This window comes from Erigeron canadensis, chromosome 5 (assembly GCF_010389155.1).
Source record: "Erigeron canadensis isolate Cc75 chromosome 5, C_canadensis_v1, whole genome shotgun sequence".
NCBI lineage: Eukaryota > Viridiplantae > Streptophyta > Magnoliopsida > Asterales > Asteraceae > Erigeron > Erigeron canadensis.
This window is the reverse complement of record NC_057765.1, coordinates 3,459,248-3,531,336: the sequence shown is the minus strand read 5'-3', so window position 1 is coordinate 3,531,336 and position 72,089 is coordinate 3,459,248. Positions and strand designations below refer to the sequence as shown.

At 31.8% G+C, this 72,089-nt stretch overlaps 3 protein-coding genes across 6 annotated transcripts; 2 read left to right on the top strand and 1 right to left on the bottom strand.

The window, feature by feature from the left end:
• Positions 1–11,744: 11,744 nt before the first annotated feature.
• Positions 11,745–13,435, bottom strand: LOC122600121 (protein CHLORORESPIRATORY REDUCTION 6, chloroplastic). The gene is made up of 4 exons (XM_043772785.1): positions 13,170–13,435; positions 12,717–12,848; positions 12,419–12,627; positions 11,745–12,078 (listed from the first exon to the last, which is right to left on the bottom strand). The coding sequence occupies exons 1-4, from the start codon at positions 13,369–13,371 to the stop codon at positions 11,872–11,874; spliced, it is 750 nt and encodes a 249-aa protein (XP_043628720.1). The 5' UTR covers positions 13,372–13,435; the 3' UTR covers positions 11,745–11,871.
• Positions 13,436–16,752: 3,317 nt separating this feature from the next.
• LOC122599480 (uncharacterized methyltransferase At2g41040, chloroplastic) lies at positions 16,753–22,027 on the top strand. 4 transcript variants are annotated; one of them, XR_006323922.1, is made up of 9 exons: positions 16,753–17,133; positions 18,218–18,318; positions 18,410–18,550; positions 18,641–18,722; positions 19,250–19,443; positions 19,525–19,636; positions 19,962–20,066; positions 20,802–21,048; positions 21,614–21,703. XR_006323922.1 is itself a non-coding variant. In XM_043772000.1 (9 exons), exons 1-8 carry the CDS (start codon positions 16,963–16,965, stop codon positions 20,928–20,930), a joined length of 1,035 nt encoding a protein of 344 aa, XP_043627935.1. In that variant the 5' UTR covers positions 16,753–16,962; the 3' UTR covers positions 20,931–20,936; positions 21,614–21,702. The 4 variants fall into 4 exon arrangements, 3 of the variants coding, with proteins under 3 accessions (XP_043627935.1, XP_043627934.1, XP_043627933.1); XM_043772000.1 differs by having other exon boundaries at positions 20,802–20,936; positions 21,614–21,702; XM_043771999.1 differs by having other exon boundaries at positions 20,802–20,953; positions 21,614–21,701.
• An 18,040-nt stretch (positions 22,028–40,067) lies between these two features.
• LOC122601009 (protein RGF1 INDUCIBLE TRANSCRIPTION FACTOR 1-like) lies at positions 40,068–45,526 on the top strand. Its single transcript, XM_043773786.1, has 4 exons — positions 40,068–40,130; positions 43,786–44,031; positions 44,181–44,321; positions 45,176–45,526. The coding sequence occupies exons 1-4, from the start codon at positions 40,068–40,070 to the stop codon at positions 45,524–45,526; spliced, it is 801 nt and encodes a 266-aa protein (XP_043629721.1).
• Positions 45,527–72,089: the final 26,563 nt, after the last annotated feature.

Sequence of the window (72,089 nt, the reverse complement as noted above, 5' to 3'; positions counted from 1 at the left end):
TTTTCATATTTATGTATATATGTACTATATACATAAAATAGTTGGCTTGGACGTATGATTATATATGTTGCTAGATAATATGACATGTGGGGTAACTGATAAAGAGACAATTGGTTAACAAGTCAAGATTAAAGGGTAAGTTATATCACATGTTCATGTCTCTAAATGACTAATAATCTAGATCATCCTTACTATTTATCTACTTTGTAGGTATTGAGGGGACAGCTACACGAGAAAAAATATGTGATTACTGTCTTGTTTCATGGGACATTGAAATTTGTTTAGTGTGAAATTGTGAGTTTCATGTGAACACTTTTATGTTCATTGTATTTGATGCTATCATTGGCTAACCTCATGGATCCCATGCTTAACGACCAAAATAAGGAACTCAAAGTTAAAATCCAGCATATCTAGCTTGTTTGACCATTCACATTTGTCCTTTATACCAACTTAGATTTCATTTTAATTGCACCTATTTTAACTCAATTATGCACGTGATTCTCATCCTATGAATAAAATAAAAATTTATAATACGTTCTAGGTATAATATATGGGGTTAACAATATTGATTTAGCTATCCAATCCATGTCTTAAACATTTTGAAAAACGAGTCCACTGGCTTAAACTCAGTGACCAGGGGTATTTTTTAAATCCACTATATGAGCCCCAAGGTGAGTTTACCCAAGGTCTCGAGTTCAAGTCTTGAGGTTTTCATCTCAAAGTATTTTTCATGAGAAAGGGGTTAGAAGTCCAAAAATATCTGGTTAAAATTGTCTTTAACATGTCTAAATCAAAACTCACTTTGCAAAAAAGAAAAAGAAAAACTACAATTATAAAAATTGTAAACAGTCCATATGCCCGTGAACAGAGTCAACAAATCTACTAATTAACCCTTAGATACCGATTAAACGACATTTTTTTAAATGTATGAAAACACTTATCATTACTTATTACTCTTAAAGACAATGTTATTGATTTCTAAAAGGACATTCAGTCACTTTGGAGAAGTTAAAATGAAAAGTCAACATACCTTAAATGACTAAACCATAAATTAAAATACTTTAATAATGATAAGAAAAAAGGATCACGAAGACGACAATTAGTTGATTTTATTCCATTGGACCTAGAATCATACGGAGTATGTTTAAGAACATGTTAATAATGAAATCACGATATATGTAATTAAGGAATGCATGTTAACCGCATATATATATTTTTTTACATAATGAAACCATATTTTTTTACATAATGTAAATTTTTGTAAATAATCTGATATTTTATAAATACACTAGATCAACCAAAAAATGACCTGTTTAAATATTTTGTCGTGGTAGCCTTCGATCTTGAGTCTGGATATATATCTAAATTAAGCATAAAAATAGAGAAAAATAATGAGTAACGAAGATATATCAGAAAATGAATACATAAGCCATATTCATTATTCAACCCAAGTCCATATACTCGTATCATTTTATTCCTTCTAAAATTGATAGTACGTCTTCTTTTTGTTAGGAACAATTAAAATGAAAATAAATAAACAAGGACAAAGGTAGTAAAGTTTTACTTTCAGACAGCCAAGGGATCCACATGCACGTGATATTTTATATTTAGCAAGAGCATTCAATAACGAATACAACATACAACGGTAAACGAATCATTGTTTGCTGACGTGGACAATGTTTTGTCATGTAGCTGCCTTAAAGTCATCGCAGGTGAGTCCACGTCAAAGACAGTCGACCCACTTGGCACTTGACATGTCACGCTGTGTGTTTGGACTTTGGTTGACCAAGCGACCCATCACGCCGGAGACATTAATGCTTTTAGGTTTGCCGGCGTTAAATTTTGTGGAAATAGAAGAAATAAAGAAAATTTAACTACAGCTTTTAACGTGCATTACATGTCAAAAGTTCACCAATATTTTATAATGTAAAACTATTTTTTTTCACCTTGTCTACAATCTTTTAATCAAAATAAAAAAACAAAAATGATTTATTACATTTTTCTATTTCAAATGTCAACAAAAACAACTTAATTAAGTCATCTCATTCTATTTCAATATTATATTAAAATTTAAGAAAGGTTTAAATATGTTGTATATCGTAAGGAGATGACACTAGTACCGGCCATTTAAATTAATAAAGTTATCAAATTCATGTATCATGCATTTCTGTATTCTAGTCTATTGTATCAATTATAAAGTATAGTAATAGTATTAAATGAATCAAATATAATGATATAAATATCAATTTCTGTCATATTATAAAAAAATACTTATTTTTTTTATTTTAAACATGTAACCACTATTATTAGATTTTTACGAGTCACGAGTCGAATCTTACGAGTCGAGTCAAGCACTGTAAAAACGAGGTGACTCGTACGAGTCAAGTTAAGCTACAACGTACAATGAACCAATAATTTTTACAGTTTGATACCTTTGTTATATCTTATTATATATTATATATATGCTTACATCATTTATTGTGTTATTTATATATTTTGATTTTTTTTTAATAAATTTGAAGATAAATTGTAATTTTATGACTTTAATTTTTTTCGAATATATAACACTTTGATAAACGTATTAAGAAAATTAGCTGCATATGTTTCGATTTGAGTAAAAAAGTAAAAAACCATAAGTTGACAACTAAAATTGTAACTATTAGTCAATGATTTATCTTAACCTTTACTAAAATTAATTTTCAAGCTTGATGTTATAGTTTAACCTATCAGCTTTTCCACGTACCTGAACTTTTTTCTTTTCTTTTCGATCTGGGTCCATTTCATTAATATTGATGTTTGAGTTTGTACTTATAAAATATGAAAAATAAACTGTTAACTCCATGAAGATATATACTCGTAATACATAATAGTACTAGTACCTAATCAATCTCATCTACTTTCTTCATCAACTTTCAACTCAAAAAGAAAAAAACAAAATTTGAAACGTACCATCCATTTTTATTTACTTAAAGCTCTAACAAAGGTTTGCTCTTGGACAATCAACCCATATCCTATTGGCACCCCATCATATATATATGTGTTGTTATTCACATGGGTTGGTACCCTTTAAACATTTAACGTCATGGTCCAAAGGGTGGCTACTTGCTTTTCATTTGATAGACCATAGTACATGGGGACTCATGGGTCATAGACCAATTTGCACCACAAAGTGCCAATGTCATGTTTCTTACTAGCTCCTTTTTGATAATATTTATTCCATAACCTTGACATTTGAATGAGATGGATGGTTCATTTGACAAAGAAACAAATATAAGAATTAGTTTGAATTCCATTTTTATCTTCTTTAAGTTTTCTGACCATTTCAATCATGATATCATTGAATTAAACCTGATCATATCTAGATTGTATGGTCGTTGATTCCATATATAATACTATATTATATATATATATATATATATAGTTTCCCTATTTTGAAAACTATTTTTTTTTTGTAAGAACCATGAAAACTCTTAGATAATATATTTGTTCACATGTTTTTTTTGTTCATTCACATGTGAAATGATATAAAAAAGTATGTTGTAGAAGAAATTTTTTTAAAAAGATCTTCAAAATAGCCTTTTGTGAACTTGTGAATGGATATGTTTACGTTTTCGTTCACATATTAACAAATGGGTATACAATGTTGTAAAACTCGGCCGTATCTGAAGATTTATGGATCCAGACCAAACGTAAACATAAAGGCACATATAGTAAACGCAACAAAATCTCAAAAAAAAAACTAATCTTAAATAACAACAATTAATGTTATATCTAACAAATAAAATCTAAAACCTAAAGACATTAAAAAAAAAAACAATAGATTTAAAATGACATAAAATGACCTATAGAAATGAAAACAACAAAGCTATGTCATTTTTTTAAAATAATAATATTTTATATATCATTTAATAATAATATATGATTTATATACATGCATATATATATTATTTACAATAAATAATAAATAAAAATATTATTTGCAATGCTAAATAAATTAAAAGTAATACAATGAAAAGATTGAAAAGGTGTCGCTTGATCAGTTCCGAGTTTTCGATAAGTTATGATAACTCTTTTTTAATCCATTAAAGAGTATATATGTGGGCTTTTTATTGGTTAAATTATATGTTTTAGTTTTTAGTGATTGTTAAAGCTTACAATAGACTTAAATAATTACACACATGTATATATATATATATATAGGAGAGAGATCAAATAAGAAGGTGTCTTAAGGAGAGAAGGGAGAGAAGGTCTTATAAACCAATCAAAACGTAACATGTGGATTTAAAAAAAAACGCAGTGGCGATTTTGTAAATAAATCAAACTTTTGACAGCCTGGGTCTGGGTCAGCTTGGGTTATGATCACCTTGGTTTGTCAGCTTGGTTGGGTAAGCTTGGTCAGCTTTGTTGGTCAGTTTAGGTTCTGGGTCCACTTGGGTTCTGATCAGCTTGGTTAGTCAGCTTGGTCAGCTTGGTTGTGTCAGATTGGTTCAGCCTGGGTTATGGGTCAGCTTGGTTAGCCTGGAATCTAGGTCAGCTTGGGATCTACATTTGTGTAGATTATGTGTAGTTTTGTGTCAAGCTGACCCAACCCAAGCTAACTAAGCTGACCCAACCCAACCCTGAGCTGATCCAAAACCCATTATCTACATTTATGTAGATTAATCTACATTTGTGTAGATTGTGTCAAGCTGACCCAACTCAAGCTAACCAAGCTGACCCAATCTGACCCAACCTGAACCAGACCCCAAGCTGACCTGACCCAACCCAACCCCAAGCTCACCCAACCTAACCCCAAGCTGACCCAAAACCCATAATCTACATTTGTGTAGATTATGTCAACTTGACCCAACCCAAGCTAACTAAAATGACCCAACCTGACCCAGACCCCAAACTGACCCAACCCAACCCCAACCTAACCCAACCCCAAGCTAACCCAACCTGACCCAATCAGACCCTGACCCCAATCTGACCAAACTGATCATGCTGACCAACCAAGCTAATCAGAATCCAAGCTGACCCAAACCTGACCCAAGCTGACCCAACCCAGAACCCAAGCTAACCCAAAACCCATAATCTACATTTGAGTAGATTATGTGTAAATTGTGTCAAGCTGACCCAACCTGAACAGACCCCAACCTGACATAACCTGACCCAAACCCAAGCTGACCAAACTGATTATGCTGACCAACCAAGCTGACCCAGACCCAAGCTACCCAAGCTGATCAGAACCCAAGCTGATCAGAACCTAGGCTGATCACTTCAGAAAAGTTTGATTTATTTACCAAAATGCCACCGCACATTTTTTTCATTTTGACACATGTCGCGTTCTGATTGGTTCATAGGACCTTCTCTCCTTAAGACACCTTCTTCCAGGATCTCTACCTTATAACAACAACAAAAAAATCGGGCCTCGGCCCGTCGGCCATTTTGGCCACCTTCTACACCAGCCTTAAAAATTCATTTTATGTGTTCTTAAATATACATATACATACTTCTCAAATTCGTCTATGTATCATATCTGTAAACGAACCGAATGAACACAAACAAGATTTTGTTCAAGTTTATTCGTTTAACTTAAAGAACAGTTCATAAACATATAAGCGAATATAATGTTGTGTTGATGAACGGATAAATGAACATAATGGCTTGTTTATGTTCGTTCATTTAATTAAACAAACAGATTTTTGTATTCATGTTCATTCATCTATCTACACGTATGAAGTTCCCACTGAACGGTTAATGAACTATTTTTGAATTATTCAATTCGTTTACAGCCCATAACATGCATAATATAGAATACCCATATACATATAAGTGGTCATAGCTGGATACAAGCATGGACAAACTGCGGTTACAATAACCCAGACATAATTCGTTTTCTAAAAAGTAAATCATATCTTAACCAAAGGAAATCTTTAAAAAATAAATGATCTCTTTAAAGTATAATGATATAGTTAGAGAATATATTTTTTGAAATGTACAAACTATAGAGTCATAAAGTTGATTGATATCAGTTATTAACTACATAACTAGTATATTAGAGTTTGGTTAGATATTCAAAAAAGAATAAGAAAAAGAATACACTTTTTTTTTTTAAATGTATTTTTGATATCAGTTAAACATAGCCACGATTATTTTATCTATTTGTTTTTTTGCGATTGTGTCGTGTCGAAACTTCCATTCCCATCAAGCAAATGGGATCAAGTAACTAGTAACCCTTTGAGTCTTTGACAGAGAGAATAGATATCTAGATTTGAGAGACTTCGTGTTTTGTTTTTTTTTTTTCCTAGTGAAGTCGTTGAGAATTTTTTTGAAGGATAAAGCCTAGCTCGGATGTCCTTATGAAAGCATCTTTTCTACCTTTGTGTAAAGGGTAAAGTTGTCTATATTATACCTCCCTCAAACTTGACTTTTGCTGGATTAGATACCGTCGCCCTCGCCGCACAATACCTCTAATTAAATGTCCTAGCGGTCCCTGCCTTTTGTTTAATTTTCATGCCATTTGAGGCATTCCTCGATCTATAATGCGTCAACACCTCATGTGTATGAAGTTTCCAAATAGAAAAATTAATACTGACCTCAAACTTCTTGATGTTAATCATGATCACCATTTTGAAAGCTTTAATACCGTATAATTTATTTTATTTTCTTAACATTTAAAAAAGGATTTTATTGATATGAACTCTTAGTAGGTGGCTAGGTTGATCATACAAGCATGTGAATAAAGAAACAGGGGGAAAAAAAAAATAGAAATACAGCTCATTCAAAATACATGATTTCAAATTGAAAATTCCTTCCAGTTCTCCGAGCGGAGGTTGTGAGCAGGTGATCGGTTGGATAGCCACAAGAAGCTTGTACCTTAGAGCTTTTAAAAGCAAATTTCTCTTTCATTAAAAGAAATAAACATTAAAAAATGGATTAGTTGAACTTTAAGTGATTTTGAAAGCTTTAATTGATGCTACGGTCTTTGTAAAACACAAGAAATAAAGACAACAAATTTAGTAATGGAAAATGATAAATCCTTTTAAAGATTAACTTCCTCTTAAAATTATAAGAATGTGACATGTGATATTTACTAATTCTTTTTTCTAATCTTGTTTCATGATTTTTTCACATGTCACCATCTAATAGTTAAGAGGATCTTTAAAATATTAAATTAGGAGGATTTATTATTTCCCTTTAGTAAGTAGCCACTTTTGCTTGAATTCTATCTCCCTGTACTATCAAAGAAGGAATCCTCATGACATTAAAAAAAAAATTATATGTCAGTCACATAGACCAGCCAACAATACTATTTTTATGTCATAATGATGATGTCATGATCTACTAATCAATTTCTATTCCTTTTTCTTTTTTATAGTCTTTATGTGTGTTTATAATTTATGTGTTATATATATATATATATTTGCATTGAAGAAAAAAATTCCAAAAGAGAAAAATTTAAACCCACCGGAAACTTAAAGATTGACGAAGTACAGTGGTTGTCAATCCAAATAAAAAAACATATCCAATTACAAAAATATATACATGTTTTACTCTAATAATAATTAATTCACCTTATCGGTTGTAATGAAAACAAATTTATTTAACAAACTTGCATTTTACGCGGTACTTAAAATGGATATTAATAATGGAACCACACATCTTAGATATATAGTCTGAAAGCTTATCAAAAATCAATATAAAAGGAGAAGAAAAACAAAGGATAAGAACTAAAACAACCAACCCGTAACTGGTTGATTCAAAATCACATCAAAATCACTCTATCATAGATAGATATTTGGTCACTTGTTTATCATATCTAGTATAAGTTTATTTATTTAAAGACAATAACACAATCATTTTATTCAAAATATGTTTGTTCAAACATTAGTCGTATCAAATACCTAGATTTAATTCGCAAAAGAAGTAAAAAGTTAAACCACATGACGAAAATGTGGAAAAGGATCAAAAGAAACCATAAGAAGAAAAAAAATACCCAAATATGAACCATACCCAAAGAAAATAAATCAATTGGCCCATCTATTAAAGCCCAATAATAAAAACTGGTGTTTGCCCCATTACTGTTTTCTAGGCTCAGTAATAATAAGGTATGTAATCTAATGTAATTAGTGTGGCACAAGAGTAGTTTAAAAAAATATGTTGCTGAGACTAATAGCAACAAATTTGGCTGATTATGATAAAGGTTTTTTTTCCCCATTATATTATACTTACTGATAACATATTTATATATCATATCACTACTTATCTTTATATACAATTTAATATAAATATACGGAATGCTAGTACAATTTAATATAAATATACGAAATGCTAGCGATATATATATATATATATATATTTTAAATAAATCATTAAATGCATGTGAAATATATAAGTTAGTATGTGAATTGGATTACCATCGTCCATTTAGGTTTTTTGGAAATAATTTATAATAATTTTTACTTATTATTAATCATGAATATCTAAAAAGTGTTAGTTATATTTACAAAAGTAAAAAATTTGTTAGATTTATTTTTTTTATAAAAAACAAAAAATGTAAATTAAAGATAAAGAAATAAAAAAAAAAGTGTAAATTAAAAGAGAGTTTTTCTATAATTATTAATATTAATATATACAATAATTGAAGTTTTTTGTGGGCTCAAATTTTCTAATCTATAATGATAGCAAAAGTCAAACAGCAAAGTCAATTTAAAGAACTCAAAAGTTATCATTGGTTGATAAGTCATTAAAACAATTTTTTTAATATATAAAAAGATTTGTATGTAACAATATATTTTAGCGTATTCTTCCCATATAACACATAGTATTCTTCCCACATAACCTATAGGTGAAGCTTTGAAGGTGATACTTTGATAGGTCTATATAATAACATGATTTTATCAAAAAAAAAATTCATTTTTTCTCTCCTCGATAACACAAATCTACCCAATTACTTTCAACATTAGATGATTTCATTATATAGGATAAAGTGAAAATAGATATTGAGTAATGAGAAATTCAAAAATGGGAGAAAAAATGAAATTTTCTGATAAAATCATGTTGTTAAATAGGATAAAGTGAAAATGGATGTTCTACATGTTGTTAAATAGGATAAAGTGAAAATGGATGTTCTAGTAACTTTAGGTACTTGCATGGTCATATAATCTCGCAAGAAATCTTATTTTAATTGGATAAAATCGTGATAAAACTAAGAATTACAATAAAAAACCAATAATGGCAATGAGAACCAAGAATCGCAATGAGAACTAAGAATCACATAAAAAACATGTGATCTCATAAAGAACATGTGATCGCATAAAGAACATGTGATCACATAAAGAACATATGATCGCATAGAGAACCTGCGATTATGAGAATCTCATTGCGATTTTGTGACTCTCAATGTGACTATACTAAACCTTATTGCGATTCTTACTATCATTGCGATCTCCCGAATCTCATTGCGATTCTTGAAGTTTATTACGATTCTTATGGGTATTTTGTGAAAATCTGAAAAAATTTGGATAAATTGATATATTTTTTAACAAATTTGGGTATTGAGGTTATTTTCCTAGTTTCTGTAAAAGTTAGAAAAAGTGAGTTGTGTGGATTTGTTAATTGTTAATGGTTAATGCTATAATTTTGGGCCAGACTATCATTATTTTGGGTTTACCTTTTTGAACGTCATGGGCTTATGACATATACTCTTTGTCCTACTGAATTACTCAAAATTTAAGAGGCATTTGGTAAGTCAAATGTTTCACGAACCATTCGTTGCATCTAAATCATCCTTCTGAAGAGACGCACTACAATACCTATAGCTTTTGATAGTAATGACTGTATTTAGTACTCGTATTTACTACCACCTAGTCCATTAAGTATAAGTGAGCAACTGATAATATGGCAATGAACATCTAGAAGATACTAAGAAATAAGTGTAAAACCCATATAAATTTAACAAACTAAGTTACATTATATCATAAAACCGTCATATGTTTTTTTTTATTTACTTTTCTCTTTCAAACTCTATAAAGTATTCATCACTAACAAACCCATTTACCAACCAAACGCCCTAAATTACATTGAAAAGAAGACCGCTTAAAATTAACTTAAGCATAAGATGAAAAGTAGAAAGAAAAAAAAAAGTTTTGCTATAGATATTAATGTTTGCCTTTTACAAAGGAATTGAGAAAAATATGTAAAAAAGATGAATGGTGAAAAAAGAATCGGTAGTGATAGTTCTTTTTTTTTTTTTTTCATATTTAAGTCATCTCAATTACTTTACAAAAATAATCATAATTTCTCTTCTAACACTCTTCAACACCCTCTCTTGTAAAAATGTCTTATGCAAAACGACCATTTTGAGCCTTAATGAATTAATTAATTTCTCTTTTCTTTATTCACTAATTTAAACATCTCCACTTAAAATACCTATAATACACTTAGGGGGTGTTTGGTTCATGGAATTCATAGGAATTCAATGGAATTGGAATTTAAATTCCATTTTTTTGTGTTGTTTGGTTGGGAAAATTATAGAATTGGAATTCAAAATTTTCCTTCAAATTCTTTAAAATAAGGAATTCAGAATTCCTTCACAAAACCAATCCAATGGAAATGAAGTAATTTGACAAAAAAAAAAAAAAAAAAACCCCACAAAGTATACAAACCTTTTTCATTTTTCTTGAATTTTTGCCGACGTTGCTGTTATGCCGCCAATCACTGCCACCCACCGCCATCAAACCCAGTGATCAACAACCTCCCTGTCACCGTTGCATATGATTTCCATCCTCCGCCGCCGCTGCTCGTGATTTCCGGTCACCGCCACATTCGAACTCGTCGGGTTTTATATGTTAATCAATAGTATGTTTGTTATTAATCTTTGTTGTATTAGAAATATGAGATCTTGTTGGTATAAATCGATTGAAGTAAAAGCAATGCGAAAAATTGATTAAAGAAATGGAAGTTGCAGGTAAAACCTTTTGGGGAAGATGAATAATCTTGACTTTTTGACATCACGTGATGTATCAATCTATCTTACCATCTATATATATTGTTAACATTATTACTAGTATATTATTATTAAAATTAAATTAATATTATTTTCATTATTGTATAAAAGATCCATAATCATACTGCTATGTTACTAACAAAATAGAAATAGTTAATAGATAAAAGGGTAATTTTGTCATTTGTTAAATCTTAAATCCTAATTCATTTAATTAAATTCCGTTGAATTCCGTCAACCAAACACATAAATATCTTAAAACTTTCAGATTCCAATTCTTTCAAATTCCAAACCTTCTATAAATTCCAATTCCTTCAAAAAATAATTACACTACTCCATTCGCATTAAATTTTTTTACAATAATCCGCCACCACCACTACCAACCACCGTCGTCACCACCACACCGCCTCTACCACTGACACCGTCGCATTACGCGGGTAAAATACTAGTAATTAGATGATTAAAATAATGTTTTGTTTTAAAATGAAGTAAATAAATATAAAAGGACTTATTTATCATTTTAATTTGAGGAGGGATGGTTTTTTTAACAGCTTTATTAGTGTAAAGTTGATAAGTGTAAACGATTCTCACAAGAAATGGATAACGATAAATGGTATGGTTTTTGTAATTTACTCGTTATATAACGAAAATAACTTTTAAGTTAGCACATTGAAATCTTTTTGTTACATTCTACCAACAAAGGGACGTTTTACCCCTAATTTCACAACTTCATTATTCACACACAAAAAAAATAAAATTAGAAAAAATAAAGGGTTGCTACTTCAATTCGTTTATTAAGCCATTTGATTTTTAACGACTACATTAATTCCATCATCGGGTTACCAAGGTAGAAACGACATCAAAACTTTCTATCGAAATCAAACTTAAGGCGATAAATTAGGATTGTTATCAATCATATCAAACAATTCGTCTCCAATTCCAAATCCAAGCATTCTTGCCATGTCTTTAACCTTTAATCTAGGCTTTGGGATATCATTTTCTTTCAACCAAGAGTATGTTATGAATACTTTCTTCATTATGAACAATTCTAGTGCCTCTGGATTGAACACCACACCCATTCTCATACTCATCTGTAGAAATTAGAACAAAAGTTCGCGTTTAGCAATACCATTATGTTAGATGTTGTAATAATGATATAATTTAATTCATTATCTTTGCCAAAACAATTTGTTAAAAATGTCATTTGTAATGAGTCTAAAGTCGGCCAAAGTGCATTTCTAATACATACAACATCCTTAGACCACTCCCAATGGTGTAGTACGGGCCAGTTTTGTCATATCAGTGTCATGTCAGTATTTTAAACTGATTTTCTGACACTCTGAGTGTAATATAAGAAAATCTGGGTAAATGTGTGTTTAATTACCTTGACCCTAGCCCGTTTGACCCATAAATATAAACTTTCTTTTGTACCTGGTGAGGAACTAACATGGCTGCATAGCGTGCGAGTTCTCCAGCTCGCCAATCCAATAGGACCGGAAGCCATGGATATGTAGCATCCAGTCTAACAAACCATAATCTTATGTCAGGGAATTCAGATAATTCTCGAGGATCATGTTCATCTTCTCTTTCATAATTAACCGTGAATCCAATCGTCCGATCCAGAAAATCCCTTGGGTTCACTACATTGATACATGGCTTTCAACATACATTAATAAAATATAACAAATCTGAATTACTTACATGTTTTTTTTTTTAATATGATACTAACCAGATGAAGTTGTTGTAACTCCAGTGGCGTCAGAAAATGGAGACAAATCTAGACGACGAATCGTGTCATTGTTGATCACTACTTCGTATCTACCTTCTTTTGGAGGCATGGGCGGAGGTGCGGGTTCTACATCTGTACATATATTGCAATTAGAGCTGTCAACATAACTCTAGACTCTAGTAATAAATGGAATTGGGTCTAAAAGGGTCATATTTCCTAAAAATTGTTACATATGCAAATAGAGGCATATATCATATTGTCAATTTGTCACTACGAAAACGGCCTTATGTTTTACTCGTATATCAAATATGGACATGTTCCTACAAACTATACCTTTATGAGTATTTTTAAAAGATGAATGATTAACCAAATACAAAGTATGATATATTAGAAAGTTAAACACGAATTTTAATATATGTAATATGATAAAAAAGAAGAAAAAAAAAGGCGGACCAGATTGTTCATCATACAACGAGAGGTCAAAATTGCCACTTGGATTGAATGCTACCGAGGCTGCAACTTGGCCTCTTTCTCGACTAAATTGCGAACAAAATGAGAAGTCGGAGATGGGTTTGAAGAAAAATGATGGATTTAATGAAGGAATTGCCTGGTTTATTGGAGAAAAAAGTGGTGAAAATGGCTTGATGGAAGCCATGGATGTGTTTCTTGCTAAGGTTCAAGACTGTTTTTTGTTGGTTTGTGTTACTATTTTTTATGGTATATCCTTTTGGGCTTCGTTTCATTTGGACCTCATATGACAAATATTTGTACCCTTTGGATTTATCTTTGCTAAAGGAAATATCGATTTAATAATTCTTCACAAAAACCTAAATAACAAGTACGAGTAATAATTTAATCAAGAGCTTACTATTAGTTAGTCTTGTGTGACACTGTTTCTAACTTCGTAGTGAATTTAGAAAAAGTGGATAATGAATTGCAGGAGGATTATTTTTCCCACACTTCGGTAGTGGGCTAGTTGATAAATGGTCGTAAGCTTTGGGTCATTTTCGATATTTGTAGACTAAGTTGTTTTTTACTCAAATAAGAAATCTCGACTCATAACTTGAAATATGGTTTGAGTCATAAAAGTAAGAATATTAAAAAATGTATATTTTTATAATAATGTAAAAATATTATTATATAAAAAAAAATTTATTATACACATAAGAGATTATATATTAAGAGGAAAGTTATTTTGAGAACCATAAAAAAAAAAGAACGCGAGAATTAATCTGGGCCACACATCTCATCTCCTTTTTTCTCTCTCATCACTTTCATCCAAATTTTTCAAAACGTTTTATCTCACAAACCGTGCATCGTTAGACGAAAAAAAAACCATGGGTAGTCTTAAAATTTCGTCATCTTTCATTAGAAATGCGACTTGATATATTTTTGACAAACTTTTAAATTTTGAAATTTTTTTTTTTTTCGAATTTTTTTTTTTTCTGCACATGTGTAGGATGTGTATGATGTATACCCTACACATGTCCTGCACATGTGTAGGACGTCCTACACATGTGTAGAATATACATCCTACACATGTGTAGGATTATCGCTAAAAAAAAAAATTAAAAAAAAAATCGAAATTTAAAAGTTTGTCAAAAGTATATCAAGTCGCATCTCTAATGAAAGAGCACGAAATTTTAAGACTACCCATGCTTTTTTTTTTCGTTTAACGATGTACGGTTTGTGAGATAAAACCATTTGAATGAATTGGGTGAAAATGAGGAGAGAGAAAATTAAATATCATCAAGATCAAAATCAATGGTCAGGATTGGTTCTCGCGTTCTTTTTTTTTTATGGTTCTCAAAATAACCCACCCCTATATATTAATATATATATAAAACTAAAAATAAAAGAATGCTATTAAAATATTTATAAAGATCAAAATAAAAAAATAAAAAAGTTTTCTTTTCTTTCTAATTGGTCAATTTGGTAATGGCTCACCTTTCCCCTATAATCCTTCTTCTTATCTTTCCCCGTGAAAAGGCAGTCTAAAGTACACACCCAAGAAAAATTCTCCTGCCAACCAAACTGATGAGAAAAATGTGTAGAAAATGATGAGAAATCATAGTTGAATAAAGTTTTATTTAAAAACCAATAAGGTTCACTACTCACTTGGGAGGAAGGCAAATAAATGAAACCAGATAAATAGTTACACAACAGTAAAAAGCGCTCTTAACAGTTTTGTTGGTTTGTTCGTTCTTTCTCGTTAGTTTATCGACGTCTATGTAACGTCAAAGCGCTTAACTTCGTTAGTTCATATCATCGCTCAACTGACGAAATGCTAGCGAGCATACGTGGATTCCACCTATTTTTTAGAAAAAAAAAAACTAGATATATATTTGGATACCAACACAAGAAATAGAGTTATTTACAAAAAACGTTCGTGTGGTATGTTAAAAAATTTCGGCTTTCATCTCTTTCATCTATTAGGGGCAAGGGTTTAGTGCCAAGGAATTGGCAAGTTTTGGCAAGGAATTAGCCAATGGAATGGTGACAAGTGTTCTAGCCAAATCCTTGCCAAATCTAGTGGTATAGTATAAAACTTGCCAATTTTGTAGCTAAAATATATTTACCAAATCAACCCTAAACTTTCATTAAACTTAAAAACACACTATAAATAAATAAAACATATGGGTAGTTTTGCTTCAAATACGTTTACACTTTCAGTCCCTGAACGGCTAGTTGCATTTTAGTTGCATTGTCACTCTATAAATACAAACACAGAGCTCAATTCAGTTGCATTTTACCATCAAAATATTTCCATCATTCTAAAACTCATTCTTTCGAACCAAATGACATCCTCATCATAAAAAAAGAATGTTCACCGACCTCGTCTGACCAAAGATGAAATGAAGACACGAATCATGGTTGATATCAAAGAAGACACCCTCCTTCAAACTGAACTCTCTGCGGTCATGGGATACCTGAGGGAGAAAAGACGACGATGCGAGCAAAAGGTAGAGGCAATACAAGCGTTAGGCCGCAACGTTTCGAAGCACGAAAAGCACTATTCTTCATTTCTACAAGGGGAGATCAACAACTTCAAGAGTGTGGTCGACGATGTTTTTAAGGTCGGTCACACGTTGGGTGACCAGTGCACTTAGGCGAATCGTACCACGACAATTGCGGGAAAGACAAAAGCACGTGGGAAGTCAAATGCCCACAGCACGACAAGTGGTGGCTCAACGATTACGCTTACCGTGGCTGAGAAAGTATGTCAATCAAAGATGATGATGACGAGTAAAATCGTACGCAGTGTATTTCGTGTTTTTATCATGTATTGTCTTTTTTAATTATGTGTTTTTTTAAGTGTAAAATGTGTTTTTTTTAATATGAATAAAATGTGTTTTAGTTATGTGTTTTGAAAAAGTTGTATATATGTAGAAGTTGAGGGAGGAAAGTTTAAAAAAAAACAAAAGTACACGCTCCCATATGCCAAAAATGGCCATGTGGCCTTGCCCAACGTTCACTTTCATCGGCCAAAACTAGCCGATGGTTCTTGCCATGCTTGCCGATTGAACTTGCTGATACAAGCCGATTCATGTGCTATAGTGTAGCCGAAATGCTGATGCTTGCCCATGCTTTTTGCCGATAAAATAAGTCGCATACACCCTTTGCCTCTTACGGTTTTAGTTCTTGATTTTTGACATGTTTCAACAATTTTGGTCCAAAAGCCAACATATTTGATTAGAAAGTCAACATTTTTGGTTAAAAAGTGGATGATTTTAAACTTTGTAAATGAAACTCCAATGTAAAGATCAAAATGTAATTTATGAAAAATAGGGATAAAATTTATAATTTATGACAAATACATTGATAATTTTTGTAATTAACTCAAGAAATATTTAATGATGAATTGTTTAAAGGGAAAATCGTTTAAATTCAATTTAGAAATGATGATGTAATAACTAGTAAGGAAATAAAAAGTAAAAAAAAAAAAAGAAAAAAGGAAGATGTGGCAAGTGAGCATCCTCAAAAAGAAAGCAAAAAAGAGGAAACGAAAACATAGTGTCTATTGTTCATAAACAAATCCCATCTTCTCCATCAAACTTGTGGTTTGTTGATCACCACACAAATAATTTCCCTATGAAACAAAAACAAGAAGTTTCATCAGTCTTCATGTCCATACTAAAACTACCAATATATATAGGTCTATTTGTATACATCAGACACCAATATATACATAAACAGCAAGAAACAAAAACCAGACATAAAACATCATCAAAAAAATAATACATAAATGGCATCATCTGTAAATCAATTGCTACACCCATTTCATAATAATCGCAACAACTTATTAATTTCAAAAAATTACCCATCTTTTTTGAAGCAAACCCAGTTAAAAGATTCAATCAAATACCCATCCTCAAGAATTAGAGCTGTGGCATCTGGTCTTGTTGAGACTGTTTCGGTAATTTTTTTCTCTCAGGCATTTATACAAACAGTTTGTCTGCATTCAAAAATTTTCTTTTTTTTTTTCTTTTTGGAGTTTGTGTTGTGTTATTTGATTGTTTATAATTGGTTTAATAGCTTAATATGATTATGAATAGTGCTTCCTGATAATAAAAATAACAACTGTATCCAATCCCGGCATAAGTGGGGTATCGGGGGAGGTAAGATGTAAACAGTAGACTCTACCATAGGGTAGGGGTAAAGCTCTTCGTTCAGTCATATGAACTGCCATGTCATCACTATTAACAGGTGCCACGTCACCGGTAAACGTATTTTAGAAAGGCATGTACATAGATTATTGTTATTGTTATTTGAAAGTTCGATGCATGCATAGTAATGGCGAAATTTGTAAAGTTGTAGACATTCTCTAGTATTTTTCCTTTGTTAATATTACCATCTAAACCTAAGTTACTCAAACTATTACATCGATGTTGTTGTGTTAACGTAAAAATGGAAACGACACGTGGATACAAATTTAACTGAAACTAAAAAGAGAACAGATGGACGGCTTGGGTAGCAGGACAAAGCACGCTTGGATTGAAAGATGCCATTTTCTAGCATGAGTCAAACACATAGTTTGCTCATGTTTATAAATTTGTTTATCGATGTCGTTGACTTGCTAACCCTTACGCCCATAACAAACAGTTGTATAATATCTGAATAGAACAATCTAGGATGTTGTATGCAGTAATAATAGGATTTTGGGTGACTTTTAACCCTTGGATCCATCCCTTATATAGCTAGGTTTTGGGATTAATTTGGTTGAAAATGAACACAACCCAAACCAGCCCCATTATAGTGAGTGATCTTATAATTCATGCAAAGCCTTTATATTGTAGATGGCCCATAGTTATGTATACGCTCAACACATGATAGTGTGCTTAACGATACCAAGAATTATCAAATCATATTGGATTGCTAGAGCTTGATTACATTCATTTTCCAACTTCCTTGAGAATTTCTGTTATCGTTTGCTATGTCATACATCAATGGAACGTCACATTTGGCACAAGGGTATTCATAACGTGATTTTTTAATTGCAGGAAGCAATCACCCAGCTTCAAGATTCAGGGGAAGTTGATGTATTTGCATGTCCTGTTTGTTTCGAACCACTTATAAGAAAAGGCCCTCCCGGTTTCAATGTGTAAGTAAATCGTCTGAAATTTTTTAGTAATTTGGTGATGCTGTGCATGATCGAATCCAGTTTTTTGAAGGTAAATCTTTGCAACTTGCAGGCCGGCTATCTACCGTTCCGGTTTTAAGTGTAAAAAGTGCAATAAGTCATATTCAAGTAAAAACATCTATCTTGATCTCACTGTAACTGCTGGAGCAAAAGAATATGTTGAAGCTCAGCCATCTCGGACAGAGTTATTTAGGTAAAAATGTGTTGTTGTAAATCATGTATGCTCTAAGTATTGTGAAGTTTGCTTTTTGCAATAACATTGGTCCCGTCAATTTTTCATTAGGAGCCCACTGGTTTCATTTCTTTATGAACGTGGATGGCGTCAAAATTTCAACAATAGTGGTTTTCCTGGTCCTGATGAGGAGGTTAGTTCATTTAGCTTCCTATAATTTCAAATTGTTTTGCTTCCTTCATTCCAATATACTTGGCCATCTATATCCATGAAAGTATGTATGACTTGACATATAACTATATGAGTGGTCAAACAGGTAAATTGTTGAAAGGAGACGGGCCAAGTGGTTAGAAATTCATCCTAAGTGTATCTATCTTATACGTTCATACATAATTTTGTTCAAAAAGTAGATTATTATAGAAATGATTCTATTCATATTTGGCATGTTAATTATATATCTTGTATATATGGGGCAAGGTGTGGTTTGGGTCAACCAACTGTTTCAAGCCATAGCAAAGAATTATCTGTTTGACCCCTTCCCCACCCCATCCATTTTGCCGCCTCTAGATGCACGAATCAATGACATTGATTTGTACCCACAAGTTACACGTGTTTTACCATTTTTGAAGGTTATTATAGGCATTTGACCGATACTCGGAACTCCTAATTTAAATTATTTGCTAAGTCAAACACTAATTTCTTGAATTTTGCTTAATGCAGTTCAAAATGGCTCAGGAGTACTTCAAGCCAGCAGAAGGTGGAACGTTAGTAGATGTTAGCTGCGGAAGCGGTTTGTTTTCACGTAAATTCGCAAAATCAGGCACCTACTCAAAAGTTGTAGCTCTTGATTTTTCTGAAAATATGCTTCGTCAAACTTACGACTTTATCAAAGCTGATGATGCAATTCTAGGCTCGTAAGTATGTTAGAGATCCAAATTTTATTTCACCTTAGATGAACTTTGTCACAACTAAAGCATGTTAATTTAAATTTACAGAAATCTTGCACTTGTAAGGGCAGATGTTTCCAGGCTTCCATTCTCGTCAGGTTCAGTTGATGCTGTACATGCTGGTGCAGCTTTGCATTGTTGGCCATCTCCTTCTAATGCAGTAAGTTAGCTCATCAGTTGATTTTCATATTATAAATACCATAATTTTTATTAACCTGTTTATAGATCATAGTTCATTTAAAATGTGAAAACTCTTTGATATATCTCATTCAGCAACATTTTTCTAATAAGTTTAACAGCTACATCAAAGATACGTTTTAATAACTTATATATGGCTTTTTTGTATCTATCATTAGTCTGTTTGAACTTTAAGGCTAATTATATCTTTGTAATCTTGATTTGAGCAAATCTGAACGAGTGCTTAGATATGAACTTAAAAAATCTCTGTAAGATGTGGATTTCTTGATTTTTTGCTTGTCTTTTAGATTGCTGAAATCAATCGTATATTGCGAAGTGGTGGTGTGTTCGTTGGGACAACATTTTTAAGATCAACGTCATCAACTCCTGCAATACTGAGACCTTTTGGGCGGGTAATGACTTGTTCTCTACCTCTCTTTAGCGTCTGACATAAATGAAGTTGCAAGTTGGGCGGGTTGGTAACATGTTCGGTTTGAAATGGGTCATTTTTTAGTCGAGGTCAAAGCGAACCTGGTCAGTTTTGGTAACCCACAAACACTTTCTTGATATATATTTTTGCTTTTCATATATAGTTGATGTGTTTATTTTGATTATAAATAGTTTCAGTAGGTTGTATGCATTAGAAAAGGGTTTTGCAAGCTCTTAGCCCATACATATGCCAATTTGACCCAAACTTTTTTTATTTTTCGTTTGATGTAAAACATAACTAAAGCTGACCCAATAAGTAAACACGCATAATTACCATCTTCAGATTTATTCTTCAACCAGAGTCTATTGAAAGTATTAGGAACTCATTCATTTCTTTGCTGTTCAAAAAAAGGGAACTCATTCATTTATAGGATATTCCTGTGTTCTCCAGTTTGAGGTTCCCATCCTCATGTGAATATATGATTCATCAATATATCCAAGTGAGTAAGGCATACATATTCAGATTTAAAAGAACAAACTATATAGTTGGCATAAATCTAAAATATTTGTATGACTTTGGGTAATCACATACCAACATGCCACAAACAAGTTGTTACGTGTTTGTTTTGGTTAAAATGTGTGAAAGTGTATTTTAATGGCTTGATGTTGTGACATTTTCCTGATAATTGGGTTTCTGAGACTGTATTGTTGTGTGGCAGACCTTTTCTGGGAATATGAGCTATTTAATCGAAGAAGAGATTGCGGACTTGATTAAATCTTGTGGTCTTACAAACTACACATGCAAAGTTCAACAAGCTTTTATCATGTTTTCTGCTCAGAAGCCATGAAAATTGGTTAATCATAATCTCTTGTAAATTCCATTCTACAAAGCAAAAAGAGAGCATCAATTGATCCTTTTTGGCATGCACAAAAATGAAATTCGAACCTAGAACATTGAAACTCAAAGTTAATACCTTTCACTTTCACGCTTTTTTCAAATTTGAAACGTCTTTAGTTTACAATCATGATAGAAGTTTTTGAATGACAACATATGTTTCCTGATATTCTTTTAGTACTCGGGTTGGACATTTTGAAATTTATACCTTGTACTTTTCAGTCCGTTAAACTGTTGGAACATCTTCAATTATATAATGTTATCAAACGCATTACTAAGTTCTTGTTAATGGATAGGTATCAATTAAGGGTTGGAATGGTATGAAAGTAGACCTACGTGAGGTTGTATGCATAAAAAAACTGCTGACTTCTTCTAACTTGCATTACTTGCTTGACTCATTTGATCAAACACTTTTGATCTGACCCATGCATGTTAGTGTGTTAGATATGGTTACAAGATATATGATTACATTATCAATTCTATTATTTACATGAAGCGATTTAGGAGGTTGTATATCGGATTAAATATGTACATTTTGGAAGACTCAACCTGTTGGACCTAATTTACTTGTGACATTTTGGTAACCTTTTGTGCATTTTGGGGATTGTTTTTTAAACGTGTACTATTGTGTCACAGAGTCTTGCACGGACGTATGTTAATTTGACGGAGGAAGAGATTGAGGATTTGATCAAATCATGTGGTCTTACCAACTACACACGCACAGTTCGGCAAGCTTTCATTATGTTTTCTGCACAGAAGCCCTAAAAGCTTGGTTAATTAGTCATTCCTTGTACCTGATACCGTCCTAAAAAAGCAAAAGGAGAGAGCTTCAGTTGCTACTTATGGGCATGTACAAATAGGAAAGTCAAAGCTAGAACACTTAAAGTCAGAGTTAATACTTTTCAGTTTGTATAAATACTTGTAATGTCAAATATCTTTTAATGTACGCTATTGTGGATTCACAGGAGATTATAGAAGACAACAAAAATATCATAATACGCTTTTTCTGATCAGTGTTCAATAAAAAGACTTCATTTTGACCTTTTGAAAGTCAAACCTAGTAATTTTTCGAACTATCCAAATATGCACTGTTATAGTGTTATGGGGCATTATTAAAGACAACTGAGGTCTTGCTGCAATTCTAGACATATATATGCACAATTCTTTTTGTATCTTTTTGACTATGTATACTTCTTTTTTTCGCCACTCTAAAGTTCGTATAGAATTTAGTAGTTAATAAGCTTAACCACTTTTTTAAGTTTGATGTAAAATGCTACAACTTAAATTTTTATGTTAGGAATTATATTTTAACTTGACCACTTTTGAGTTTTTGTCATATGACCAGTTATCCCGTACATACATAAAACTCGATTCGCCGATGGGCTGTGGCTTAGAAATTGAAACTGGGAGTTTAACTGTTTAACGCTGAAGCTTAGGCCAGGACTTTTATTTATTTTTCTACTCTCTCTTCAACCTTCCTTTCAGAAACTTATATTTAACTCTTCTAAAATTTTTATCAATTTTTTGGGACATAAACTTTGATTTTAAATATTACATACGAAAGGGACTATCATTTAATATGACCGTTCCTTTAAAAGCACATAACTTAGGGTGTTGGCATCACCCGCGTGGAAGACGAGTGGAAGCCCCGACCACTTGTGAAACACCGCCGCCAACGATTTTCCACCCACGAGTGGTGAGTTTTGGGTGGAAGTTCCACTCGCGTGGAAGGTGACCGTTGGAGAGTTAACGGCTAGCTTTATACTTTTGTTTTTTTTTGTTTTTTTTTTCCTTTAAATACTATCCCACCTTCTTCCATTTCAAATCACACACACACATTTCAAACAAAAACACACATCAACACATCCATCAAATTGGAGATCCTCGGGTCCAACCTAACAGTCAGCATGATCGTTTACAGGAGATACGGGACGAGGAGACACGGGACGAGGAGACACATTTTCGGCTCCGAAATGATCTTACGGAGCATATTGTGACTCAAGAGTTACCATATCTCGACGTCGCTAAAGACTAGATTTATTTATATATTGTTGGTTTTTTTTTAATGTTTGCATGTGTTTTAGTTTTATTATCTAGTTTTTATGTTTTTAGTTATGTTTATGTAATGATTTATGTTTAATGAAATTTTAATTTTAAAAATAAAAATAAATTTGTAGTGAGTGGTGGCTGAGTGGCGGCAATGCCAACAAATTTGGGTGAGTGGTGAGTGAGTGATGGATTTGAGGTGGCGTAATGTGATTGGTTAAAATTGAATGGTGAGTAAGTGATGGGTGGTGGTGATGCCATCACCCTTAGAGCGCTTTTCCAAACTAAAACTATCATTTGTGATATTAAGAATTCTGCATAACTTTTGAGTTAAGTTTTATTAATTAGTGGTAAACTCACAAAACATCCTACAAGGCCACAACTATAAGATCTCCTTTTCTTCTAGTAGAAAAAAGGTATTTAGATTCTCTTTAAAATTTTCTAATATTTTTGCAGTGCACAACCAAATTTGTATAGTAACTATGTACAAGCAAATGTATGTCTTCTAGTAGAGTTATTACTTAATAATCTTCAATATCATATGAATATACTTATTTTTTTACAAAGCAAAGTAAAAACATATGAAAAGTTAAGTTTAACAGAATTTGATCATATATGACCAGAATATATAACATATTTTTGTCTTAACAAAACCTTTATAAAAGCTAACGGAGGTGGGGGGTTGAACTGAGATGGTTAGATATATATTTTGGACATAGGGTAAAGAGCAAATCACATGATTTAAAAGTGTGTAAGATTAAAATAAAAGGGTGATGAATATATATAGATAACTGAATCAGCCCACCATGTGGAGGGGATTAATTAAAACCCAAAGTACTCATTTCAATTCAATATTTATGATGATATACAAAGTTTTGATGTATTCAGTTTGATATAAGAATCAAGTCATTTATTAATAATAGTACAAATATTTGTTACATTATGAATATTTTGCATATCAGTATGTGAGTTATTAATAGAATTATTCATTCATTTTGTTATTTTTTCAAATATTGTATATCGTACTATTTGTAATTGTAGCACTTTCTTAACACTATTCGGCTTTGATAACAATATATTAGAGATTTAACTAGAAGACTAATTAATGCAAATATAAAAAGAAGCTAGTTGTGTTGATACTTTAAAGTGATGTACATTGTATTTCATACGGTCCATATACAGATAAAAATGGCGGAAGCCAAGGGGCATGCTTCCTTATGTACTCTTTGTGATGGTTTTACCCATCGAGTGTGGTCAAGGGGATACACCTTGAAATCCATGCATGGTGTGGTAATTATTGTTGATTATTAGCTGATATGTTGGTGTACATGGAGAGTTAGAAGTTACAAATGATTTTCCAATATTGACGTTCATCCGGAGAAGATTGTTCAAGACATTAATCCTCACCCCATACAAAAATCGAAGGTTTTTTTTCTATCATTAATTTAGATAAAACCTAGAAGAAGCATCTCTACATAAGTAAATTTGTGTTACATTTATTTAATAGAACGGTGTATAGAGATTTATCTTTGGAAATATTGGTGTATGTGTAATTGGATAAATTTTTTTTTTTCCCTTCTACTTTGAGGGGGATGTGAATACAATGATTCTCTTTTTAATAAAATAATAAAATAGAAAAGTTGATATGTGAATGGACTTATAATCTATTAAGCTATGCCTATAATTAACCGTCTTCAGCTTAAAGTTGTGCCTATAATCTCTTAAGTTGATAATGTTGGTTATAAGTTGATGTTATAACTTGGATCCATGGTTTGCCATATCCATCCAAGTTTAAACGTTATTTGAAAATTATTGTTTCTTTGTGATGGTGGCCACTATGAAAACATATAGTGTAATATATCGAGCCAGTGAAGAAACAATGTGTTCCCAGATATTTTCATCTTAATTTTGGATTTGTAGTTGTGATACGAAAACCAGTTTGGGTTGGTCAATATGGGTAATGAGCCCGTCCTTTTAATTGTAATTGTCATTGTCATTGTAATTGTTTTTTCCTTACTTCGTTGTCTTGCCAAGGTATAGTATGAAAAGACTGCTTGCTTTATCGTACAGGTCTTCTTTGCAAACTGTAACTTTACTCGTAGCTTTTAAAAAGAAAACAGTGGTTCTGATGCATTACAATTTATAACTGCATTCTAGATGTTATTTTCTTGGTAAAAATATGATTAGGATGTTTGGGATCATCTAACCTTAAAAATACACAACATATCACATCAAAACATGATAACTCTTTATGTAAACAGTTTTCATTTTGTTGTCAAGATAGCATATTTGAGATCTGTACGTCCTTAGAGAAGATACACAACATTTACACATATAAACTTGATAACTTCTTAACCAGTTTTCATTTTGTAGTCAACTGCATCATCATGTATTTTATAAATTCTTGACATGTGAATTGTATATGGACGAGTTTATTAAATTTTGAAAATGATTACATGATTTATCTTGATACCCGGCCGGTTCATTGAAATAAACCTGATTAGATAAACTCACAACAGATTATGGTAGAAATTTTTAGTTACAATTATGGCTATTAACTAGTCAAGAATTTATAAACTTTAATTTGTACTTTTATAAGATGGTGGAATACAAAAATCAGAATTTTTGGTTGAACCTTTGTAACTCTTTGAAGAAAACAAAAGCTGGTTAAAAAAAAGTATATAAAGGGTGCAGAATGCACTTTTAAAATATAAAGAGTTGAGAGAGATCTCCCCTCGTGCGGCTCAAACGCTGACCATTCTGTTTGTTCTTATACTTTTCCTTTTTATAAATGTGATCTTTAATTTTATAACGATCAAAATAAGAATGAAATAAGGTCAATATCGGAGGGGGCCAAATCGAACCAGTCAGACCTGAAGACCGAAAAACAAAAAAAATCCTAAGAACCGAACTGAGTTTTGGTCGCGTGGACCGGCAAAATTAAACTGAAAGACCGAAGTGTTTCTCTTATTTGTACCTTATGTTTGCTTTTCTAACATTATACGATGTCAGGAAACCTTACTGGGTAATGATGAAGCTTTGCATGTAGCATAGACAACAAGATGTTGATTATGAGCCGTTATAAGTATTTGAAGGAAAAACCGCAAAGTTTGTCATACCTAACGATCGAACTCAAGACTTTGAGTAAAAACGAGAGTGCTTCTAAACGGTTTGACTATCATTGGCTTGTGCCTTATGTCGAGGGCAGTACTAAAGGGGGGTCAATGCGCGCCTCCTCAAAATTTAAATTTTGTAATGTATTGTAAGATTTTTCATGGACTTTTAAAAAAATTTCTATAGATTTTTAACATTTTACCTCTTTTTAGATCCAGTTATTATAGATTTTTAATTTTATCCCTTTCGGAATTTTTTTTTCTGTACAGGTGAGCTATTCCATATTATTAAATTCACAGACTAATGTGTTTTCAGTGAAAATGGTAGAATCAAAATAATTCATAAAAACCCATGCAAATACAAATTCTAAATTAGTTAAGTATCATATGTGAATACATCCTAATACATAATGTCATGTCCCTTAAACTAAAGGGCTTATATATGGAAATCAGTTAAACTTCTTAGTGCCTTAAATAATGACTTTTCCATTAGTACGATTAGATGCCTTAAAAAATCAACTATAAGACTTGGAAGTACCAAAGGAAAATGAGTTTGTTGATAACAATATACATATAGGGAAAGAATGACATGAAACTATAAACTGGATAGTATTTACCTTACTACCACTTAAACTTTAAAAAGGATAGTTCTAAGGTCTATTTTACAGCTTTAAGTTCTTTCGAAAAGAAAGTCACTTTGCATGATTATGTCATTAGCACAGGCATGAGCAATATGACTATCCATATTCTAAGGAAGTAGCTGGTTTAGATAAGTAGTTATGAATTTATGATACTTGAGTCTGCTGGCTTAGATAAGTAGTTATGAATTTATGATACTTGAGTCTGCTAATATTAATATTTCAATTAACAGTTCTATGTATTTCCTTACAAAAATCTATAAATGACTACCATGAGAGTAAGTGATTAAGGTTCAAATAACCCTAATGACGGTTCATTTAGGTTTTATGGTACCTTACATATTCTGGATTACTCGGAATATAGTATCATCACTAAAGTTATAACTTTGACAGTTACATGGTTTTAATGACCCACAATCACTATTAGCTTTAAATTCTCATCTTATTGGTTATCATTTTCTGGATAGAAACCCTTATCATAGCACTACCTTATATAATACCTTTTGTTATCATGAAAATGAATAATTTGACAAAATGACAATGAGACATATGAATTTCATCCATTAAGACCAAAAATCATGAGCAATCATGACGAATGATAAATTCTTATTAAATCTCATTCTTAATGACTTTAGCATGTGTTAAAGTCTACAGTGGCCAAAAGCCTTCAAGAAATCTATTCATTTATATTTATTATGATTCCTTCTAAATTTGTCCTTTATAATTTCTTATGAAAGCAAGATAATAAAGTAATCAAGTCTAACATATATGTATAGTTTCCCACATCAGAGTATCATTTGAAACTTCTCATACTGAGTTCTTAGAGATCTTAGAGATTAGTGGGAGCATTACGTATCCTGAATATAACTTGCAAAAGTTTCAAGAGGTGGGGAAGTGCAAATTTGTTCTTACCTTAAAATACACTTCTTGTGCATGGTACTGCTCTATAATGACTTGTCTCCTTAGTATCTAATATTACTCCTAACAAAGTTTAATTGATGCCTAATTGAATATGGGCAAACTTAGATTTCTTACATGGAACCTCATGTAATCCTCAATAAGAGAAAATGATATTAGATTTTGTTTTGGTCTTAATATAATGTTGACCCTAAGCATGCTGAATTTCTAAAGATTTCTAAGCTTAGTGGGAGTAGTAAAGTTATGATCTGGACTTTCCAAAAGTACAAGAGGCGGGGGGAGAGACTCATTAAATTTCACTCCGAATTTAACTCCGATTACACCTCTTGTCTACCAGACTTTACCAACTCCTACACACTTAGAAATAAATGTTGCCCCTAATATACCTGATAATTAACCAAGCTCATCTATAAATCTAAAATTTTAATAAACCTAATAATCAACTCACGAGGTTCATCAATCTAGATCCAAAAGATCTACTAACCTTGATAATTATATACCTTACCTGATTAGAGTCGAAATGGATGTTGGAAAGTTTATTGATTTTATACCTCTTCTAATTATGCACTAAGCAATAATTAATCTTTTAAATGTCATAAAGCTACTGTCGGCATCTTGACCTCACAAATCAGAATGACGTTTAGATTTTGGTTGAATCGCCTTAAAGGAACTAAACTAAATTCAAATGAAAACGTTATTATTTTAAAAGAATGATTGATTGCATAATGGCTCAACTCAAGAGGATGTAAGTTATTAAAGAACCTACTTGTGTGTCTTACAAGGTTTTTTTGAGGATCAGTGTTGTTTCAGTAGCTTATTATGCTTTAGAGCTACATTAGATGGATATTAAAACAACTTTCATAACTTACATGTTCATAAGGGAACCTTATAATTCTTAACTAAAGGTGAAGAACACTTAGTCTGTAAGTCAATAAAAATCCATATATGGGTTGAAATAAGTGGATTTTGATGAAATAATAATGCAATTCTTTTCATGATTATTCAAATGGATTAATGTACTTACCTAAAGATGAGTGGGAGCAAGTAATGTAAACTTGTCCTTATATAGATGACATTCTTTTGACAGGTATATGTTACATAATGTCAAAGCAATGGTAACTCATATTTGACATGATAGATCTGACGGGATATTATTTTCTTCCCATAAGCTTTTGTACTTAGCAGATCCTTATAAATGTAACATGCAATATTGCGCTCCTTTAGAGGCTAATAGGATAAATGAGATTATTTTCATATGCTTAGAAGCCTTATATATGCTTCATTAGTTGGAAGCCTTATGTATGTTCAAGTCTGAACTCGTTTAGATATTGACTACATTGTTGGATCACTAGACTGATATAAGTATAATTTTGGTCTAGATTATGATAAAGCATCTTAGAAAGTATTTCAATATCTATAAGAAATGAAAGACTACAATTTGAACTATAAAAGTAAATGAGAAGATTAAATCTGTTTGACTACTCTGAACTCTTATTTTCGTCTTATTCAGAGGAAACATAATGTCAATTTCAGGACACATCCTTATGTCAGCAGACATAATTATCTTATGGAAGAGTCATAAGGAACTGTTATCAATCTTAGTTATCATGACATAACGTGTAGTCTCTTAGTGTTGTTGGAAATTTTTTTGTTGACTCATAAGTAACTCCATATTAGTAACATATTGAAGACTTATTGTGGTAAAGTCAGTTACCCTGATTTCTCGAACAATAACAGTTTGAGAGAAGCTTAATTAGATTCAATATGAGATTATTGTTTTCAAACAGTAACAGTTTGAACAAGTAGAGGAAACTAAATACTCGTATTGAATACATTCATGATATGCTTAAGGTACCTATAACTTAAGGTCTATCACCCGTTAGTCTTTTCTAAGAGCTCATAATAAAGACGGGTGTTACCGATGACCATGCGCAACTGCATATCATACTATGAATGATTAGCTAAGAATTTTTCCTCTCGTTTAGATTTGTTCATCTCTAAATACGTTTTGTTAGCCTAATGAAGTATAGACACTAATTGTACAAATCAACATTAAGGCTTATTTGTCATTTGATCCTAATGTTTACTTAAGTTTTAAATTTGGGATTGTAGTATGATTAATGGGGGTCCTGAGTTGAATAACTAAATCAACGACTATATTTATTTGCTACAGTTCTGGTTTAAAACTAAAATGAGTATTAACTTATGATCAGACTAATCTAATACCCATAATAAATTATTACTCGGCCAAGTGGGAGAATGTAAGAATAATTATATATTATATATATATTTATATATGTGGCCCTTATAATCATTTATCTAATTATAATGATCAATGACATAATTACCCCTAAATAATTAATAAGTAGACCCCTAAATAATTAATAGGTAATTATTTGATGGACGTAATTACCATACTTATTAATTAAGGTTTCCCCTTGGGTGTGCTTATATATAGAGATCAATAGGGGCCTACCACCATAACATAAATCATTCCCTCTAAATTCTCTCTAAAACTCTTGTGGCCTTCACCTAAACTCCATCCTTAGCGCATACCCTAAACGGGAACCCGGCCCTCAACCGGGTCATGCCGTCTTCCCTCTACGGCTTCTGGATGATCAGGTACACATCCCTAATTCAATATATGTTTAATTTATACAATAATTGATCAACATAATAAACCTCCCTCTCCCCCTAATAACCGTACCCGGCCAGATATTATTGTGTTTTGGGATGTAGTCGTATAGATAGTCTTAATTCAGTTCTTAAGGTAGATGGAGTGCTTTAAAAACCTCTGACTATTGTTTTATAATGAATGAAAAATTGAAAATCAACCTTTAACATATGTCTTGTTGGGGATGTTACTGTGAACAAACAAAACTAACCGGATTCTCTGAAATGTGTGTGGTTATTTTTAGATCAAATCAATTTGTCAGTTAAACCAAACTATTCGTCCGAATACAATCCATATATGTGCATGTATGTGTGTTTGAGAACGTGAACCAGGGAGAATTTATGGACTAGAATAATTATCACGTACATATAAAGAGTTTAAGGCCAATAACTGTCTATATGACAATTATTTACAAGTATATTTTTCCAAATTGACAATAAATTGTCAAATTAAGTCCCTTAAAATCCAAAAACTAAAAAAAATAAGTAACTCCTAATGCCGTCTTCCACGGGTTTTGGGTCCCAATACTGTCTTCGACGGTGTATGGGGGAGGTTGATATGTAGACAGCCTTACCCCTACCAAAGGTAGAGAGGCTGCTTCCAGGTTCTACCATAAGTAGAAAAGGACCTCCAGCCTTGCTGGGCATGAGGATCGAACCCATGACCTCTGTTTCCAGAGGCATGAACTCCAACCACTGATCCAACCCAGTTGGTTTTAAAAATCCAAAAACTAAATTTCTGATTAAACCACGAGATTGGGGGCCCTACCCATTGACCCCTTTTCCATTGGGGGAGGGAGTACTACCCATTAGGGGTGAGCAAAAACCGAACCGAAAACCGGAAAAACCATGAAAACCGAACCGGAAAACCAAAAACCGAAAAAGCCAAAAACCATTGGTTTTAGTTTTTTAAAAACCGAAAGTTATGGTTCGGTTTTGATTTTTAATGAAAAACCGAACCATAAAAACAGAACCGAACCAAAAATATATATATTGTTTACTTTATTTTATATTTATATCATATTATTATTAATTTTTGGTAAATATGTTAATATATTTGCATTTTTAGGTGTATATAATAATATCATCTATATGTTTTAAGCGAAAATAAACAACAAGATTAATTTGTTTTAATAATTGTATAATTAAACAACGCATAAAACATATAATCAGTTATATATATAATTTGTTTGAAGTTTGTATAACTTACTTTAATGGATTTGTTGTCATTGTTGTAGTGTTATTGTTATTAATATTGTTTTGAAAACTTGTTGAAATTAATAATGGTGTAATTGTAAGTTATAAACTTATAAACTTTTCAAGCTCAATTAGACCCAAACCACAAGTGGTTAAAAACCAACTAAAACCGAAAAACCGAACCGAATAAGACCCAAACCGAAAAAACCGAAACCCAATGGTTTTAGTTTTCAAGAACCGAATTATAACAGTTCGGTTTCGGTTTTAGTTAAAAACCGACTCAAATCGAATCGTACTCACCCCTACTACCCACATAGTTAAACTTACCCAAATCATCCTTCAATCAAAACCTTCCAACTTACAACCACCCAATTCTTATCCAAATCCTATGCATTACATACTCAATTCATTAAACTTACCAAATTTCTTTTTCTTTTACATTTAATTTTAATACATATCATTAAAACCATATAAACATAAAACATAATTCCATTAAAACTAAAAAAAATACATAAATAATAGTATTTCACTTTTTACTTTAATAAAGAGTTAAAAATTGAAATGGTATCTAACGTTTACGCCATATTACTGGTTTCATACATTTCCTTTCGAAATTACGCTGATCATACCTAACGTATGCAAATCTCCACTCGAACCATACTGGAGGCTAACGCCATCACGTGGCCGTTAAAAACCCCCCCACGTGACTTGCATGTGAGAGATAAAGATGTAATATCGTGTTTCTTAATTACTTAAATGGTACCTTACGTTTGCACGATATTGCTGGTTTCATACCTAATGTTTAGTTATTAATTTTTTTTTAATTTTTTTTATTTTGAAAGGTGAATTCCGCTCCAAGTTAATGTCTTGAAAACTGGTATTTTAGTCATACTGGTGTGGAAAAACTTTTGGTATTATCGGTATTATCGGAAATAACAGTCGGTTTGACTATTTTAGATTTGTTTTATTTTTCTTTTATAAAAATTTTCCAAAACTTGTTATAATTTAACGAAAATAGTCAAAATACACTTATAGTCTACTCAAAAATAAAACCAAATAGGTTTTTCATAACCAAATATAAGTTTAAAGTTCACAAATAACCAAAAATAGCAATAAAGTATCATTAAAAAAAAAAATAATTATTTTTTTTCGAAAATACCGCAATGGTAATATCGGAATATTCCAGGAATACCAGAAATATCGGTCAGTATTTACTGTGACACGAAACTTAAAGCAATGTTTTAAATACCGGTAAAAAACGGCCGATATTTCTGGTATTCCTGGATATTTCTAGTATTACCGTTCTAGTGTTCCCAATATTTTCAAAAAAGATAATTTTAATTTTTTATAAAATTATTTTTATGATACTTTATTGCTATTTTTTGGTTATTTGTGAACTTTAAGCTTATATTTTGTTACGAAAAACCTATTTGGTATTATTTTTTAGTGGATTATAAGTGCATTTTGACTATTTTCGTTAAATTATAACAAGTTTTGGGAAAAATTTATGAAAGAAAAATAATACAAATTAAAAATAGTCGTATCGGCCGGTATTTTTGGTAATACCGATAATACCAGAAACTTTTCCACACCAGTATGACTAAAATACCAGTTTTTAAGACATTGACTTAGAGCGGAATTCACCTTTCAAAATAGAAAATTTAAAAAATAATAATAACTAAAAATTAGGTACCATTTAAGTAATTAAGAAACATTAGGTATGAAACCAGCAATATTTTGCCAACGTTAGGTACCATTTAAGTAATTAAAAAACGCGATATTACATCTTTACCCCTCACGTGTAAGTTACGTGGGGGATTTTTAACGGCCACGTGATGGCGTTAACCTCCAGTATGGTCCAAGTGGAGATTTGCATACGTTGGGTATGATTAACGTAATTTCGAAAGGAAAGGTATGAAACTAGTAATATAGCGCAAACGTTAGGTACCATTTCAGTAATTAACTCTTTAATAAAACATATTGCAGGTACTAAAAATGTTCAAATTAAAATTTTATAGATTTTACATATATATTACAAAGCATTGAAATTAAAGGGACCAAACTTGGTCATTTATAAAAGCCCTTTTATCTTATCAAAATTATCACCTGCAAGTTATACAATTCATATAGATATTTATATACAATATAAACAAAGAAAAGAAGGAAATAACAATAAAAAAAAAGGGACCGTCGGGGGTTGGGACCAGTTTGTAATGGTCATATCTTCTACCCAAAGCTCGGCTTCACCAATCGAAATGCCACCCAATTTTCAATACCCAAGTCCTACCCAAAACCCGACGGTGGTGTAGCCTTTCGGGTTCGGTGAACCCAAACTCAACCCTTGGGGTACTCCCTCCCCCGTTAGGGGCGCTCCTAAGGCCTAAGGTCAAAAAATCTAAATAGGCGTGCACAATTGCACATTGTACTTACCTCTAAAGTACAACACTCAAATACATACTATTTGACAAGATTTTACAGAATAAGTTTGAAACTAACATAATAACGATTAGGTTACTCGTTTTTTTTTTATGTGGTTTTCTATGTTATTTTAAGATATAATACTTTTATAATTAATTATTGTAATTTTTATTTATGTATTTGTATTTGTATTTTTATAAGTTAATGTGTTTTTCCTAATAAGAGTTTTCCCTATCTATCAATATACTAAAACATGATTAAGACTTTTATTGATAAACATTTGGCTCATTATTTATACGATATGTGTCCTCTATATTTTTCTAAATTTTAATTACCTTATTACTATCAAATACTATTTAATCGTTAATAAAATTTCATATAACTATTTTAATAATACTTATCAAAGTGAACATAGTGATAAAATTTGCTATATACACTTTCTACTTTTATGAATACTTTTATTTAAATTAATCAGGTTTGTATATTAACTTTTTTGTTTTTATTTATATGTATCTTTTATTATTGTATTCTATTATTATTTTAATATAAATTTTCATGTTATTCTTAAATAAGTAAATACATATAAGCTTAAAATTTTTATCATTTACTAAAAAAATATATAATATAAAATTTAATCTAGCCGAAAGGAAAATTATGATTAAAAAAAATATAGGTTTTCATCGTGAAAAAATGCATTGATCGAATAAATTATGATTAAACTTAAATTTTCTTTAAAAAATCATATGATATATACTTTAATTAATTCGTACATCGTATGGGTATTAGGACTATTATAATAATAATAATAGAGTAACAGTTTTTAATTGAAACCAGTACGACATGTCCAACAGTCTCTCTGATCATCTTGTGGTTGAGCTCTTCCTTTAGAAAGAGGTTGCCATCAGCATTTCCTCAATTTTGCCTTTGCGTATGCGTCAGGTGGAAGAAGAAGAAGAAGAAGAAGAAGTATGAAGTTGATGGGGCTATAGGGGGCCATTATTTTGTTGGTCGATTAATAAAAGACGGAAAATGTATTTTCATTTTTATTTAAAAGAAAAAAAAACAATAGTATATTTTTAGATTTATTGTAACATTATCTTATATTCTGATATATTATAACACCACCGATACAAAGCTGCAACAACCAGTATTAAAAATCATTAAACACCACAAAAAAAAACTAAATTCCGTTATATTGTGTAGACGAAATATATATATATATATTTAACGGCGGAATATATTAAGATAAAATAACCACTAGCAACATTCTATTAGCCAAAAAATACTATTATAATCTATAAATAAAACAAAATAAAACCAAATTTATCTCACGAACATGAAATAATGAATAAAACCTCCCATCATTGACCACGAGTAATTAAGAGCAGAAAGAAACTAATATCACCAATAATGCATTATGAGCCAAATAAAGATAGAACGTCGATTAGTGTACGAATTAATATCTTTTATTATAGTAACTTATCGACCAATCACAACTCTTGATTTTTTAAAGTTGACTTTTATTTTCAATTTTGACTTCAATTTACACTTTTTTATTTTCCATTATAAATTTACACTTTTTACCCAATAGTTTTAATATTATAAATAAATAATAATAATAGCTAATATATATCCGATTGAATAATAGCTAATATTTATCTACTAGATTAATAACTGATATATATCCAATTGAATAATAACTAATATATATATATATATCTAATACTATATTTTATCATATAAGTATAAAATTAAATAATTCGAAATAGATAAAATTTAATGTAAATATTTTAAAAATTTAAGAGTACCTGTACTTTTTTTTATTATTATTAAAGTGTGTAGTAATTGTCATGACGCACAAAAGAAAAATAAGACATATACTAATATATTTCAATATAGAAAAAAGATATAATATAAAATTTTCTTCATTTCTATATATTAGCTTTGCATATTAATGTTTAACGTTACAATTGTCACTCAAATCAAGAGTCTTGATTGTTATAAAAGAATATGAAAACAATCCTAATTGTCATCTAATTATCATAGGACAAGTTATTGATAATAAATCTATTTGTGTTATGGGTCTGCATCATAGTCAAAGACATATACTTGAATGTCAAGTACAAGATCGCAAGTAATTTTATATCTTAATTCTTAATTATCTTTCATAACAGTATCATATTATGAGTAAAACTGGTTTCAAAAACCTTTATAATAGAGCAATTATTGTAGCATGTGCCTTGTGGAATGACTACGAAAAACATTCTATCAGTATGTCTTAGTTAATAAGACAGTAACGAACCTGTGATTATTTTACTACAACTTGCAAAGTATAATATTTGAAACCGTATATCTTCAAAATTATAAGCTTTTATGACTTAAATGTATCAAAGTCTAATATTGACAGTATTAGACACGAGTCTAAAATCTAGCCGTAAAGTGTTAAATGTTTCATATATCAATGTACAAGGGAGTAATATACAAAAGGCCCAAGAAATTACGGATCATCATCCATAAATAAACATTGTGTTAAGACATAAAGGTAGGGGCTGCTGGAGATGTTCGATAGTCTTGGGCTACACTTACATGACCGGTCCTATTGAGATTGAAGCATTACTATGGGTCAATTTATGCATGGGGGTTCACTGGTTCACCAATTCATATCTCGTGGTGGGGGACTGCTATTTGTTGACATTTTCTTTATAGGTTTACATGTGAAAATGTTGCTTCCTAGGAAACTTTTGTCATGTAGCTATTAGGACTGGGCTTCCTCACAAGGAGGAAACTTTCGTCGTGTAGCGTCAAGTCATCATTTATATTTATCAATTCATATCTTGTATTGACGTCTCATCTCTCACATCACATTATACTTCATATATATAAAAAAAAACCCACAAAAAACATATAATATATCATAAAAGAACAAAAAAAAAAAAAAAAAAACACTCCTAAAAGTCACAAATCTTCTCTCTCCTCTCTCTCATCCCCTTCTCATTTTTTTCTCTCTCCACTCTCTCCTCACCGTCGAAAGTGTTATTCCCGCGCGGTGAAGGAAAATCTTTCACCCTTCTTCCCAGTACCGGTTCAAGCTATTTCGGGGCCTAAAACAAGATCAACTTTGGGGACCTAGCTCACTAGAATGCGATTTTTTTTAATCATTAAAATCAAATTTACAAATTAATTAGCATTAATAACAATAAATATAAAAGGAATTACAAGCCAGCAGTGAACCTAGTGGCACGGACGCCACTGGACCTGGTGGTGGTAGACATGCCGACGTGGTGGTGCCGCCACTAGTTCTTAGTTTGTTGTGGATTGTAGTCTATAAAACACTCTAATTAAAAAATTAAGCCTAAAATATAAAATTTTGGGTACCTTTGGCCCATGCTTAACCCATTACTCCCTCCGTCCTATTTTAATTGTCCTATTTTGATTGGTCAAGTCTTTTCTTCCGACTTTGATTGTAAATATCGTTGTTTGTGTTATATGTTAGTCGATGAAAATTATATCAATGAAAAGTATATTTAAAACTCAATCAATTCATATATTTTTAATCAATTGTTATATAACACAAACAAAAATATTTACGGTCAAAGTTGGAAAAAAAAAGACTTATAAAGTCAAACTAAGACAATTAACATGGAACGAAAGGAGTAATATAGTTAAGCCAACAATGCTTCTTCCATCCATTGCCAATGCCCTAAGTATCATCATATAATTTGCATCGATTGCATCAACCTTTATAGCTTTTTTTTTACTAGTTCAAAAATATAAGTCGAGTTATACTTCTTTTTTTTTTGTTCTTTGTTTACAAGCTTGCATATTAATGAACTAGTCCTTAATATCGTTTAAAGCTTTCAAAAAATTTTAAGTCGACACTAGATAAAAGACCAAATAAAAAAAATATAAGGTTGGATATTATGAAGAATAAAAATATGTTATACACCAAAAAAAATTGAGATTTTTAAAGAAACATGAAAGTCATAATTGTGCCTTTCCATAATAGATTAGAAGGGTATTAATATTAATATGCAAAATAAACCGCTAAAAGAATCAGATGATGAAACTTTAATATAAAAAGTGAAATCAACAGACAATGTACTTATAATTTAAGGGGTTATTTTAAGGTTTAAGGGGTTGTTTTGTAGTCATTTGAAAGATTCAAATTTAAAATAATTTTACTTTTTTTAATATATAAAGCTCATCAATTGGGAACTCATATTGCTATAATAAACTTTAATCACCTATAACATTTTTTTGCATATTTGCGTAGTATATTTTATACATATGTTATAGATGGTTAAAATTTATTGAATAAACATCAAATGTTTATCTATTATACCTTTTATTAATTATTATTTTTTACAAGTATACGTATTTCGTTTATAATGTCAATGCAATCACTAATTCACTATATACAAAGGTGATAGATCTTCTAAACATTGAGCAATCAATTGTCTAAACTGTTGTTGTGTAATACAAAGTTGAGTCTATGTTGTCATCAAAAGCCATTCTTGGTCAATAGTTTATTTTTATTATTTTGTATATCTTAATTTTCAAATGGTTGTTTTGAAACTACCCATTTTAGGTCACGTGGTAATATATGTCTGTATTTTTTCAAAAATAAAAATAAAAATAGTCTAAAATTGTATCTCGTTGTTGTTTGTTAATTGGGTTGGCTACCAATTAATGTATTGGGGGTTAACTTAGTGGTTAAGAGGTTTTCTATAATGTGGTTTCCTCCTGAGGTTTGCAGGTTCGAATTTTGCCACATCTAAATATATATGGTGAGATCTTAGCAATATTATATTCGTTTAACACATAGGGAGCAAACCCTTTAGGACATTACCAAGAATCGAACTGGCATGGACGTATATGCAAGGAGGATGTTAACCATTTCTTTGTTGCTTTCTTTACAAATAAAAATAAGGAGAAAACCACCCAGGGTTAAGTACGAGCCAATAAGAATTAATTAACATCAGGCTATGACAAGGCTAGTATATATTAGAAGGCATAAGGCCAAAGAAAGTGTCGCACAACACTCCCTGAAGCGATTCCTCCTCGTCACACGCGAGGATAAAGGTTAAACTAGTACTTTGCACCCGGTGGTAAAAAATGGAGGGCAACAAAGACCAAAACCTCTCTTGAAATTTTTAATTGTGACGTTAACTTTTAAAATTTTTTATAGAATTTTAACTTTTGTCCGATTTTTAAACTTATTCTTTGAATTTTTAATTTTTTTCTCTTTATTAATTTTTTTTTTATCATATTGCCCCGTCTCCATCTAAGGAGAAATTCGGATGACTCATTGTTAAACTATTTAATCATTGTCTCCCTAAATTAAGTATTTTGGGTTTTTTTTTTTACAGGTTTTAGGTTTGATTATCTGAAGTAACAAATATGTAGATTTTTTTCTTGCATCATATGTAAGGGTTGGTTTACATCTCATACTTTAACGTACGTGTAAGATTTTGTCATTGTATAATGAGATGTCCTCTATGTCAAAATTGATTTATAAAAAAACAAATAAGTTTTAAATTAAAAAATAAACTGATATTTATGATTGATCAAATACAGTAACTAATTCATTAGTTACACGTTTATGTCTATGATTTTTTTGCAATGGGGAAAAGATACAACATACTCGCAAAATACTAATAATGGTTAGGCTATCTCCAATGGGGGCGTCCTTAGGTGCCTTTGGATATCCTTCGCCGTTAAAACTTGTCAAAAACTAAGGATTTTTTTGAAAGATGTCCTTACCTAAGGGTATGCTCTTACTTGTCCTTACGTATATTTCTGTTTTTTAGTGAAGGTAAAAGGATATGTAAGGATGTTTGTATGGTTGGAGATAAAGTTATAAGATTTGAAGAATTTGTAAGGATATATAAGGATTTGTAAGAATATATTGTGACAGCTCAAGAATGCCTAAAATCGTCCTTGGATTGGAGATAATCTTAGTGAAAGAAGAAGTTTGCAAAATTTTGAATGCCCTTTCGTCAATGGGCTGTAGATTCATCATCTTCAAGACCATGCATGTAGCTAGGCTAGCCAATGCAGCTAGCATTATCACAAACAGTGACAGAAATGGCAGCTGTTTCAAGAAGTTTGGAAGGTCTAGGGTCAAGCTTAGATAGCTCTATTGCCAAGGTGATAGATATGGAGTAACACTGTTGGCAACATGTATAAATAATATAAAAATCCTATCAACTTACTTGCAATTTTAAATATGTTTTCATGTATTTAGAGTATTTTAGGGATGCATCATATAAACTCTGTGGTTGGTATAATATGTAGTCATAAACTCATAAATCTTAATAACAATTAATAAGTTTTAATTTACAGTTTATGGTAGATTTGTGATGACGATTTTCTGAATTTTCAGGTTTAAGAAGTAAGAAGTCGATAATATAATTTTTTGTCCTTGAACCGCATGTCGGTAAGATATTGGGCTTGAGTTTTCCTCATTGATATAAATTGTCATGACCTCTAAACCTTGGAAGGTAGAGGATATTATAGATTGATAGATACCTTAGACCTTAATTAGAGCAATATTCTGAAATCCAGATTCGACATTGAATCGGTATCATAAAATTTTACTGGTCTGATCGCAGTTGAACTGGAGTTTGATGAAATATACATTTTTTGTATTAATATTACCATAAGATTTTTGATTTAAACATGGCATAAGTTCAATAAAATTGAGTTACGTCAATTATTCATAACAAACAAAATTCTAACACAAAAACCATACTTAAAACAAGTTCTAATACAAATCTAAACACATAAAATATAACTTCTTCAAAAGTCATTTCTTCCAACAACAACAAAAAACGAAATATAAATTAAGCATACATATTGTTTTTTTAAGATAAGAAAAAACCAAGTTATTAAAAATAAAACTCAATTGTTATTTGTTAACAAAACCAGTTATTTGGTCCATAAATAGCCAAATTTAGTTAGTATACTACATGATAAGAGGCAAGGGTGCAGTTGGCATTCTCAATCGACAAGTAACATTGGCATGAACTGGCAATTTGGCTCTAGAGCACCCTTTCCATTGGCAAGTATCATTGGCTCTTTTGACAAATAATATCGGCTCCATTTAGCTAATTGTAGTGAACGTCGAAGCTTGTATATGTTGGGATCATATTTTATTTTTTTTGTCTTTTTGTGCAATTGATTTCTAGCAAAGTTTGACTCAACTGGTTCTACATCCTTTGACAAAATTGACTTTTTGACATTTTAACTAAGGCCACATAACATATTTTTATTGGTCAGTTTTTTTTCTAAAATTTATCAATTTGCTAAAATATGGAATTACACCCTTATCTCTAATCAAAATTAATTAGTAGAACCATAAACAGTTTACATAAAGCTATAACTTTTCAATTGATTGAGATTTATATGTATATATATGCTAAAGTTTAATGTAGAGGAAAATGTGGTTTTATAAAAAAGACAAAATAACTACGATACAACTAGTTTAATTATAAACATATATATATATGTTTGTGGGAAATAAGAACCTCATCTTACAATTTTGCAATATATTGAGTTATATATATGTATTACACTTCTTGCCAAGATATTAGAAAAAAAATTTCAAAAATATTTGACTTGTGTTGACTCGGTTCAAAGCGGTTCATTCGAGCCGGAAACAATATATTAGACCGGAATTCTTAAAAATATCGGTCCCTCCGTGGTTCGACCGGTTGGACCGGTTGGACCGACCTGTTTAAAAACATTACCTAAGAGTGTAACCACTTGTCCAATTAACCTATTATCTATTTAAATTTACACCAAAGTTTTATCTTTTTTTACAATTGATCAAGTGTAAAAAGAGTAATAATTTAGCTTGTTGCTGATTTTACGAGAAGCGTCAATATGAGTCAGTGGTCAGGCTCATGGTTATGTGTTACGTACACGAGTCCTCCACGTACGAGTACATGACCGTCGACCAATCTAATAAGATACTATATATACACCTTAATTTACGCTTGAAAAATAGCACAATACGTGTTATCATTAAGGTTACACTACAACTAGTCATTATACCAAGGTATTGCTTATATGTTTATAACATAAAGTTTCAAATACACACAATATATTAGTATGATATAAATATATCTATCTTGAACAGTTGAACCCATAATTAAAAAAACAATAAAACATGTAACAATAATAAAAATGATGTATATGAATAAGAAGTATTTAAACCATGAAATAAAACAATAACTATATTAATACAAATAATTTGTTTTGAATGTTATATGAACGTAAAACTTAATTAAAGATGATAAAAATTATTATATATTAAAAAATATTGTACATAACAAAATGGAGGAAAAGAATTAAAAGAACATGTTACATGTAAAATAAAATCATAAATATGTTAAAGTTTGTTTGATAAAAACATGAGAATTATAAAATTTGGTATTAGACAATTGAAAATGAAAACGTTGATAGGGTCGAGGGATGTAAACGAGTCGAGTCAAGCTGATACAGTGTCAGACTCGAGCTCTATTCGACTCAAGAACTCGAAGCTCGAAACTCAACTCGAGCTCGATCGAGTTTCTATTTCCAAGCTCGAACTCGAGCTCGATTGAGTAAACGACATCATCGAGCTTGCTCGACTCGATAAGATATATATTTATAATATTTATAGTAAATAATAATAATAGATATTAATAATTATATATTTATATATAAAGGGTAAACTTGTAATATTAAAGATGCTTGATAAGGCTCGCGATCTTCACGAGCTCGTTATTTTGATTCGGCTCGAAAACATACTCGAGTAGCTCGAGCTCGACTCGACTCAAACTGAGTCGATTTCGAATGATTTATGAGTCGATTTCTGATAGCTTACGAATTGTATATTCTCGCTTGCACCACTAATAGGGCAAAAGTTAAAAAAAAATATAAATTTGGGGAGGTAAAAATAAAATTGTCAAAAATAAAAACCTGTTGTACTTTATGCATTAAGATTTTAAGACTTGTAAGTTTTATATTAATTTTATTAGTGTGTATATATTTTTTTTGAAAAGTAAATTTTATTATTAGTAGTGTGTATATATATATATATTGAAACAAAGCAGTATGGTTGGATCAGTGTTAAACACCCCGTCCTCTGGAGACAGAGGTCATGGGTTCGATTATCATCCCATGAAAAGGTTGGAAGGCCTATTCTCTACCATTTAGGTAGAAAAATGGAAGCAACATCTCTACTTAGGTAGGAGTAAGGTCTGTCTACATCTTAACCGAGGTATTGGAGCTCAAAACCCACAAGAGGCGGCACTGAACAGTTTTTTTTTTTACCTTTGGAGCCCTTGCCTGTGGAGACAGGGATCATGGGTTTGATCCTCATGCCCAACAAGACTGGGGGTTCTTTCTACCTTTGATAGAAACTGAAAGCAGCCTCTCTATCGTTATTTGGGACCCAAAATTTGTAGAAGACAACATCAAATAAATATATTTTTTATATATATTGAAACAAATATTAAAGCATCTTTCTAGATTTTTTATCTTAAATTTCAGTTTATCTATGTCAATTCAGAGAATAAATTATACTCTTTATTCTTTTGTGTTACTCCATAAATACTCACATCCCCCCTCTCTCACTCCCTCCTCTTGTTGCATATAACTTATTACAAGAAAGCTTATGTGATCATGGTATGTTCAAACATTTTCTTAAGAATTTTGCACGCTTAATTATTTTTCTTATAATTAACTTGCTTCTTTACTTCATATTTTTACAGAATTTTGATATAATACATGTTTGTTTATGCATATATATATATAGGGAATTCGAAAGCCACTTTGGTTAGAATCTCTCTACACTCAGAAATTCTTTGAGGCCTGCCCAATTCATGAGAATGCAAAAAAGAATGAAAAAAATATATGTTGTTTGGATTGTTGCATTAGCATATGTCCACATTGTTATCATATTCATAAGTTCCATAGACTTCTTCAAGTTCGACGTTATGTATACCATGATGTTGTACGGCTGGAAGATCTAGAAAGACTTATTGACTGTTCAAATGTTCAAGTAAGTTTTCTTTTTATTATTTTTATTTATATTACTTACACAAAAATATATACAATTCTTAAAACTAACTACCATAACTCATAAGGTATAATTTAAGTGTATACTTGTTGATTTGGTTAATAATGTTTTTCTATGTGTATATATACCAGGCATATACTATCAATAGTGCAAAAGTGGTGTTCATCAAGAAGAGACCTCAAAATAGACAATTTAAGGGCTCGGTAAGCTATTGCACTTCTTGTGATAGAAGCCTTCAAGAACCCTTTATCCATTGCTCTTTAGGGTGTAAGGTATTGCAATTCAACTCCTATAATATATTATATTTTTCAATTTATAATATGTAGTTTTTTGTTATAATTTTTGGTTTATAACATGGGATTAGAATACAATTCTCCAATCAAATAAGTTATTTGTGATTCTAATATTCAAATTATTTATGTTCATGAACCCTAAAGATTGTCAACTTTGACTCGAAAGATTTTGTAACCTTGAATATATTTATGTTTCCAAAGAAAGCTCGATTCAAATTGTATAGTTTGAATGATCGATCATGACAAGAAAGTTAGAGATATATAAGATCTTCACCAATTTTAGGGTTCATATCATACAATTTTATAACTTCTTTTCATTCAATTCTTTAAGCAATTTTCCTTTTATGGAGGAACTTAATTTGATCTATTTATATTTTAAGAAAATTTCACCAATCACAGAAATTACTATTCAATTATGTAAGTGATTACAATGAAATTATGGATATATTTTAAATGAAAAATGTTAGGAATTATGGATATATATATTCTGTGTATTTTTACCTAGCTAGAACCATAAGACTCATGATTTCATGTTCACTTCTTGTTCTAAGCTAGAATTACGGATATATGTATATGCATATAGACATATTTGGAGAATAGAGGAGATAAGTTGCTTTTTTGAAAATGTAAATGTAATTATAATACCCAATGTTGTCATTTACTTTTTTTTTCCTTCTCAATACTTTAACAGTACGGTGTATGATAAAAGTTGAGATATCGACGGTCTTGCCTATACCTTTTTCTATTCACACTTACCTATACCTAGCTAGGGAGACTACTTCTTTGAAAATGTCTAATATCTAATTGTGATTTGGTCTAATATATATGTTTAGGTGGATTTTGTGCTCAAGCACTATAGAGACCTCACACCATTTTTAAGGGTATGCACTTCATTACAACTTGGTCCCGATTTCTTCATCCCAAATAATGATAGTGGGGATGATAACATGACAAACGAGACGCCTCACTCAACTATCGTGGACTCGGATGACCCGATGAGCTCCGGTTCAGGCTCATCTGGGTCCGAAACGATGAGCTTGATGTGCACCGGGTTCGTAAAGAAGAAAAGGAGCAACCTTTATTATTCTGAAAAGTTTAATAGTAAGGTGAATTCTGAAGAAGACATGGCCACAAGCATGAGTAATAGAAGAAAGGGGGTTCCTCAAAGATCACCAATGTGTTGAGAAATAAGAGTGAATTAATAATACTTTAACATTTATTTTTTTTGAATTTTTTTCCTTTTCATTTTGATTTTAAATATACTAAAAGGCACTTTCACTCATGCGACTAGTCTCTGTCTATGATGTTTTTGTGATTAATTAATTACTTGGTCGGGGTGTTTTGTCTTAATGGTATCACGTGATTTCCAATTCCAAGCATTGGTTCGTAAGTTTTCCAAGAATTTATCTCATTATTTTATTTAATTAACTATATTTTGTTACAAGTTATAGTTGTATTTATTTATAATTTTTTTGGTAATATATTCTTTCTATTTAATTATAAATTCAATAAGTTTCGTTCCAAACATATATTCTACATTTTCATTTGGAATCCTAATCGTATTGTGTACTACTAAAACAAAGTCATATAAATGGCTAATTTTACCATATTGGGCTCAATCTAAAGATGGTTTTATTCAACTTTAACAAAAATCAAATAATTATTTAAGGTTAAATGAGACAATGACTGAGAAAATACAGATGCTAATGTTTTTGATAAATTGTATTTATTTATCTGTAAAATAATTTTTAGCCAATTTTAAAGTTTAACAAAAAAAAATACGTATCAAACGCGCGCAACTCTTGCTATACATAACAAATACAAACATTTCGATGTATATTTTAAACTTTCATCACAATGATAGTCCAATGATCCCACCTTAATTGTATTCCTTAATATTATATTTTATATTATAGTGTATATACACATTACTCTGCTATGTGCTAAACTATAACCCATTTTATGATCTCCCTAAATTTGCGAAAATGGAATTTCGGAACTTTTTTGTATATATTTTCCAATAAAAAATACACACATGGCACAGAATTAAAATGATCTTGTTTATATATTGGGTAGAATAATAAAACACCGAAAATTATAGAAAGGTTTGGGCCTTGGCCCTCGGGGCTTGGGGTTGTATACTTGTATGTATAAAAAATTAAATATAAGGAGTTGGTTTGATTTATATTGATTATAGAAAAGACCCGAGGGTAGACAACGTTTTGGAACTCGAGTTTAAAGCCCTACTTTCAAAGTTTTTAACATCCCAATGCGTTTTTATAAACAAACCGACTTAATGTGCTGTTCAGATTCCCCATTTAAACAAATATTTTTGTAAGTTTTGTCGTTTTAAAGCTCCCGATTACAATTTAAGTATTGATGTTTAATAGTTAAAAATGTTAATTGTAGTTACGCTTTTTTTTATTTTGTTGAGATTAAAATACGCCTGGTGTATCCCGACCCAAATTTTTAGTATCTCAACCATATCGTTTCAAAATAGTATGGGCCCCCTGTCTGTAATGGCAAATCTGATAGAGTAAAAGCGACCCCCTGTCATTAATAGTCTGGTAAAATTACCAATATGGTCGAGATACCAGACGCCTTAAAATAAAGTTCTTTAAATGTTGATGTTACTATGTATAAAAAATTATATTTTTCATATCAAAATTTATTCTTTAATTTTATGATAAAATTAAAATTATTTTAAACGTACCAAATTACTAAGAACATTACTAAATTTTAAAATATATACATCGTTTCTCAAATTTATATGGAAAGAATAATAGTAAAGGATAGGTGATGAGTCACAAAATTACAATCATGGTCAATTTCTCAAGGTTTAATAAGAAAAAAGAAAAAGAAAAAAGAGTAATACTTTGTTTGTTTTTTACTTATTTGTTTTCATGATCATGTGATCCAAATCAATGGCTTTTGACTTTGACCATACGTGCATAGCCTATAAGTCTATAGTATATATAGGTGCTAAAGATATGGGGCTAATTGTTTGTTTTTTTTTTTTTTTTGAATAGCAATGGGACTTATTGTTTATTCAATTTTCATCACAAAAGGTTACAGATTTTTTTCTTTTCACAGGTAGGTTATGGATTTGTGTAAAAAAAAAATAAATCGAGATTTTGATATTTTGAGTTTAAATTTGAGTTTAATCAATATGCTATCAAAAATAGAAGAGTTTTCTTAAAAATGAATTTCCTCTAAAATTCAAGTTAGATATATGAAAAAAAAATCACTGGATTTAAATTTGATGTTTAAAAAAAGCTTAAATTTTAAACTCATGTTGTTAAAGCACCCCAATGTCCCTATTATGTCTTCGTATTCGACATTGAATACAGTCCACATCATTGGGTGTAGGCCGTATTCCGGCATATTCCAAGTGTATTGAGTCAAACCGTGGTGGCTAATACGGAGTGTGGTAGAGAATTTTTTGTTTGTTTTTAATTTAATCCATTATATATATATGTTTGTGAGTGTAGGCGTGTTTTCCAGCGGCTTAACTTTTTCCGGTGGGTATATTAAATAACGGAGAAGAAGGGGTGGGTGATTACAGCATTATATATATATATATATATTAGTTGTTAGTTTTACATTTAACCTTGTAGTTTCGTATATATATACAGAATTAACCCTACAGTTTTAACCTTATAGTTATTATTATTATAATTTAATATAATATGTAAAAATTAAATATTAACTAAAAGTATGAAAATAAATATGTTAGGGTGCATTGGATATTGGGTGTGAATTGGGAGAAATGTATTGGAAAGATGTTTTTCTAATGTGGCGCTGATGTGTCAATGTATTGGTTAGTATTCACCCCACCCATTGGGGGTGTTCTTATCTATACTATCTTATAAAACATTTTGTTTTTTATTTATTTAAGAAAAGATGATTTGAACTACAAAAAATACTCTTATTATTTATTCACTAATTTAAACATCTATACCTAATATATCTATATTAACCTTAAATCTCAACCACTCATTTTTTTCAATCCTCAAATCTTAACCACTTATTTTTTCTCTTTCATCCATAAATCATTTTATTCCTCTAACTCATTCAAAATCTTTTATCTCAAAAACCGTATATTCATAAATTATAAAAATTGTATGGGTGTTCTTAAAATTTCATGCTCTTTCATTAGATATGTCATTCGATATACTTTCGACGAATTTTTAAATCCGAGGGCGGAGCCCGTACGGCTAAGACATTTGGTTATCATATTCTATGACTTGACCTATCACCCCTACCATCTTACCGTCGCAACACGCGGACATTATCTCTCGTAATTATAAATACAAGTCTATACAAACTAAATTATTATATAAAAATATCTTATTGTTATTTTTGAACGGTAAATTTAGGTTCAGTTGTGGCTCTTCATATAGCTAACTCCACTTCCAGAGAAAATCCATTATGGAAACCCCTTTTTTTTTTTTTTTTTTTTTTGTAAAGTGAGTTTCGATTCAGACGTGTTTGAGACAATTTTAACCAGAGATTTTCTGGACCTCCAACCCTCTCCTCATGGAAAAATTCTTTGAGATGATAACTCCAAGATTCGAACCTGAGACCTTGGATGAACTTACTCACGGGGCCGACATAATGGATTTAAAAAATACCCCTGACTACTGGGGTTTCAGCCAGTGGTTCTTATTATGGGAAACCTCTTGTTATAAAATATCTTTATGTAATAATAATATAATATTTCTAAATGAAATTTTACTTAAATAAATTTTTCACAGCTTATTTTATTTCCAAACTCCTTACCCTAATAAGGAAAAATAATAAAAATGTTACAAACATCAATGAAATTACAAAATCTATTTATAATATAATTAAAAGAGGGAGTTGGAGGTACATTTGGCACCCTTAATCCCCTCCTTTAACCTAATCCTCTATCCTTAATAATCCTCTAATTTTTTAATATTAATCTAAATTAATTTACACCTTTTGGTTTTCCATCACCAATTTACACTTTAACCCCAATCTAAAACAATTAATTTACACTTCTTGGTTTCTCATAACCAATTTACACTTTAACCCGATTTAAAAATAATTAACTTACACTTTTTGATTTTTCATCATAAATTTACACTTTAACCCAATTTAAAAATAATCAATTATACTTTTTGGTTTTCCATCACCAATTTACAATTAAAAATAATTAATTTACACTTTTTAGTTTTCCATCACCAATTTACAATTTCACCCAATTTAAAAATAATTAAATTACACTTTTCGGTTTTTTTGGTAATCTATAATATAACTCACGTACGACAAAAAAAAGAAGAAGCTACGATCAACTACAAAAGGGTTTTTCTTTTTACATACTTTGTACATAACTAATCATTATTATTATTTTTTAACATTGAATTCTTATGATTGTTATTATTATTTCTTTTAATTAGTTTGAGGTTCGTTATAACTTTTTCTTCAACAACAAAAAATATGACACATTAGTTCATCTTGAATATCTTAAGTTAACACATGTTAACCATCATTTACAATAAAAAATATGACACATTAGTTCATCTTGAATTTTTTTTTGAAATTTCTTCTTGATTTTGATTTAATCACTAACCATTGCTAAAATTTGTTACTTTGTGTTAGTTTGTTGACATGGATGCTCTAAAGAAGGCAGGAAAGATGATCAAGAACTTGAGCAAGAAAAGTGACACTTTTTCAAGTCAACAAAAGAAGAAGAGAAAGCAAGTGGTTGTTCAAGAATCATCATCATCAGAAGAAAACTCACCATAGAGAAGTGATGATATGGAGGTTGAAGCCGAAAAACCCGAATGGCGACAAGGTATACCCTTATATACTTTACCCCTTGAATGGCAACCAGTTTTGTTTAAAGAAAAAATGGGGGAGGCCAAACATCTTGAGGATCAATTGTTGGGAGAAAGAATACTTGATTTGTCAGAATTTAGGGGGTATGGAATGATTGAAGCTTTTGAACAAATGGGGTGGAAACAAGCATTAACATGGACTAATAATGAGAATTATGCGGTTTACACGAATGGTATCTTTGATTGGTTAAGTACTTTAACATTGACTCCTGGCAATAACCCTCCCGTAACTAGTAAGTTAGTATCCACAGTTAATGGGAAGCAAGTAACAATGTCTTTTAGCACCGTAGATAAGATAGCCAAATTTGACACGGGTGCTAAAAATGGGAGGGCTATTGAGTATGTGGATGAAAAGTATTTAACGGGGGCGGAAACGCCTATTAATTGGATTGATATGCTTGTTGAGGTCTTTGATGTTAGACGAGATAATTTAAGCACAACCTTTAAGTTAGAGCGGTATTTGTTGAAACCACTGCCCCGGTTAATTATTTCAATGCTACTTTGGAATGTTTGCCCCAGAATTAGTGATAAGGGCATGGTTAGACATCAAGATGTTCTTGTGTTGTATGCCTTGGTCACGGGAAACATAACCTTGTCATTTAGACAACTTGTGATGTTTAATATTTGGGAAGCCAGGAATAAGAGAAACAAGCTTGTCATCCCTCACCCTAAACTTATCTCCCACTTACTTAAAATCAACAGGGTAGTTCCAAAGGATACCCATTTGCAGTTTTTGGATGATGCTCCTTATACCGTGAAAAGGTTGTTCAAAGGAAACGAATGGGAGTTTCAAGAGCATGCACAGTTTAAACTCCTTAAGGACTTGAAAGTTGGTGGCTATTTGGTATCTCCTAAGCGCGGGGTTACTCAAGAAGAAGCAATAGCACTTGTGGAAGCAATGAGTGCTAATTAGAGAGGTGAGTCGAGTATGGCTAGAAAAGGTGGTGAAGAAAGGAGATATAGGTTGTTAGGATTTGGGATAGGAGGCACTGGGCCGAGTTTTGGTTATGAGAGGCGTAGTGAGTACAATGAGCGGGACTCCTATCAGAGGAGCATGTGGGATATGACTGCCCAGCAAGGTGTGCAGAGGAGGAGCTATGATCTAGCTATGGAATATGCTCACGAGCAGACTAAGAGGCAGTAGTTTGAGTATTTTGAGCAAGTCCGCCATCATTAGGACCACGTTGCATGTCTTGATTGCACATATTTCTTGAGCAAGTAAACATGAATCAACTCCCCACAAACGACCAACTCCTACTTCGAAACATCACACAGATTTCATCTCTGTGTCCTATATTGCTCCTTAATTGCACTCCACCTGTTCCTTAATTGCTCCTTTGCTGACTCTCTTTGGAAACTCATTCTATCATGGTGCAACGTTCCAGTAACCAAACCGAGCAGCCTGCAAGATCTCTTTGAATTTCACAACCAACCCCATATAATGTAACGTCTAGAAAATATTAAGGTACAGTTATAAATTAAGTTTTATAAATATTCGTATTATAGTAGTCATAATTTAATATAAGGAAAAGAATAAAGACTTTGTGCTTAATTATTTTCCATGATCAAAAATGAGTTATATTTTGGGATTTGTAGTTTCGACTACAAATTTAAATCTTATTATTATCATCTAACTATTGAAATGATTTTTAATTTAGTATTGCATGTTTTGACTAATTAGGATACCTGGCCTTTTCTTATGTTGCTTAGTCATTACGTAGAAGCTTAGTCATAATAATGTATGAGTATGAGTATTATAACAAAATTTAACTAGTTACTCCATAGAACCGACTTTCATTTGGACGGTGTAACAAGACCAAAAAAAAAAAAAAATCATCATTTTCTAACATAAATCATCTCCATAATAGTTTTTTGTATTTCACTTTAAAACTAATAACAATAACAAAGTTTGTCAATTAATGGCTAAGAAAATCTTGGTGATGGGTATGTATTTGTGAGATGTGATTTCGAAGGAACAAAAAGAAGGGAGGCTTCATTGAGTTCATTTTAGTTTGGAATTAAGGTAAGATAATCAATATATCATGATTTTGAGTTATTAACTATTTAGTAGTTGTTGGTGTCTTGATAGTAATATATGATATACATGTTGGAATAAACATGATTCGATTCGAGTGATAAAACATCTTTAATCGTCCTGTGGAACCTGTAAGAACATTAAAGCATAATTGCTATTGATTTCGGATTCCCATAACAAGGTGATTGAGTAATAATGGGATGATAAATTCGGCTGGAACATGATGCACGAATTTAGAGAGGAGAGACACACGAATTTGTGTGGGATTATGTGTGTGTGATTAACCTTAACTTAGGGTTAACTACCCTCTATTTATAATGAGAGTAATTACACATTCAACCCTTTAATATTTACACATTCAACCCTTTTGGTGTTTAATGTGTGTATCATTAGTCCTCTTAGTTACAATCACCTAATGGAAACCCTATACTATATCTCTAAGAGTAAATACGTCCATCATATATTTACTTAGACATAGGGATTTCAGTTATCGTCAATTATCATATCAGGAATGATACATGATCAGTGACGGTCACACTAACGTGGTTCCATCATTCTCCCACTTGACCAAGCGATCATTTATCTATGAGTATTCAAATAAGTTCCGGAATAATACTCATTTTGTTTTAAACCGAAATCATAGCCAATAAGTACAGTCGTAGAGAAGAACATCAACTCAGGACCCCCACTAGTCAAACTATGACTCAAATTTAAAACTAACAAGCAATGATCAATTGACTAAGACAAATTTTGTTATGTAATGTCTTTACACTATTATGAGCTCGAAGTGTAACTAATAGACAAACAAAACTTGAATAAGGAGGAAAATTTTAATTAACATAATAATAATGACCAATAAGTACAACATGCTATCATAATATGTGTTTAAGTAAGCCTCATCTTCGATATGTATCCTACGAAGATTTTAGGAGGAAGACCTTCGGTCATTGGATCCATTAGCATATTATGTGTACTTATGTACTCAATACAAAGAACATTTTCCTCAATCCGTTCACATAAAACAGATACTTTGTATCGAGATACATCTCAACGCCAGTTGAACTGTTACTGTTCAAAGAATTACAGTAGCTGAGTTATCACAGTAAAACTTCAATGGTCTAATAAAGTTGACGACTTTCGAGTCCACTGACTAGGTTCTTTAACAACATCTCATGACATGAAATTATGAACGTTCAGACATCATGGTAGACGTTGCAGTCAATTTCTACTTATGACTCTGTCAAAAGATAGGTTTGCCAGCTAATCATAAATATACATCCAGAAGTAGATTTCTTATTAGAATTAGAACATCCCACTACTTCTAAGTTGTCACTTATTCTATAAACTAATATGTAGTCTTTGGTCCTTTGTAGATATCGTAGAACCTTTTTAGCCATTTTCCAATATGCTAATCGGGATTATATACTTAACTCCCAAGCATACCGGCAATATGAGCGATATTAGGATGAGTACAGACCTGAGCGTACGTAATGCTCTTAACTACTTACGAGTAAGGTATCATCCTCATTTTCCCTTTCTTTAATCTCAATGTTCAGACTTTGGAAACAATCACATACGTTTCCTTTTTACTAATAGATCTATAGTGGGTGTGTAGTGTTGCAAGTTATTGCGTTCTAAGATGTGTTCAATATAAGTCTTTTGAGAAAAAAACTAGAACATCATTACGCCTATCCCAATGTATTTCGATACCTGTGACATTAAAGGCATCACCGAGATCTTTTATGTCGACATTCTGCGAAAAGTAAATGCTTCGACTCATGCAACATATCCAAGTTATTACTTGCAAGTATATCATCCACGTGCAAAACAAGGATTGTAAATTTACTCCCACTGATCTTGAGATAGGTGCATTAATCCACTTGATTTTCTTAGGAAGTCTTGTCCTCTTATGACTTCATTAAACTTAAGGTACCATTTTAGTGATGCTTGCTTCAACCTGTATATGGACTTATTCAACTTGCAGATCATGTGCTAATTACTTTATGGAACTTCAGGTTCACATGTATCCGTCTTAATGCAAGTTTGCATTTAGGAAAGTGGTCTTGACATCCATCTAATGTAACTCTAAATCATAATAAGATACGAATGCCATGATGATCCTTAAGGAATCTTTATGAGACAGGAGATAAGGTCTCTTGATAATCGATTCCTTCCTTTTGAGTAAAGCCCTTCGCAAATGGTTATGGCCTTATAGAGTTTGACGTTCTCATTCAGGTCTAATTTGGTTTTGAAGATCCACTTACAACTTACAAGTTTGGATTCTTCAAGAAATTCAACCAAGTCCCAAACGTCATTATGCTATATGGAATTAAGCTCTCAAATTATGGCTTCATTCCACTAAGCGGCATGATCGCTATTAATGGCTTCTTAATAAGAGGTAGGATCAGTAAGCTTTCCAATGTCCTCAACTTCAGATAAGTTATGAAATCATCAAAAGTTATGGTCTTGCGTAACCTAGATGATCTCCTGAGTTGATTTTCAGGTTCAGTAAGGAAGATGCTTTAGCATTAGTGGTAAGATGCTTTCGCATTAGTAGTATTCTAATTAGGAGGATTAGGATTTTGATTTTAATTAGGAGAAAGTGGATCAGTGATATTAGGAGCAGCGTTGGGTACAAGAGGAGTTATCGGAGGAGTAATAATAACCGACGAGTGGTTCCCCCCGCTTCTTGTACTTCCTGCAAATCTTAAGTTATGATTTGTCATGCTCCCACTGATCTCTTAGTTCTCATGAAATGAGACATACTGCGTGTCAATAATGCTAGTAGAGTAGGAAAGATAATAAAACTAATAACCGATAAATAAACAGGTAAAGGATTTAGGATTCAGTTTCTTTAAGTTTGGGTTATAGAGTTATGCTTTGACAGTACAACCTCATACATTCATATAACTCAGACTCAGTTTCCTTTCTGTCCAGGAGTCTTAAGGACAGATTCTAATGGAACTCTTATTGAGTATATAAACAGCTGTCCGTAAGACCTCAGTCCAAAGGAAAGTAGGTAAGTTAGTGTTGACAAACATACTTTTCACCATGTCCATTAAGGTTTTATTTCTCCGTTTATCAACATGATTTCGTTGAGGAGAACCTGCATGGTGTATTGGTTTATTATGCCATGTTCCTTTCAAAAGTTATGTAAAGGACCATGAGTTTGACCAATATCAGTATGCCAACCTTAATACTCACCTCCTCTATCTGATCTCACAACTTTTATTTTATGATCAAGTTGGTTTAAAACCTAAATTTTAAGATCAATAAAAGTCTCTAAGGGTTCAGATTAGATATAGGTGCATATAACATGAATAATCATTAATGAATGTAATAAGTGATGTATGTTCTTAGATGGATGCGGGATAGGGGCCACTAATATCAAAGTAAATTATTTCCAACAAGTTGGAACTTCTAGTGGCTCCTTTCTTAATCCCTTAAGCCATTGAATATATGTTTCAAAATCACAAAAGTTAAGAGAATGTAATATTTCATCCTTTATGAGTCGTATCATGCAAACTCGTGAGATGTGGCCAAGATGTTTATGCCACATTATGGAGGAATTCTCTAATTATTTAGGTGATTTTGTCTTTGTTTTAGTTATGTCATCAATATTAGGAGACAACAAAGATTGAGAAATTATGATCTAGTTCTAACTTACACAACAATTCATCAAAGAAACTATGACCAAGAAATTCATTATTATGAGTAATGGCAATCTCGTCGTAACCATGAATTATTACATAACTTTCAAGGTCTTAGACTAGAAAAATAGATACAAGGTTCCGAGAAATTCTTGGTACACATAAGGTATCCACTAGTCTAATATACTTTTAAGTATTTATATGTAAATCATAAGTCTCCATGGTTTCGACATATAATAGATCAACCCTTCCAACTCTAAGTTTTCTTTGGTCATTTGATAGCTTCTGAATTGTATGGAATCCTTATGTTGAGTTAATCACATGAACCATAGAACTAGAATCACTCACACATGTATTAGAAGATATATTAAACATAAAAGAATCAAATATTACATGAAATAAGTAACCTTTCTTAGCTAGCAGTTCCTTGAAATTAAGGCAATCTGGGCACAATGTGAATTTGCAGTTAGGATTGCTAGTCAAGGACTTAAAGCTAGAGGCAAAAGCACCATGATTAGCCTTTTGAACTTTAATTTGCAGTCTTATTACTGTTATATCTTTCCTCTTAATGGAATTAGCAGTGGTAGTAAGGTGAACACTTTAGGTTGGCCCAACTTAAGACGACCATTTTCTTGCACACATATTGCATTTAGTTCACTCATCGACCATTTATCCTTCATAGCGCTAAAGTTAATTTTGAAGGTGTCGAAATGAGCATGCAATGGGGTCATTAGAAAAATGCACAAGAAAATTATCAAAGACTTTCAATTTTAGGACTCTTAAGCTTATGAGTCATGTTAGTCATCTTCATTATGTGTTCACAAATATTGTTATTTCCTTTATTCTTAAGCTACTTTCATACGCTTTATACATTCCCTCAGATACTATAATGAAGTTCTTGACCATCATTAGTGACAAGTGATTCGCCCTATCCCACTTTTTTTTTTAAAATTCGCTTTATGAGCCGCGGAAAAGTTAGCAGTAATAGCAGTTGGTTCATTATGGCGAATGACATAGCCAAGGTCTAGCATCTTTAGAGTTAGAGGTAATTAATCCTTTCATAAAGCAAAGTTTGCATCAATAAGCGGCTTAATGCCTAAGTTAGGTACTACAGTGGAAATAAGGAGGATATCAATTTATGATATAAGTAATAGAAGATTATTAAAGTAATGCCTAAAACAAAGGGCAATAAGATTACAGTGACATAATTAGCTATCTAAGGCAAACTAAGCAATATCTATAAAACTAATAGAACTAAAGTAATGCCTTAACTTAACTAAGGGCTAATAATAATGTTCCTCATAATTAGATATCTAAGGCTTATTAAATAATGTCTCTAATAATGGAACTAACGTAATGCCTAAAATACGTAAGAGGCTAAAGTAATGTTCCTAAACATAATGAGACTAAGACCATTATACTAATGAAGCCAGTGATAGGTAACCTATTGTAAACACCAAAACAATAAGTTGACATAAGGCTCTACTTAGATTTACATCACCTTTGGGCAGAAGTAACTAATATCTAAGTACACATGAGCATTAGGGTCATGCGGCACAACGCTTATCTTTTGACTTTTGGGCACAAAATTAAGAATCGTGTATCTTATGCATGAAAAGATATTCCTTTTAGCACACAAAGTGTATGAAATCACCTTTGGGCAGAATCAATATACTTAGTGTTCATTATCCAAAAGGGAAAAAAAACGCACCATGAGAATCATATTTGACCTTTGGGCACAAATGATGAAATCATGTACATTAGTGTGAAGCCCCCACACATTATGGGGTCCGGGGGCAGCGCCCCTGGGAGCGGGGTCCAAGGGGCAGAGCCCCTGGCTGGGAATTTTCACCCTTTAAGTCCTATGGCAAAAATGTCTCAGAAAAATTTATTTTTGAAAAATTAAAGACAAATTCAGCCACAAAATTATAGGGTAAAATAGTAAGCACGAACACATTCATCAGCTAAAATCATCTTAAGTATAATACAAACTTAAGTAATAACTTGTGATAACATAAGCACAAAGTTAGGTTACAGTTCATGATAATGTAAGCACGAAGACATCAGTAAGTCGTGATGACATAGGCACGTAAACATCATGTAAGTCGTGAGTAGTAAGCACGAAGATGTCATAAATCCGTGATGATGTCAGCACGATGAAGTCATAAACTCGTGATGATGTAAGCACGGGTTTTCAGTAAGTCGTGTATGAAATTAAGTTGAAGTTGGTGAAGACATAAGCGCGAAGGTGATGTAAGCGCGATGATGACGTAAGCGCGAACATAAGCAGAAGGCATGATGACGTCAGCACGAAGATGACGTTAGCGCGAGGATAACGTCAGCGCGAAGCGAACATTAGTTCGTGATGACGTCAGCACGAAGATGATGTCAGCGCGAGGATGACATCAGCGTGAAGTAGGGTTTAGTCCGTGATGATGTCAGCACGAAGTTCATAATCTGCAGATTTTTAGTTCGCGAAATTCATCAAATTCGAATCAAATCATGACTTATAGCTCGTAACGAAGCTCTGATACCACATGTTGGAATAAACATGATTCGAGTGATAAAACATCCCCAATCGTCCTGTGGAACCTGTAAGAACATTAAAGCATAATTGCTATTGATTTCGGATTCCCATAACAAGGTGATTGAGTAATAATGGGATGATAAATTCGGTTGGAACATGATGCACGAATTTAGAGAGGAGAGACACACGAATTTGTGTGGGATTATGTGTGTGTGATTAACCTTAACTTAGGGTTAACTACCCTCTATTTATAATGAGAGTAATTACACATTCAACCCTTTAGTATTTACACATTCAACCCTTCTGGTGTTTAATGTGTGTATCATTAGTCCTCTTAGTTACAATCACCTAATGGGAAACCCTATACTACGTCTCTAAGAGTAAATACTCCCATCATATATTTACATAGACATAGGGATTTCAGTTATCGTCAATTATCATATCAGCAATGATACATGATCAGTGACGGTCACACTAACGTGGTTCCAACAATACATGCTATAAATATCCATAGCTTTTAAATGTTAAAGCTCTTTTAGTTTTATTACTTGTATAATTAGTTACAGATAGTAATGAATTTAGCTTATGGCTATAAAAGGTATCTTAAAAATTTTAGTAGGGGTGTGAACAATATAAGTTTGCTATGGGCGTGATTTCGGTTCGGACTAAAGCAGGATACGCAAAAGTTATATAGAATTCATCAAGTTGATTTTATTATAGTTGCAAGTAATTATTGTATATTGGTATATGCTATTTATTATTAATAATAAATATATGTATAACTTGTAGTTGGAAAAGATATTAAAAGTTAAGGATTGATTACTTGTAAATAATAAAGATGATGGTCTAGTGATGATTTCATAGAATTATCATTGTTAAGGATGGAATGTATTAGTATAGTAATCAGTGATGATGACGATTATGGAACAAATAAAATTACTATAATTGTTGTTCATCAATTTGTAAAGTTTTAATTATTTGGGACAAATGAGTCCGTAAATTAAAGTGGTAGTAACAAAAATGTTTGATCTTGGAATAGGTAATAATAATAATTGAGAAGTGACTTTGGCTAGGCAGGATAACTACGTGCAAGGTGAGTTCTATTTTACAAGTATAATTAAAAGTGTCGGGGGCACATAAAAGATAATAAGTGTCGGGGGCACATAAAAATGATAAGTGCCGGGGGCACGTGAAATTGAAGTACTAGTACGTTAAGTGGCAGGACCATCTAAAGTGCTGGGAGCACATAAAGTACCAAGGGTACATAAAGTGCCGGGGGCACATAAAGTGTCGGGGACACATGAAGTGCTGGGAGCACATAAATAGTTATGCCTGTAGATTAGAACTCACTAAGCATTAAGTTTAGTTTTTAGTTGTTGACATTTTGTAGGTGGGCAAATGAGCAGGGAAAGGCTCGAGTAGACTAATATGCAAAATGTTGAATGCATGATATCTTTTGGTTATGTGGGACCGTAGTGATGTCTTTAGAATCAAGCTCTGGGTACTTGTTTGAACGTTTGTAAAATAAAGTTTAAAAGTTGTGTTTAAAAATATGTAATTATGTTAATCTTTTGTAATGTTTGGACTAATGTCGGTGTAGTTGTCTTTTGTATATAAATAAATTTAAAAAAAAATAATAAATGTTATGGTCAAAATTGATAAAGTTTTATTAGAAATAAATGTTAAAAGGGTTGGGTGTTACATATAATCCCCAAGAAACATAAGCTTATCAACCTCATCTCCCTCACTTGTTGCTGGACTATCCGGAAGATTAGGAACGACTTCGTTTTCAACAACAAGCAACCATCTTTTCGTTTTGCAGCCAAAGAAATCAAAAAACTTAGTTATCTTTGGTTGACGCATCGGGCAAACAATCCCAGCATAAATTGGTCTAATTGGAGTAGCTTTAACTTTTGATTTCCTCATGTATCTTTCCACTCTGTTTGTTATTTTCATTTTCTCTGTTTTGTACTTTAGCTCCTCGCTAGCTTTTATATATTAATGCAAGTTTGAATGTTAAAAAAAAGAAACCTGATTCAATATTCTAAACTAGTTAGTTTATACTGGCCTGTCACCGTCACACAAGATCTTTAAGCCAATAATTAAACTTTGCAATCGTCTCGTGTAAAACTATTTTGGATGTGGCATAATCATTTGAACACTTGTTGAATATGATAGCATAAGGAGCAATTAGGAGATGCCACATGTTATAGCAAAAAACTTGCCAATACTAGCCGAAATCTTGCCAATATTGAGGGTATAGTGCCAGAGGTTGTCAATTTGCAAATTTAAAAAACTTACCAAAGAAACCCTAAAGTTTCATTAAAGCTACAAAACACAATACAAATACAAATTAAAAAAATTTAGAACTAGGAATAATAAAACAATACAACTAGAAAATAAATAACAAACTAATACAAGGAATCATGAGGCCACACCCATATTTGTTGGCGATGTCGCGTTTGCGTTGCAAAACCATGCTACCAATGGACTCGACCAAATGATCGTGAGGTTGCCCAAAGATTTGGAGGTCTAGTTCCGTCGTCTTTTGTCGTTGAAAATCGAGTTGTGATTGTAGCAAATCCTGCGCAAGCGCCTCACGTTCGGCAATGGCGACCATCCTCATTTGTCGATTGAGCCTCTTTTCTTCATTGTGTATCGTATTCACCTCCCTATACTCTTCAACGGAACAAGCAACACTTCTTTGTTTTTGATCGAACTCGTGGCCTTACTACATGATTTACGAGGAAAGCTAGGAAGGCATCGAGTCCTCATTCAAATCCAGAACTCGAGTGTAGTGGCTCGATGACTCATCGGTTCGAGCCCTTTTCTCACTCCTGCTAGTATCTTCGGTGCAACGAGTGCCTGCCGTAGGAGTAGTAGACTCGGTCGAAGTAGGAGTAGTACCAAAACCACTCGCCGGTGGAACATACGAGAACTTATTATGTTCCTTTGCAACTTTCCAAGCTCTGATATGTTTGAATCCTTTGTTCTTGTGTCTTTTCACCCACTCTTCCAAGCTTTGTGCCAAGGTATACGCCTCATCGGCACCGCTAGCCCATTGATGTTTCCATAAACACATAAATACAAAACGTAAAAGAATATATATATATATATATATTAAGAAAGCACATATAAAAACGTAGAATATATATTTATAAATATATAAGAAAGAAAACGTAAAACTATATATATGATATATATATATAAGAAAGAAAATTAACCATCGTATTGTAGATGCCGGTAAACTCGGTCAATAGCGGTTGCATTTTCTTCCACTTTGTGTTGACTTGATGGTACGTTCGTGAATGATTTTTTTGTTCCTTATTGTAGTGTTCATGAATCGTATTCCAAAAGGATTCGTATCTTTGTTGATCGGCGGTGACGGGATCCGTAGAGATATGAAAATATGCTCGAGCCAACAATTCTTCATCTTCGCCACTGCAAGCGATCGGGGGTGCTCTTGTGGTTGAGGCGGTTTTTTGCGCCTTCCCACGACCAGGTGGAGGTGGCGCCTCCACCTCCTCCTCGCTAGAGGTGTCTCGCACATCGTCAAATGCCTCGTCAGGTTGCACTTGGTCATCATCATCTTCAAGAAACGTGATCGTGGGTTCAGTAGGTGGAAGTTGAAAGCGGCCCGTGTCGACTTGCATGGGGAAATCCGAGGTCAAAAATTGAGAGAAGTCATCATCTACGGTTCGGTTTTGACTTGACAAACCCACGAAATCGTATTGTGATTCGACGTGTAACATCCTAAATTTTATTTGTCGTAACTGTATTAATTAGAGTTAAAATTAATTGACATGATGTTTTTATTATGAGCCAAGGAAGTTTAAGTGTTGATTATCTCGGCTTACACTTTTAGAACTAGGTGTTAAATTAGTTTGATGTAGGTAGTTTGGTGGAAGAACATCAATTACTAAAAGTGATTTAAAGAGGTGAAATTTGAGATATAAGTAAACTACATAAAACCAACAGGTGACATATCACCAAAGAAATAAAAAAAAGGAGATGTTGTATGTAAGTGTAATTAAGGCAAAAGAAAAGAGGCATCTCGTCTAGTAACGTTGGGGCTCAAGTTTATTGTGATGGTGGGGAGGGTCGATCCGTAGTCAAAGGATATATAAGAAAAACCGGGCTCAAAGTTCCACAGCCCATGACTAAGAAGCCAGGCTCTCAACTTTCAACAATAAATAGCCCATTTTGTCTCCTAGTCCAATTAGTGATAAATACTCTCTCGACTATTCTTTAGTTACCATTACCAGAAGAACTAAAAGAAACCCTACGGCCGAAAGAAGGGAATTAGATGTGCAAGAATAGTACCCAGCTTATTCAACTTAAAGTAATCGGTTCAACCGTCATAATTATCGAGTTTGGTTCTTGATTACATAATAAGGTATTAATTAATCTTCCACATGTTTCCATGTTTAACATACTTGCATAAGTCTACGTTCGATTTAGTTAAGTGGTTAAGATGCATGTCTTTGTCTGGGCATGCTAACGAGTTTTGGATTACTGAATCAGAGTCATAAAATTTGGAGTGGCCCTAGCTAGGAAACTAATGTAATTCATGAGACTAAAAAGAAAGCTATATCGTTTGGATTCACGTCTCTTAATTTTTAGCCGAGTTCGCTTGACGTTTCAATAACTCGAAAACTTGTTTTCGGAATCACAGTTACAATTAGTTCAATATGGAAGGTATCTTATTCGTACCATTTATTTTGATTGATGTACCACAACTGTGCATTACCGGCTTGTATTGTCAGCTATACAATATGTACACTGTGGTACATTAATCAAAGATAGTGGTACAAATATTATTTATATATATATATATATATATAACATATATTGTCGCTATAATATATTATATATACACATACAGATAGCCTAAAGTCCTACATGATGAAGCTTATTATATAGTTGGTTGAAATCTAGTTCATGGCTCATGTGCCTAGCCGAAATACAAAAAGAGAAAACTTGAATTCTCCTGTTGATTAATTTCTTCATGTTCATTAATGAAATCATATGCATAAGATTAATAATAAAATATATATTTGTCTAGTGTGGTGTCATTATGAACGAAGGCAAAAGTTATAGGAAAGTCATTGCTTTGGTTTGTTCCATGCGTGCGACAGAGATCATAGTTTCGTTCGATTTAGTTTTAACCGTTGTTCGTTTATAGGTCATTGGGATACATAACACGCTGGGTAAACTATCTGTAGTTGCTTGTGAGAATCGCTAAGGTAAGATAACTATCTTTTGACACGAAGAACACAACGAGAACTTAGTTTTTATAATTAACGATGGTTAAAGCCCTTTCATACGTTTGTTAAGTTATGGGAACTTCGGGAGGGCTTATGGTTGGTTATGCATGCTATGCCTTAGTTAACTATAGTTATTGATGTATTAGATTTGAATTGAATTATTCCATTTAAATATTTATATACTAGCCTTGTATCTGCCGATGCGGCGGGGCATAGGAAAAAAACGCTGGTTAAGTAGTTGTACCGTGTTATTACATGAATATATGATCCAACTCAAGTGTTTCTTAGTCCGGCTGAAAGTACAAACTGTCGTTGTTATTTTAGAGTAAGCGTTGTTTATGTTGATTGATTATTAAATTCGGTAACGCATGTTTTGTTTTTTTTTGTACATTATGTGAGCAACTTCAGGGAAGAGAAAGGATACGCGTAAGGTTTTTTTTTTAAGGGTATTTTTGGAATTTCAGGATTAAAGTGTTTGATGATAGTATAGATTAAAAGGGTAAATTAGAGATTTTAAAGGTAGAATGTTAAATTTTTTGGGATAGTTTGTTTATATAGATAGTATAGATATACAGTGTTTGTTTCTAAACACATAAATAATATCCAACATATTTTTTTAGAATACATAGATTAATATTTATATTTTTATGTCTCAAATATAAAAACACTCTAAACTAAAAAATTACAGAGACATCCAAACAAAATTTTAATTATCTGTACGTGTTTTATTCTATACACATTTAAGCCAGGCAGTTTCATATTTTTGGGTTATGACTTTAGGAGGTTGATCAAGATGGTTGGGTTGGAGTTTGGACACGGTCAATACGAGAAGCCCATAGATTATTTTTGAGCCCAATCCTTAGAGTAGATAATATGATATATCAAATTAGGTGTTTGGTGAACGCTTGACATCTTGACAACTTAACCAGCATACAACTATATATATATATATTATATATGGTAGCTATCCGGTGAGAACAGATTAAAAATAAGAACAGTGAGAATAGTTTGTAACCGTTAAATCAAAAATTTGAAGGGTTAAGATGGATGTGGGTAATTTTGAGATATTAAATATTATTAATGGTACATATGTCTTTTTAAGTAGAAATTTAAGGACATGAATGTAAATAAAAAAAATAAAAAATAAAAGAAAAAAGAAAAGCATGCACGTACATGGCGGTTTAAAAAAAAAGCAAAAGAAGTTACAAATTGAATTAACTTCTATCTCCATGTTCAATATATATCTTAAAAACTAAAAGTTCTATCATAAAAAACACGACAGCGCGTAAACTTACACAAATATAGCTAATAAATTTAATTCATCATTAATATTGTATATCAACAAAGAAGTGTTGTGCATCCTCATTGGAATAATGTCGCGTGGAAAAGCCTTGGTAAATGCTGAAAAATTGCATCCAACATGTGAGAATAAAAAAAAGAACAACTCATTCAGCCAAAATTCAGGTATGTATATTTAACTTTGGTTTCATAGCAAATGCATACACTTTCTGAAATTCAACGTGCAACCCCATTTATTTAGTTATTGATACAACCTTGTTAATATGCATAACGAAAAAGGAAAAAAAATGAATTTAGGTTGTTTTGTAGTTACTCATCCATTTTTTTTTACATGTGACTTGTGCATCCAATTCTAATTATGCATCCACTAGGTTTATATGATACATGCATCCAATCCGAGTTATGCATCCATATTTAGGAGTGAAGCCGCACCTTTATATAAGATTTGTGATTCAATTCGAGTTGTGCATCCAATTCAAGATGTGCATCCATTTTGAGGATTTATGCATCCATTTATGTACGACAAATGCATCATTTTTATATAAAACTATGCATCATGTATATAAAAGAATTCATTTGGTTAATATGATATGTACAACAAGTGAACAATGCATCCAGAGTATAGGGTAATAATTGAATTTATTATAATTGAAGACTTATTACACATAATGTTTTGAAAAATTAAAAACTAAAAAAATTAAAAATAAGATAACTAGAGGTCATACTCTAAGATGCTGAGATGGTTGTTGTACTCATATTTTTCTGTAATCGCTTTGCTAATTTCATTAAACGCATCTAAATATATAATACCTATCTTAGCATCCTGCAAAGAATCTTTGGCTAAAAACTTAATATGTTCATCTTGAAAGGGTGAGATTTTAGCAGCACTGATCCAATGTTGCTTGAGGCTAGCCTTTTTACTAGAAGATTCACTTAACCTATGAGATATAGCTAGAATATCGTGTTGGATTTCGCAAGCTTCTTTACGAAGTTTGTTAACTTCTTCCATAAATTGCTTGACATTAGGGGGCGAGTCATTAGATTTTGATTCCCAGGCAGCAGCCATTTGTATGTGTTTGTGATAAAAGTGAATCCAATAAAAAGAAAAAAAGAAAGAGTGTTATGTTGATCTGGGCAAAACATATGTGTTTATATAGCATGTTAGGTTGTCTATATATAGATACATACGTATGACTAAATATTTAATCAAACCTTTTTATTATGATCTCCATCATGATCTGAGGAGTAAATTATAGAATGTTTCAGTTTTAAATATGTATTGCTAAATATAAAAAGTATGCTGCAAAGTAACACATGTTATTTCATGATAACTTAACAGAGAGTCCTAAACGGCTAATGTGGCATGACGATGATGATTTTGTAACTATAACGAGAAAAATAGCGGGCCATAAAAGAAAACGCGACAGTCCAATAAAAAAAATGGGGGGTTAGACGGGTAATTATTGGTTAAGCCCAATTATAAGAAGATTGGTTCAGAATAATAAAGGTCAACCGATGAAAGTACCTATAAGAGCAGCTGATAAACTTAAAAGTAGGCGCAAAGCCCGTTGAAGCTAGTTATGTTACTACGGGAATTAAATGTAAATCAGAGAAGGATTTTGAAAGAAATGGGTTTTGATGGGATGAAAGATTTCAACATTGAAAAAATCCCATCAAAAATGTGTATCTTCATCCATTCCCTCACCTTCTGCACGTGTCTCCACTTCTTCATTATTAACTTTACCGTCATCCTTGCATTCCGATTCTTTCATCTCATTCTTAACTCGTTCTATTGCATTTTGCAGTTGTTATTCCATTGGGTATCTTTCCCTTGCTGACATCATTGTACACATCAACTCGTCCCTTTTAGAGCAATACTCCTGAAAAACTTTATATATTTCTTCCTCCCAATCCTGGGTATCACCATTAAATTAGTTGTCAATGAAGTTGTACCTTTTTAAATCTTAGTGATAAATGTATTTGTGTAGATGTTATAAATTAATCAGATCATACCTCAGCGGTATAATATAAGGTTTGGTCCTTATGCTCCACATATGGATCAAAGTGAGTCCATGGCACCTCTTTTAGAAATTAGTATCCAATGGGTTGTTTCCATCTTCTTGTTCTTTTGATTTTTCCTTTGACATTTCGATGTTTCCAACTGATATTTTATTGACTGAATCATCACCCTTCTCATCATTTGCCAAATCTTCATGCTTATTATAACTCTCATGTTGAGACTCATTACTAGTTGCATCACAGTTGAATTTAATGAGTCCAATCCCCCATTCTTCAATTCCTCGTCTTGTCGCTTTTTTAATTCTTGGGTTGTCCAACACAATACTGGGAGTTGCAACCATACCTGTATGAGCATGATATTTTTCATAAAATAAACTTTAATGACACTAATATGTAACTGAATTTTATAAATGACGATGAACTTACAGTCAAAAAAATATGTGGCCCGGGGTAACTACTTTCTGGATTTTTAGGATCCCAATTTTCTTTGCTGCGCTTCAAGCATTCAAGTACATAGCTGCACCAGTCCATATCACTAATCTGTGTATCATCGGTAATGCATGGCAAAAACTTTTGATTAACAGTTCCCATTGTAACACACTCCACCATTATGGTCATGATAAGAACTAGTATGTTAAGCTTAAACATTCTTCCCCATCACCGTCATGCATAATCAAAGACTTGACATGTTCAAAGTAGATTCTTTTTCTTCCTTTTACTGGATTGCTAAACTGTGATTGCCATTCGCGTAACACTTCTTTCATACCTATTCCAGCCCTTTTGGAAGCACATACAGGTATGGAACCCATCGGGAATCCCAAAATTTGCTTCACACTTTCTTTCGTTATTTCAATAAACTCTCCTCGTATAGTCATCCCACATTTAGATGGATCAAAATTATCAACCAACCAATATGCCATTTTTGATGGGATTTTTTCAATGTTGAAATCTTTCATCCCATCAAAACCCATTTCTTTCAATATCCTTCTCTGATTTACATTTAATTCCCGTAGTAACATAACTAGATTCAACGGGCTTTGCCTACTTTTAAGTTTATCAGCTGCTCTTATAGGTACTTTCATCGGTTGACCTTTATTATTCTGAACCAATCTTCTTATAATTGGGCTTGAACCAATAATTACCCGTCTAACCCTTTTTTTAATTGGACTGCTGCGTTTTCTTTTATGGCCCGCTATTTTTCTCGTTATAGTTACAAAATCATCATTGTCATGCCATGTTAGCTGTTTAGGACTCTTTGTTAAGTTATCATGAAATAGCATGTGTTATTTTGCAGCATACTTTTTAAATTTAGCAATACATATTTAAAACTGAAACATTCTATAATTTACTCCTCAGATCATGATGGAAATCCTAATAAAAAGGTTTGATTAAATATTTAGTCATACGTATGTATCTATATATAAACAACCTAACATGCTATATAAACACATATGTTTTGCCCAGATCAACATAACACTCTTTCTTTTTTTCTTTTTATTGGATTCACTTTTATCACAAACACATACAAATGGCTGCTTCCTGGGAATCAAATCTAATGACTCGCCCCCTAATGTCAAGCAATTTATGGAAGAAGTTAACAAACTTCGTAAAGAAGCCTGCGAAATCCGACACGATATTCTAGGTATATCTCATAGGTTAGGTGAATCTTTTAGTAAAAAGGCTAGCCTCAAGCAACATTGGATCAGTGCTGCTAAAATCTCACCCTTTCAAGATGAACATATTAAGTTTTTAGCCAAAGATTCTTTGCAGGATGCTAAGATAGGTATTATATGTTTAGATGCGTTTAATGAAATTAAAGCGATTACAGAAAAATATGAGTACAACAACCATCTCAGCATCTTAGAGTATGACCTCTAGTTATCTTATTTTTAATTTTTCAAAACATTCTATGTAATAAGTCTTCAATTATAATAAATTCAATTATTACTCTATACTCTAGATGCATTGTTCACTTGTTGTACATATCATATTAACCAAATGAATTCTTTTATATATAGATAGCATAGTTTTATATAAAAATGATGCATTTGTCGTACATAAATGGATGCATAAATCCTCAAAATGGATGCACATCTTGAATTTGATGCATAACTCGAATTGAATCACAAATCTTATATAAAGGTGCGGCTTCACTCCTAAATATGGATGCATAACTCGGATTGGATGCATGTATCATATAAACCTAGTGGATGCATAATTAGAATTGGATGCAAGTCACATGTAAAAAAAATGGATGAGTAACTACAAAACAACCTGGATTCATTTTTTTTTCTTTTTCGTTATGCATATTAACAAGGTTGTATCAATAACTAAATAAATGGGGCTGCACGTTGAATTTCAGAAAGTGGATGCATTTGCTATGAAACCAAAGTTAAATATAAATACCTGAATTTTGGCTGAATGAGTTGTTCTTTTTTTTATTCTCACATGTTGGATGCAGTTTTTCAGCATTTACCAAGGTTTTTCCACGCGACATTATTCCAATGAGGATGCACAACACTTCTTTGTTGATATACAATATTAATGATGGATTAAATTTATTAGCTATATTTGTGTAGGTTTACGTACTGTCGTGTTTTTTATGATACAACTTTTAGTTTTTAAGATATATATTGAACATGGAGATAGAAGTTAATTCAATTTGTAACTTCTTTTTCTTTTTTTTAAACCGCCATGTACGTGCATGCTTTTCTTTCTTTTTTTTAATTTACATTCATGTCCTTAAATTTCTACTTAAAAAGCATATATACCATTAATAATATTTAATATCTCAAAACTATCCACATCCATCTTAGCCTTTCAAATTCTTGATCTAACGGTTACAAACTATTCTTACTGTTCTTATTTTTAATCTGTTCTCACCGAAAAGCTACCCTATATACCCATCCAATACAAACACTTTAAGAATAAGAACTTGTGAGAATAATTTTGGGCCATTGATAATTTCCATCTACGGTTAATAAAAATTGGCTGAAATTTAAATTAATACAATTACAAAAAGGGTACTATTGGAATGAAAAAAACAGATACGAGTATATCACAACTATGTAACCTTTGTTACCTACTTTTCCTTTTTTTACTTACCCAGACGCCTCTCTTCTTCTCTTTCATGGAACCATTTTATGTTTTTAACTTTTTTTTTTTTTTATCTCTCTTTCTGATTCAATCAAGTTTGTTGTTACGGTGGTTCTATTTACCAGCACTACGTTATCCAAATCGAAGTTAATTTATGCTAATTGTCTCGCGGTTAGTATTTTTTTAATATGTTATTTACGATGAATCTCTTGAATCTGGTTGAGTCTTGGAGATATTTTCGAGTTATATGCTTGGCACGCGGCGGTGACGGTTTACGACACCTATTATTTGCCGAACATTACAAAGTGCATCCACCAAAGAAACTTTTTTTTTTTAATAGTAATAGGATGCACCAGATTTCTTTTTTCTTTATAGCAACAATAGGATGCACAAAATCTTTTCTTTTTTCGGATAGTAATAGGATGCATAAAACAACTTAATTTATTTTTGTTGTGATAGGATGCAAAAAAAAAAAAAAAATTGATTTTTATGGGATGCACATTTGCTTTCACTTTTAGATCGATGATGTATTTCTGTTCAGTAATAAGAATATGGTATGCACTTTTTCTACATTCAAGATTCCAAGTTAGGTGTGTTCTCACTTTTTTTGTTCATCCAAATTATTGTATCCACTTCTTTTTTTTTCATCCATCTTAAATTTTATGCATCCATATCAATTTTTATGAAAAATCAATAAAACTGATATCAAATTAAAGCGAATAAAAATCTGAATTTAATGATGTATTTTATTAAAATAAGTATCCATACATTTTACTGATATGTCCAATTATAAAATCTGGGGGTAAAATATTTCAAGAAAACGGAGAAAGAGAATAAAGTGAAAGATGTAAATTTACTGTTTTGTCAATGTTCGTATCTGTTCTTATTTTAAGTTGGGTTCGCATTGGTTGAGACCCTATATATATATAGGGCAACACTTCGGTGAGAACACTTTTAAAATGAGAACAATGAATACACTTAAAAACATCATTTTAATGCATTAAAAGTCCATAAAACTAACATAGTACTTAACTATTTATCTTTATTTAAGTGTTTAACAACCCATTGATCTGTCAAAATTGAAAAAATCACGTTTTTTTATTTTGTGCATACATTTTGGATGCATATTCATTAAAATGATGCATCCAACAAAAAACGTGATTTTTCTCGATTTTGACGGATTAATGTGTTGTTAAACACTTAAATAATGATAATTAGTTATGCACTATGTCAGTTTTATGGACTTATAATGCATCAAATGTAGTTTTTAAGTGTTCTCATTTGTTCTTATTTTAAGTTGGTTCTCATTTGATTGCCACCCTATATATACATATATATATATATACTAGGTCTTTTACCCGCACGATGTGCGCGTGGTAAAAAAGTTAAAAAAAAAGTAAAGATTGTAAATATTTTTAATATTAAAAACCCATATAAAACATAAAAAGAAAATGGTTATCATCAAATATATTAATGTTTGTTGTCTAAGTACTTCAAATATATTTGATACACAAAAGCTTAAAGGTAGCTATATGCATTTGTTTATCAAAACTAAAAAATGTTGTAGTAAATAATCACATAGATATTTTAGAATAGACTCAATCCATGTCGTCGGAACTTCAACAAGATGATCATACGCTTTTAAAAAACTATTATTAATATGCCCGGGTTGAACCCGGGTTAATTAGATAGTTAGTCTTTATTTTAATATTTAAATTCTTTTTTGACATATAAATAAGATAAATATTGTAAAAAATTATGGAGATGACACATATGATGTAATCCTAGGTGACAATGTTTTAAAATAGGTTTAATTTTGAAGAGGGCTTTAAAATGCTAGGATAGTTAGTCTTTATTTTAATATTTAAATTCTTTTTTGACATATATAAATAAGATAAATATTATAAAAAATTATGGAGATGACACATATGGTGTAATCCTAGGTGGCAATGTTTTAAAATAGGTTTAATTTTGAAGAGGGCTTTAAAAT

Excerpts from the sequence above, each read along its gene's own strand:
- LOC122600121 (XM_043772785.1), bottom strand. The coding sequence starts at position 13,371 with ATGGCTTCCATCAAGCCATTTTCACCACTTTTTTCTCCAATAAACCAG. Across the intron at positions 12,628-12,716 it reads AGTTACAACAACTTCATCTG|TGAACCCAAGGGATTTTCTG; the intron begins GTTAGTATCATA and ends GTATCAATGTAG. Across the intron at positions 12,079-12,418 it reads CCATGTTAGTTCCTCACCAG|ATGAGTATGAGAATGGGTGT; the intron begins GTACAAAAGAAA and ends TAATTTCTACAG.
- LOC122599480 (XM_043771998.1), top strand. The coding sequence starts at position 16,963 with ATGGCATCATCTGTAAATCAATTGCTACACCCATTTCATAATAATCGC. Across the intron at positions 18,319-18,409 it reads GGCCCTCCCGGTTTCAATGT|GCCGGCTATCTACCGTTCCG; the intron begins GTAAGTAAATCG and ends TGCAACTTGCAG. Across the intron at positions 19,444-19,524 it reads GATGATGCAATTCTAGGCTC|AAATCTTGCACTTGTAAGGG; the intron begins GTAAGTATGTTA and ends TTAAATTTACAG.
- LOC122601009 (XM_043773786.1), top strand. The coding sequence starts at position 40,068 with ATGGCAGCTGTTTCAAGAAGTTTGGAAGGTCTAGGGTCAAGCTTAGAT. Across the intron at positions 40,131-43,785 it reads TAGATAGCTCTATTGCCAAG|GGAATTCGAAAGCCACTTTG; the intron begins GTGATAGATATG and ends ATATATATATAG. Across the intron at positions 44,032-44,180 it reads TTGACTGTTCAAATGTTCAA|GCATATACTATCAATAGTGC; the intron begins GTAAGTTTTCTT and ends TATATATACCAG.